Source organism: Physcomitrium patens, chromosome 14, assembly GCF_059467195.1.
Source record: "Physcomitrium patens ecotype Gransden chromosome 14, ASM5946719v1, whole genome shotgun sequence".
Classification (NCBI taxonomy): domain Eukaryota; kingdom Viridiplantae; phylum Streptophyta; class Bryopsida; order Funariales; family Funariaceae; genus Physcomitrium; species Physcomitrium patens.
In genome coordinates this window covers 16498848-16570936 of record NC_143423.1, presented here as the reverse complement: position 1 = coordinate 16570936, position 72089 = coordinate 16498848, and the positions used below count along the sequence as shown (strand labels likewise).

General features: G+C 31.5%; 3 protein-coding genes across 17 annotated transcripts in view; all 3 read left to right on the top strand.

Moving 5' to 3' along the window:
- LOC112290971 (omega-3 fatty acid desaturase, chloroplastic) overlaps positions 1-1738 on the top strand; it is a 3094-nt gene extending 1356 nt beyond the window's left edge. The window contains exons 3-7 of the mRNA XM_024537868.2: positions 1-50; positions 208-300; positions 530-796; positions 913-1050; positions 1192-1738. The exon at positions 1-50 is cut by the window's left edge and continues 17 nt beyond it. Coding sequence (XP_024393636.1) covers positions 1-50; positions 208-300; positions 530-796; positions 913-1050; positions 1192-1356 — 713 coding nt within the window. The 3' untranslated portion in view covers positions 1357-1738. The remainder of the gene's footprint in view (positions 51-207; positions 301-529; positions 797-912; positions 1051-1191) is intronic.
- A 15947-nt stretch (positions 1739-17685) lies between these two features.
- Positions 17686-28497, top strand: LOC112291800 (uncharacterized). Of its 12 annotated transcripts, none has more exons than XR_016506452.1 (5): positions 17975-18115; positions 18433-18575; positions 19670-20177; positions 20442-21824; positions 22060-28497. XR_016506452.1 is itself a non-coding variant. In XM_090256059.1 (5 exons), the coding sequence occupies exons 4-5, from the start codon at positions 24978-24980 to the stop codon at positions 26060-26062; spliced, it is 168 nt and encodes a 55-aa protein (XP_090112185.1). In that variant the 5' UTR covers positions 18122-18575; positions 19670-20177; positions 20442-21824; positions 22060-24977; the 3' UTR covers positions 26063-28497. The 12 variants fall into 12 exon arrangements, 1 of the variants encoding a protein (XP_090112185.1); XR_016506455.1 differs by lacking the exon at positions 18433-18575 and having other exon boundaries at positions 17976-18115; positions 20442-20521; positions 20770-21824; XR_016506454.1 differs by lacking the exon at positions 17975-18115 and having other exon boundaries at positions 18122-18575; positions 20442-20521; positions 20770-21824.
- Positions 28498-30772: 2275 nt separating this feature from the next.
- Positions 30773-34995, top strand: LOC112291868 (uncharacterized). Of its 4 annotated transcripts, none has more exons than XM_024539798.3 (3): positions 30773-31315; positions 32031-33219; positions 33744-34995. In XM_024539798.3, the coding sequence occupies exons 2-3, from the start codon at positions 32148-32150 to the stop codon at positions 34532-34534; spliced, it is 1863 nt and encodes a 620-aa protein (XP_024395566.1). In that variant the 5' UTR covers positions 30773-31315; positions 32031-32147; the 3' UTR covers positions 34535-34995. The 4 variants fall into 4 exon arrangements, with proteins under 4 accessions (XP_024395566.1, XP_024395564.1, XP_024395567.1 ...); XM_024539796.3 differs by having other exon boundaries at positions 30841-31144; XM_024539799.3 differs by having other exon boundaries at positions 30959-31404.
- Positions 34996-72089: the final 37094 nt, after the last annotated feature.

The window sequence follows — 72089 nt, the reverse complement described above, 5'->3', positions numbered from 1 at the left end:
CCCACCACCAAAACCATGGCCATGTGGAGAACGACGAGTCATGGCACCCTGTAAGAACTTGACATTGCTGGGAGCGGGATTGTGTTTACAGTCGCGCCTGTTTGTATGCCGCTAACTCTACGTTTGGTGGCAATTGCGGTTACATAGTCGTACAGCAATCGACCTATGTTGCTAGTTGTTCCTGACACTGGTTGTTGACTGCCTCAGTTGACCAAAAGCCAATTTGATAAAATGGACCTCTTGGCAAAGGTTGGACGATTGAAGTTCCCGTGGGCAATGTTCGCCTATCCATTCTACTTGGTACGTGCTTACACGTTTCCTGGGAATGTGTACATACGTGCTCTCTCGGTACTATGCAGTGCTTATAAATATGTATATTGTAGCTCTATAGAAAATCGAGGGACACAGTGAAGTTACGAACGTGTGGCGTGCTACCCAGTTGATAACTATTGTTCATTTATCTACTTTTTAATGCATATGCTTGGTTGTGATTGCTTGACGCTGACCATGATGATGACGAGGATGGCAGTGGGCGAGGAGTCCTGGAAAGACTGGATCTCACTACGACCCTAAGAGTGACCTATTCGTTCCTAGCGAGGCGAAGGACGTGATCACCTCAACAACATGCTGGGCAGCAATGCTTGCAGGCCTTGTGGCTCTGAGCTTCGCGGTGGGACCGATGTGGATACTCAAGCTGTATGTGGTGCCGTACTGGGTAAATGTGGTGTGGCTAGACGCTGTAACGTACCTGCACCATCATGGTTACGAAAAGAAGGTTCCGTGGTACCGTGGCGAGGTGAGCCTCTCAGTATCTGCTGACGATGCAACAGTTGAGTGTGATGTAGTGATTGAGTAGCTGGTTTCGCAATCCACACCTCATCGGTTCCGTGTTTGATCACGTGATGATTGCAGGAGTGGAATTACATGCGTGGTGGGCTGTCCACAATTGATAGGGATTACGGGATCTTTAACAACATTCATCACGACATTGGTACCCATGTTGTGCACCACTTGTTTCCCCAGATTCCTCATTACCACCTGATTGAGGCGGTAAGACCTGCTATTTACAGTAACTCGTTCCCGGAATTGTCAATTGTTCTGGTGTTGGACGGCGTGTAATTAGTGGTATGAATGACGAGATTTTCTACTTTGAGTCTACGGTCAACGAAGCACATCTGTGGTCTTTTGCAGACGGAAGCTGTCAAGCCTTTGCTGGGGGAGTACTATAGGAATCCGATGAAGTCGGGGCCCATTCCGTTGCATCTGCTGGATCCACTTCTCCAAAGTTTTAAAGAGGATCACTTCGTGGCTGACACGGGCAACATCGTTTACTACGAGACAGATCCCAACTTCTAAATGCCGCGGATTTTAATCCCTTTAACAGTCAGTCTGGGTTCCTCCGGCACTTCCGCGGCCTGCTGGAACAAACCACGTCACTGGCGAAGCTACTTCGACATGAATCCCAAAGCTATGGCTTAATCAACGTTCGAGGTGAAACATGAGTTGTCTGAAGGTAATCGATAGGCTCTCATGACTTATTTGGTAGAAGTCTACTGTAGTTTGTCAGCACAGCCCTGGAAGCTGAGGCAAGAGTGTATGGTCAAATTCTGGAGACTGCTCCTTCAAATGTGTGGACTTGACAAACTTCCAGTCTTGTTTCTTGTCCTCATAGGTGATACATTGACATTGCCGTGTAACACTACCCATTCAATACTACAGTGATACAATTCCTGTTTAACTTCCCCAGTTCCGTCGTGCTTAGATTCAATGTCATCCAGCTTGTGCGACTCAAGAGATGCCGGGGCACATTTTCCAAGTCAGGAAAGAAATTTGATACATGCTCGAGAAAACATCAGGGAGAACCTCAGAGTGGGCACGGAATCATGGAACAAATGGAGACATGCGTCCATGTCGTCCAGATTCGTCCGATAGATTCGGAGACATTTTATTTTGCTTGCTCTTCGAGAGTAGAATGTGTGTTAATTCTATCACAGGCAGCGTGGGATGGGACATCGTGCACTTCATCCAAGCATTGAGAAACTTCTCCCAACTCCCACCACTAGTTATTTCTTTTTGTAAAGAATGGAAAATGTGGAGGTGGGGTGCATGTGATATTCTACCCATCCATGACACCAACTCATATTATTCTCCTAAATTTGAGGCAATTCTCACATTCTGAGAAGTAAACAGTGGCTCACTCACTCCCATTGGTCTCGTCTATTCTATTCCAAACTTGTTTCTCCCAAATATTCTCCGTACTTGATACCCCTGATGCCCTGAAAGAACCCACATTGAAATGTGCTTCCGCTCTCCTGGAATTGGCTACGTTTACAACAGCAGCTGAAGATAAAAGTGGCCAAATCTGAATTCCTATAATCTCCAATCTGGAGAGAAATCCGAGATAGCAACAAAATAATATAAAACAAGGAGTTGGGGGAAGAAAAAGACACGCATCAGACATTTAAGGGACCAAAGATTTCTTGCTATTTTCAATTCAAAAGAGGAAATGAAGACCACAAGAAATGATGGGTGGGGTCCCATTAATGAATATTGGAATCCTAGGAGAGGCCAGATTTGATCTTTTCAGGGTCTAGCCAATGAGACGTGAAAGTGTCGTTCCATTAAGAAAAGGGGAGGAGTCATTGATGAGAGGGCCCATTTTTGTGTGATCCATATACTTCCGAAGGGGTTCCAATCCCAACTTGTTGCACTCTTCAAAGTTGATTGAAAGTGTAGAGAGTGCCACTGAAGACCTTTATAGTTATGCACGGAAATTTTATTAATTTGGAATTTTTAGATCATTCTTGTATGACATCTAATTTTGAAGTTTTTTTTTTTTTTTTTTTTTTTTTTTTTTCACTTGTTTCTCCACACTATGCTATTGAGTGATTGTACCAACGTAAATAATTTAATTCCGTGTAACTTTTAGAACTTGACAAATAAAGATGCATAAAGTGTGCATCATTGGTGTATGCCATCATGGGCCATTATTTGATTGGAGACAACAAATAGAAAGTGTTAAGAACATGTGGAAATATAAAATTTGTGTCTTTAAAGAAATAACAAAAAAATGTGACATTCTAACTTATTAATATATGTCATGCATGTATTAATGTAAATTTATTTATTTTATTTAGTAATTTATTTAATTTAAAAACAATGCCTATTAATACCCAAACAATAAAGAACTCACAAGCCTCAAATACAAGTTAATAAATATCAAATTATGTAGCAATATGTATGCCATAAATATTTAAAAAGTGCTTTGTTTTATTTCTAAAATAATATCTATTTTGTCTAAATAGTTTTTTTCAGTATTTACGTCTCTTAATTAAGTTAATTACAAATGCACCTCACTTAATTTATAACCTTGATGGATGGAGACTTTATAAATTAATCAATGCTTTTATAATTTACGTGGAGTTATGAAATTTCACAGTTCCAGATTTTCAACTTCATTTTTCAGATCGTTGTTGTGTTGTGTTTCTTCGCTGAGCCAGTTGAAGTGACTTCCATGTGTTGCGTGTTTTTTTACTCCACGAGCTCCTCGAGCAGATCTCATTTATCATTCACGCCCATGTTCTTTGCCGCCATTGCTGAAACAGTTTATACCTCAAAACGACTTTGAGTTTAGGATGCTACATGTTGCAACATGTTACATTTTGAAAAACATGTAGTCCTTTAATATTTCATTATTTAATTAATGTATAACTTACTTGCTAATATACAAAAACATTGTTTAATTTTTTTCGATTCTTGTTTGTAAAACTAATTTAATATTTTAAAAAAAAGTTGCATATTCAATGCAAATTCAATATTGTTATCAATATTATGCTTTGGTATTTGCTATACTTAATAAGATTCAAATACAAGATTTAATAATACAACTATTGAAAAAATTATTAGATGTGTTAAAGATCCATGAAACCTTGTATTTTTATTATAATTTACTTTAAATTCTTATTATTATATATTTTAAAAACTATATTTTAAGACTTCTATTAAGATAAATATAGTATTTAAAGAGAAGAAAAAATGGTAGTTCTAATTATTAAATATATTTATATATATACTTTGTAAAATATTTTTTCTTCTATTTATACTTATATAGTAATAAAATCATTAGAATATATATGATTTTTATAAAAGATATTATATTATATTTTTAAAAATATATCTAAAAATAAATAAATATATATATATATATATATCTTTTTTTCTCTTTGTATCTTTATTGTTGTAATTTTTAATATATATATATATATATATATATATATATATATATATATTGGATGATATTAATGCCACTACAAGTTATTTTAAACTTGAGTTGTATACCAAAATGCATTTTGTGAAATACTAAAATATACATTTATAAAGAAAAATGCGCATTAATAATATTCTATAAAATACATTATCGTATACAATACAAGTTTAAGACAACTTATGGTGGCATTAGCAAAAATTGTGATGAGATTAAAAACACAATATATATATTACATTATTAAAAAATACTTTTTGTTTATGTCAAATATTATCAATGACATGAATTTCAAAGAAAGAAATCTTTAATATATTCTTGTGTCACTTAAAAAGACTAAAAAATCACTCAAAGATCATAATATTAAACTTGAATGGCTATTACCAAAGACAAGAAGACTAGAAAGTCTTGAAAGAAGACTAAGGATTAAAAAGGCACTAATAAGAGTGAAGAAGGCTTTACTCTTGCCTCTATATATACTATCCAACTATGAGCTTTGTGGCAATGTTCTATAGGACCTCTAATATATGTAGACTTTGCTAAACATATATCTTAATTTGTAAGGCAAGTTTTCTATATGTATGTCATATAGTTAGCTTGTTCTATAAGCTATTACAATGTATAGCATGTAATTAACTTGTTGACCAAGTTTCTAATCTATCAATTAATTACAAATATTTAATCTATTTTATTACATTTACAAAGATTCTTTGCTGGTTCTCATGTGCATCTACTAATATCATATCTATACTAACAAATAAGATATTTCAATCTATTTTGGCACCACCTTGAATCTAAATCTTCTTCCACTTCAAGCTCTTGATTATTATCCACTTTTATAAGAGGATGTGATATTTGATAATCTCTCGAGATATTCATTATCTTATATGGCTGAAGAAGAAATATATAAAATATAAGATGAATCTTTATAGATTCTAGTAGGTGTAATTGATAAACAAGAGGATTTGACTTGTTTAGAAATAAAAAATGTCTAAATCTATGTTAGACTAACTTGTCATAAGGACAAGTAGTCTTAATATTATAATTAATTAATCATACCTTATCATTCACATTGAATTATATTCGCTATTTGCAATAAACATCTGCATTGATTTTTTGTCATTCTTGAGCTTTTTTTAATTGCACCTTCATTGTTATATGTAGCTCTAATAAAAAATTTGCCAAATCTTTTGTTTCATGATTATTAATTTTTGAAAAGTCAAAAATATCAAGTTATAAATGATAATTATAATTGATAATAAAAAATATATTAATTGAAAAAATACTAAATTATTATATGTAAACTTTGCAAATAGTCAAAAATTTGTCTAATTATCTTAAAGATAATTTATGGTATACCTCAAATACTGATCTAAAACTTAATTCCATTTGTCCATCAATTAAGAGAAGAAAAGACGAAGAGAGTTTTATATCTACATTTAAAATCTTGAAAAAGATTATTCAAAATTTTAATACAAATTGAGTCCTCTTATCCAATATAATATCCTTTAAAAATCTATAATAGCAATAGAAGTTATCAAAAAAAAACTTAGATGATTCTTCATTTATGATAGATTTTGTATATGGTACAAAATGTGTCATCTGGGTAAAAAAATCTATTATTACAAATAAAAAATTATATGAACTTGAGACTAAAAGATCCATGACAAAATCCATAGAAATAAAAGACCATAGTTGTTTCAAAATAGGTAATGGCTAAAGAAGTTTATAAGGTTGATGACGAGGAGTTTTTGAAATTAAACAAATATTTCATGATTACACAAAGTCTTTAACTACCTTCTAATCTTGAAGCCACCAAAAATTTCTAGATTTTAGCCTCAAAGTCTTGTTTTATTAAAAAATATTCAACTACTGAAAAATCATCATCACGAACTTAAAAAATATATCATTGTGCTTTGCCTTTTAGAATATATATATATATTTTAAAAATAAAATAGATTATTTTTAAAATTAAACTTAAAAGTATTATAAAACTTAGAAGAATTATTCTTAATATCATAAACAAGAAGATCAAAGGATGTATTTCATTGAACTTACTTGAAAAATGTTGAATCAATAGACAATATTGATTCTTTTGCTTCAAGATGAAAATGCTCTAGTTTTAAGATAATTATTCTTTCTTGATCAAAAGATGTATCTCCTTCTTTCGATGGAAGATAATATCTAGAAAGAGCATGTGATAATTCTTATTATTTTTTAGATCGATAAGTGATCTTAAAATCAAATCTTGATAGTGATGTACTCTGATAAGCTTTGCAATGATTCAAAATATGTGCCAACTTGAAATACTCACGGTTCTTGTGATCTATATGCTGTCACGGACATACTCATGTAAGCTAGTAATTACATATATAAATAAGTGGAAGCAAGTAACAATAGATAAAAGTAAGTTAATTCTACAGTATTTGATATAGAAGCTTCCTAGAAGCTTCATAGATGCTATTTTAACTTCATAGGTGTCTTTAATTGACTTTTTGGATTAGAAAAGTGGTCAACAAGTTAGCCATGTGCCACACATGTTATTAGCTTGAAGACAAAGCTAACTATGTGGCCCACATGTAGAAAAACTTGCCTTGTAAGTCAAGGCATGTGTCCTACAAAGTCAACTCATATTAAAGGTCCTATAGAACGTCACCACGTAGCGACTAGTTAGATAATATATATAAAAACAAGAGTAAAGCCTTCTTCAATCTTGTCAACTCCTTTCTTGCTTCCAGTCTAGTTTCAAGGATCTCTAGTTTTCTTATTTATTGGCAATAGCCATTCTAGTTTCTCTTTCAATATACATACTTGTTTATTTATATTTTGTTACCTTTCTTTGAGTGAAGGTTCACTTATCTGAATTTTTTTTTCATCGAGTTCTTGTCCTTGACAAATTGACAAGAGTACATTTATAATATCAGAACTTTGTCTAATCTTGATTAAGAGTGGATTACTCCTTTTTCTTGATAAGATATAAGCATATTAGAAGTTACGGATTACCTTCTTCTAAACTGATATTGTCCTTAGTATCTTCTTTGTTCTCAAGTCCTCTCTTTCATCTATCTTGAGCGATATTAGACATCTTCTCTTTTCTAAGTGTTATCATGGCAGAACTCGTTGAAATGAAGAGTGCAATGGTACAAATGCAAGAACAATTGAGGGAGTTAATGCTTGCAATGCATCAATTCAATTTACCACCACAAGGAGTAACAAGATTGACAGGAAGTGAAGATATAGAAATGGTTGGAGCTGCTTCAACATCTGCACCCAACCATGTCCTTTTTCCTATGGTGGAATGCCCTTCCAGTGTTAGAGAATCAAGAATTGCCCTACCCGAGAAGTTTGATGGTACCAGATCCAAGTTTTGAGGATTTATCAATCAAGTGCAACTTGTGATTGAACTTCAACCTCAAAGCTATCCAACTCCAGGATCACAAGTTAGATTCATTAATACGCTTCTTTCGAGTTCAACACTATCGTGGTTTTCATCTTTTCTTGAACGACGAGATCTAATATTGGATAATCTAGAGGCTTTTTTGGCAGAATTTCAATCCATGTATGGAGAACATGATGCAATTCGTGTTGCAACCAATAATATTTGTATTTTACGACAAGGTAATCGATCAGTAACGTTGTACGATTCATAATTTCGATAACTTCCAACTGATATCAAGTGGGATGATGCTGCACTTATTAGCCAATTTCCCTATGGATTACAATATGAGGTAAAAAAATTAATGCTCAACTTACTTAATTCTCAAATATTGAGTCAAGCAATTGACTTTGCTGTGAAGTGCGACAATCACCTTTTTGAATTTCGATCTGAGAACCGTAAAAGTGGACCTTAACGTTACTATAATTCAATGGCAACACCAATACCTCTTCAACACATACATTTGGAAGTAGAAGATATGCAAATTGATGCAATATGTTTCAAACCTCTTATTGAGCAAGAAAAGACTCATCGTCGTTAAGAAGGATTATGTTTATATTGTGGAGAACCAAAACACACAGCTCAACATTGTCCAATGAAACGACGCAATAACAAAATGAGGAGTATGGTTGTGAAAGAAGACAATATGTCAGAAAACGAGTTTGTCCACCTACAATAGGGACTGTGTGGCTGGAACCTTGCACAACATCTAGTAAAGATCCTATTCTCTCCTCAGAGCCCTCTCCTTGTTTTACATTAAATGTTATTTTAGGATCTAAATATTACAAAGCCTCTACCTTGTTAGATTCAAGAGCCTCAGCGTATTTCTTAGATGAAGAATTTACTAAAAGACATAACATATCTTTAGTAAAGAAAACTAAACGTGTTCATGTAGAAGTCATAGATGGTCGTCCATTGTCTTTTGGAGATATTACTCATGAAACCCTTCCTATAGAAGTAATAATCAATGGTCATAATAGCTTTGTAGTATATAATATCATTAGATCTTTCTCTAATCTAGTCATTTTAGGTTTATCATGGTTAGAAAAATACAACCCTCAAATAGATTGGATTTTCCGAACTCTTACTTTCTCTAAAAGTATAACTAACAGTGTAGTTAATCAAGTAGAGAGTCATAAGTCCAGTTCAATTAAACCCGTATTTATAGGTACAAAAGATTTCTTGCATGCTGCTATGAAAGAATCACCATATATTATTTATGCCACACTCATTTCTAACGGTGCAAAGACTTCATGTGGCATTCCAAGCCAATATCAAGAATTTCAAGATGTATTCAAAAAAAAAAAATGCGAATACACTCTCGAAACATCGTCTCTATGATTGCTCAATTGACCTTCAAGAAGGAGTACAATCGCCATTCGGACCAATCTATACTTTATCACAAAATGAGTTGACTGAACTCAAGGAGTATATTGAAGAAAATCTAGCCAAGAGTTTTATACGCTATTTTAAATCTCCGATAGGAGCTCCAATTCTATTTGTGAAGAAAAAAGATAGATCATTGCGGACGTGTGTTGATTATCGAGGACTCAACAAGATTACCATCAAGAACAGATATCCACTAACTTTAATATCTAGACTTCTTGATCAACTGAATCAAGCTAAGATCTATACAAAAATAGATCTTCGAGGAGCATACAATCTAGTACGCATCAAAGAAGGAGATGAATGGAAGATTGCGTTTTAAACTAGGTATGGACATTTTGAATACAACGTTATGCCTTTTGGACTTACAAATACACCAACAGCTTTTCAACATCTAATGAATGATATTTTTTGAGAGTTTTTGGACGATTTTGTGGTCTATTATGAAGACGACATCTTGATTGATTCTAAGAATCTAGAAGAACATGAACTTCATGTTCGTCGTGTGTTACAAAAATTAAGAGATGTAGGATTCTATGCCAAGATAGAAAAGTATATATTCCACACTACTCAAGTCGATTTCTTAGGTTACATCATTTTAAATGATGGACTTATGATGGATCCTAAGAAAGTTCAAACTATTATAGACTGGAAGATTCCAAAAATGGTAAGAGATGTCCAATGCTTTTTGGGATTTGCCAACTACTATCGGATCTTCATCAAAGACTTATCTCGAGTTGCAGCTCCACTTACATATTTGACTTGTAAAGACAAACTTCAATGGAATCAAGAAGCGAAAGTTGCTTTTGAATCTTTGAATACAATGTTTGTTTCTACACCAATCTTGTATCGAGTTGATTTTTTCAAAGCATTCTTTATGGAAACAAATGCATCAGACTTTGCTCTGGGTGCAGTTTTATCACAAATGGAAACAGATGATAAACTTCATCTAGTAGCCTTTCATTCAAGAAAATTCTCAATAGCAAAAATTAATTATGAGATCCATGACAAAGAACCTTTTGCAATTGTGGATTCTTTTTAAGAATGGCATCATTATTTAGAAGGCGCTTCCAGTCCAGTCACCATATATACGGATCATAAGAACCTTGAGTATTTTATGTCAACACGTGTATTAAATTATCGTCAAGCTCGTTGGAGCATGTCTTTATCAAGATTCGAGTTCATCATTACTTATTAGCCAGGAAAACAATATGGTTTGTCTGATGCCGTGCCTAGACGTTCTTATCTTGCAACTAAAGAAGGAGATGCAGCTTTTGAGCAACAAAGAACGATTCTCTTGAAGCTAAAGTAATTTCATCTTCAAGTAATAAAATCAACATTGACTGTTAATTTAACTTTTCTTAAGCAAGTCCAATTAAGTATGTGTTCAGACCCTCTTGTTCATGATATTAAGAATAATTCTTCTAATTCTCATGATCCTTCTAAATTTGAATTCAAGAACAACCTACTCTATTTTGAAGGATGCCTATATGTTCCAGAAGGTAAAGTACATTTAGGTATTCTTCAAGCTCGTCACGACTTCACAGCAGCAAGACATTTTAGATATAATAAGACTTTGGAGCTGATATCTAGGGATTTTTGGTGGCCTCAAATATGGAAGGCAATTAAAGATTTTGTACAATCATATGATGTTTGCTTTAGATCAAAAACTCCTTGTCATCGACCTTTTGGACTTCTTCAGCCATTATCCATTCCAGAACAACCATGGTCTTCTGTTTCTATGCACTTAATCATGGATCTTCTAATCTTAGGTTCTTATGACTCTATATTCGTGATAGTAGATCGTTTTACCAAGATGGCACATTTTGTACCATGTATAAAATCTATCACAAGTGAAGAAACAACCAAACTCTTTCTTAACAATATCTATCGCTATCATGGATTACCCAAGGATATTATATCAGATAGAAGAACTCAATTTGTATTAAGATTTTGGTGGACTCTTTTCAAGATTCTAAAAGTAGATATAAAACTATCTTCGGCATTCTATCCTCAAACTGATGGACAAACGGAGCGTGTTAATCAAGTTTTGGAGCAATATTTAAGATGTACCATTAACTACCAATAAGATGATTGGACAACTCTTTTGCCCTTGGAAGAGTTTGCTTACAATAACACGGTACATTCTTCTACAAAACAAACACCTTTCATTGTTAATTATGGTTATCATCTATGACTTGATACTTTTGACTTTTCAAAAGTTGATAATCATGCTACGAAAGATTTGGCGATTCATTTATCAGAGCTACATGCAATGATGAAGGCATAGTTAAAAGAAGCTCAAGAACAACAAAAGGTCAATGCGGATGTCTATCAAAAGGAACAACCACCATTCTTCTTGGATGATAAGGTATGGCTACTTTGTCACAATATCAAGACCACTCGTCCTTGTGACAAGTTGGACTATCAAAGACTTGAACCATTTTCTATTTCTGCACAAATCAATCCAGTTGCATATCGTTTACATCTACCGAAGTCAATGAAAATCCATCCAGTATTTGACGTGTCTCTTCTTGAACCATACAAGACAGTAGACATACCAAGAAGACGACAAGCTCCACCTCCTCCTATAGAAGTGGACAATAATGAAGAGTTTGAAGTAGAAGAAGTCTTAGATTCAAGGCGACGCCGAAATAAATTAGAATATCTTGTCTATTGGCGTGGATATGATATTAGTGAATGCACATGGAACCCAATAAAGAATCTTATAAATGCAGCAAAAATGGTAGAGGCTTTTCATCGACGACATCCATCAAAATTAAGATAAAAACCTTCTTTATAAAAAAAACAACATCTAGGCAAGATAACATTCTACTTTCAGTCCTTGTTCATAGCTTCTTTGTAGTTGTGACGCTCAGGAGATGGAGAACCAACAACTAGAGGATTTGACTCAAGAGCCTTGATTTGTTGACCTATCGGACGAGACATTACGATTGTGACAACCTTTAAGATGATGCAATCGAGATGAAGATCTTCAAGAACGACATATTCTTCCTCGAATAGATAGCAAGATACAACACGTTTGGTATCACAATTTGAGAAGGAACTCTCGTTGTTTGGTGATTTTGTTAGAAGTAGGAACAACTCCTAATAGTGTTCCAAATGTTGTATTCGAAGGAAGTTATGAAGGCCTCAACAATGATCAAATAACTGGGTGGTCTTCCCGCCCTGGTATAAGATACTACCAATGGTTGAAAGGTCCTATCAATCATCTTCGAAGAGAACAAAGATCATAGTATGTGGTGAATATAATTTGTCGCATCATAGATTTCCTCAACATATGATGACCGCTCCTCATGGAACTCATCCCTAGAAGGCAGGGTAATGTCCCGGACATACTCATGTAAGCTAGTAATTACATATACAAATAAGTGGAAGTAAGTAATAATAAGTAAAAGTAAGTTAATTCTATAGTATTTAATATAGAAGCTTCCTAGAAGCTTCATAGATGCTATTTTAACTTCGTAGGTATCTTTAATTGATTTTTTGGATTAGAAACGTGGTCAACAAGTTGGCCATGTGCCACACATATTGTTAGCGTGAAGACCAAGCTAACTATGTGGCCTATACGTAGAAAAACTTGCCTTGTAAGTCAAGGCATGTGTCCTACAAAGTCAACTCATATTAAAGGTCCTATAGAACGTCACCACGTAGCGACTAGTTAGATAATATATATAAAAACAAGAGTAAAGCCTTCTTCAATCTTGTCAACTCCTTTCTTGCTTCCAGTCTAGTTTCAAGGATCTCTAGTTTTCTTATCTTTTGGCAATAGCTATTCAAGTTTCTCTTTCAATATACATACTTGTTTATTTCTATTTTGTTACCTTTCTTTGATTAAAGGCTCAGTTGTCTGAATTATTTTTCATCGAATTCTTGTCCTTGATATATGCATAGTGACTAGATTCAAGATATCTTTTAAATAATAATGCCGTTTTTGAAATGAATCCATGATTTCAAAAAGCTCTTTGTCATGGATCTTATAATTAATTTCAACTACTAAAAATTTCTTGAAATAGAAAGTTACTAGGTAGAACTTGTCATCGACTCTCATTTGTGAAAAAATAGCACTATGAGCAAATTTTGATGTATTTGTTTTCATGAAGAATGCCTTGAAAAAATCAACATAATATAAAATTAGTGTAGAAATAAATATTATCTTTATGACTTCAAAAGATAATTCAGCTTTTTTGTTGTACTTAAGTTTATCTTTACATATCAAATATATAAGAAAAGTTGCAACTTGCAAATTTTTCTTCATGAAGTTCTTGTAATAATTAGTAAATTCCAAAAAATATTGCACATCTTTGACTATTTTTGAAATCTTCCAATCCATGATAATTTGGATCTTATTTGGATTTATCATTAATTTTTCAATAGAAATAATATATTCTAAGAAGTCAACTTAAGTAGTATAGAATACACACTTTTCTATCTTGGCATATAATCCTATATCTTTAAGTTTTTATAATACACAAGAAACATAAAATTCATATTTTTTTTGTATTTTAAGAATAGATTACAATAACATTTAAATAAAAAATAAAATAATTATAAAAAAATTCATAAAAAATATTATTCATAAAATATTAAAAAATAACTAATAGATTTGTGAATTCAAAAGGCATGATATTATATTTAAAAAGTCCATATTTAATTCAAAAAGTAATATTTTATCCATTTCTTTTTTGATACAGATCAAGTTATATGCTCCTCATAGATTTATTTTTGTGTAGATCTTTGCTTGATTGAGTTCGTCGAGAAGTCCTCAAATTAAAAATAATGGATACCTATTTTTGATGGCGATCTTATTAAATCCTTGATAATCTACATACATCTATAGAGATCTATATTTTTTTCTTTACAAATAAGATAGGAGCTTCTATAAGAGATTTTGAATAGTGAATAAATTTTTTAGCCAAATTCTTATCAATAAACTCCTTTAGTATAGTCAATTCATTTTGCGATAAGTTGTAGATTGATTTGAATGGTCGTTGAGCTCTTTCTTATAAATCAATTAAACAATCATAAAATTGATATGGTAAAAGAATATTTGTATTATTTTTTTCAAAAACATCCTAGAAATCTCGGTATTAGCAAGGAATACTACTTGATGTCTTTCCACCATCAAAGATAGGCATGGCATATATAAAAAAAGATAATCTTTCTTTTGTAGCATGCATAAAAACTCTTGCATCTATTAATAATGGTTTGGATATACTAGACTAATGTATTTCTACTTGATTAACAAAAATTTTGATCAAACTATAAGAAAAATTATGATTACAAGAAATCCTATTTATTTAAAGATTATACTTTTTTAACCACGATAATCCTAAAGTAACTAGATTGGATAGAGATCTTGTTACATTAAATATTATTATACTATTATAATCTTTAATTGCTACATTTAAAGAAAAAAGCTCATAGGTAAGATCTCCAAAAGATAACATATGACCAACTATGATTTCTACATGTATCGATTAAGTTTTTTTGACTAACAATATCTCTTATTTTTTTACAAAGTCTTTGTCTACAAAAGAAGTTGAGGCTCTTGAATCTAATAAGGATAAGATTTTGTGATTTTTTATTTCTAAATAGACTTCTATTATGAGAGAAGGTGAAAGATCTAAGAAGAGAATAAGACCTTAAGTAGGTATTATTTAAGATTCCAACTGCATGGTCCTTATTGTAGTTAAAAAAACTTGTTTTTTGACACATTGTCTTCTTTGGCAACCATGCTCATCATTTTATAATTTTGGATATTCTTTAAAAAATGTTGAATAATATATTTAGATTGTCTAAAATATAAGTATAAAAATTCTTGACAATAATTAGACTTTTCTTATTCAGTAAGATATTTAAAACATATTGTGTCAATATGCATAGGCTCTAGCTTGAATAAGTATGCTTCCAAAAACTTAGAAGGTGTTGCTACGGCTTCATTTGTACTTCTTCAATCAAATCTTCATTTTTAGTATCTTTCAAAAAATCAATTGTCACATGTAATGGCTTGAGCAATAAATTACTCAAATAAATCTATTCTTGGCATTGTTTAGAATAAATCTTTGATATTATCTTTTAATCCATATTAAAATTGATTAATAAAGACTTTGATATTATCTTTTAATCCATATTAAATCAATTGATGAAGGCTTTGTCATTTCAATCCACATTACAAACAAGATTTTAAAATTTGGGAGCATATGTGATGGCTAAATACGATCCTTGTCTTAGTAATATAAGCTTGATTTCTTCTATTCTTTTTCAATCATATTTTTTAAATGTAGCCATAAATACTTCCAAAAATGAATTCAAATTATAGAGTAGATATGAATCCTTTTCCATCAACGGTGCAAACCAAGAAAGAACACTTTTTGATAGAAGTACAGCTATGAATCAAACTTGAATAAATCCATTGAGATATTTAAAAAGATACAATCTTAAATAGAGCTTAATTTATTACAAAAATCTTTAAAATTTTGATCTTATTCTATCATACTTCTTGAGCATACTAATTCTTGCCTCTCTTGTGCTTATAGAAGTGAGACTTCTTAAATTTGGTTGTGGAGCTCATTTATTTGCTTCCTTCAATTATACAACTTCTTGGCATAGATTTTAGGCTTCTTCCATATGTATAAGAATGATACCTCTATGATACACATTAAGACTATATGAGATTTTTATTCTTAGAGTGTTAATAAGCTTATAAAGATTTGCAATAGTTGCAAATCTATTCTTACTTTTGCTTAGAGTAGCATCCATAATCTTTCCTTCCAAAAGCAACTTAAATAAATTAAAAAAATTAAATTAGAGGAGGATAATGTGTAACTTTTAATATCAAATGAAAATTTCTACAAAAAAGGATAATATATTCTTTTTAAGGAAAAAAATTAGTGTTAAAAAACTATATTATTTATTTAAAGGTAGATAGTCCGCAACCTTCAAAATACAACAATAAAAATGGAATAATCCATTCACTTCTAAAACAAAATAAGAACAATAAATTAGTATTTTTGACAAATTATCAAGGACATAAATCTCAAAAAAAAAAAATAAGCCTCAATACATTCTTGTGTTACTCAAAAAGACTAAAAAATAACTCAAAGATTATACTATATTGAATCAAAATGGCTATTGCTTAAGACAAGAAGAGTAGAAAGTCTTGAAACAAGAGTAAGGACTAAAAAAGCATTGATAAGAATGAAGAAGGCTTCACTCTTGCCTCTATATATACTATCTAACTAGGAGCTATGTGGCGATGTTCTACAAGACCTCCAATACATATTGATTTTGCTAGACACATGTTTTAATTTGCAAGGCAAGTTTTCTATATGTGTGCCACATTGTTAGCTTGCTCTACAAGCTATCAACATGTGTAGCATGTAGTTAACTTGTTGACCAGGTTTCTAACCTACTAATCAACTACAAACATGTATATAGTCAAAACTATATCTATGAAGCTTTTAATAAGCTTCTCTAGAAGATATTATGAAATTAATTTATATTTACTTACTTTTAAATAATAGATAATTATTAGAGTAAATACATATATTGGTTATAAATATCTTCATGTATTTTATTTTATAAAATATAATTAAATTATGATTTTATAAATATTAGAACTCAATAAGATTTGATTATGTTTGATTATTTCTATAAAATATTCTTAATATTTTAAAACTAATACAATATATATATTTTAAAATTTTGATATATAGTAATGTAATTTTAGAAGACTTAGACATTACTTTCAGATTCTTTTTGTCTTCTAATACCATGACACACTTTTTGAAAAAAAAGTGTAGAACATTTAACCTATCTAAATTAAATTGACCTATCATTATTTTAACCTATCATTATTTTACTTTATATCTGTAATTATCAAATCATCGTATATTTTTACAATAATAAAAATTATTTATAAATTTATGTTTAAAAATACAAAAATTATCTTTATAAAAATTAGATATTTGTGGTTATTATATATGTTTTAATTATACAATTGATTAATTGATATCTATATTATATTCATAAGTTTTTTAGTGTTTTATTTTTAAAAAATAGATATAAATAAATTTAAAGTTTCAAATCATGATTAAAACACTAAAATAGAAGTGAATTTGATATAATATTATATATATAAAAAATAGTTCCATTTTTGTATTGCTAATTAAACTCAAGTCCTATCCATGATGTTTTAATCTTCACTTCACTTTTTACTCGTTATGTAGAAAATAGTTTCAAAGACAAGAATCAGCTATATGTATAATATTATGGCAAGAACATAGACATGATTAAACATGGCTTAAATATTGTATATATATATATATATATATCACTACAAACATGGCTTGTAGTGTCAATGACAAACATTATCAAAAACAATCATAAAAGTACTCTACAATTATACGTAAAAATTATTTTAAGCCAAAAATTGCATTTTATAAGTATTATTAGTATTCTTAGGGAACGAATGAAAACCCCTGGATTTTTTTATTTATTTTATTTTTATTTTGAATAAGCCATTCATCCCGGTCTGCAATATAAAATGTTGAAAATTTCACCTCGCTCTAAATTTAGGGTTTGTTTTCAGACGAGTAGAGCCAGGTTCCATGGTCGATGGCTCCTGCTCGCGATGTCTCGGTTTCCGACTACAGCAGTCAGGGCTGTGATCCATGACGTCGTCGTCGCGCCGGGGAGAGAAAAACAGTCAGACACAGACACACACACGACGACGACGACGACGACGACGAGAGGAGGCGGAGCCGGAAAAGGCAAGCGGTACCGGGTGTCGCCGCTGGCGCTCGTCAACGGCACGGCCTCCGGAGCGTCAGATCATCGATAGACGGAGCGGTAGTAAGAGTCGCGTGGGACACTCATCACAGGGACGAGACGAATCGGGTCTTGGTTTGTTTTATTGCTTTCGTGTCGCTCCGATTTCTGGTTGATTGCTGTTGCTTCTCCAAGTAGCTTCGACACGGTTTTATCGTCTGCGGAGAGCTTAGTGTGAGGTGCGCGGGTTTGGCCCGGGTTTTGTCGTATTCTACACGGAATGTCATATTGTTTGCGTGTTACGCTGTAGGGTTTGGGAATAGAATCAGATTGGATGAGTAATGCTGGAGAGACTCCAGGTTGTCTGTGTGTGTGTTCTTTTTAGTACTGTGTATTGAGCCTGGGGCATTTCTGTTGTTGAGTGAGGTGGTCGGTGATCACATCTCTTTCTTCATACGTATTAGGAGGCGTAAGGCTTACGAGGTGTTAAGTTTGTCGACGGTGCATCGTATTCAAACCTCGTTAATTCCTGGCAGAGGTGATTGGTGCCTCTCAGATCTGGACATTTGAAGTGCGGGTGTATATGCGGTTTAGTTTATGCAGTGGGATGCATTTTCGAGTATGTGGGTGCTGACGTATTTTCCAATCGCCGGCACAGTCAGGTCCAGCGGTTTAGGGAATTTCATTGCATTCGGTCAGGTATTTAAGCTCTGTTTACCTAGAACAAGCTGAATATGCATTGAGTCTGACGTCTATTAAACATATCAACACAACATGCGTCCATATCGCAAGGTAGTCCTTTCATATGTTCTCCTTGTAGATGATTAGGTTTTCAAATTGCATTTTCTCGAGCTTCTTCTTGTGAAGCATTGATTATTTTTTCAATAGAAAGTTATCCATAGTCTGACAGGGTAGTTAACTCCATGTGTCGTAGACGATCCGTAAGGTTCTTTTGGATTCTTAATCGCATTTCATTTCTGATCTTCTTCGTATGAAGGAACGAGTATTTTTTCAGCTTAAAGATATGTACAATATACATTCAGTTGGAGAGAGAACTGAAAGCTTTGGTAATCTAATTTTCTGTACGTCTGAAATCTCAAGTATCTTTGTATTTTTTTTTGTTTAATGGACTGTTAGGTATTGGATTGAATTCTATTGAGTTTTGGGAAAGTGATATTGGCAGACGCTCATCTTCTTTGCATTTAGGCCGAACTTTTCACTCGAAGCTGCGTGTTAAAGTCTACTCAACGTATTTAATCTACGTACATTTCACCTCATTGAAGAAGGTCGTTTGTGCTTCGTGCCATTCCTTACTAGGTTTGGGAACGGAATTTCACTCTCATTTATAGGATTCGAACTTATGTTTTGGTGATTGTTCTTTAGTCGTCCTTCCTTTGACGGACTAAATCGCATTTATATCGAAATCCCGTAAAATTCAAAATTACATGTCCTACCCAAGTGTGTCCAATCTCGATTTCTATTTCTAGCCATGTTTACTGAACTTGTGGGGGTTTCAGTTCGTGTTCTCCTCGTATGGCCTTTTTGGTGATGTTAGCAAGGATTGTAAATTTTTATTCCTGGATAAATTGTAAGTCAGTACTAGAACGATTGCTCTTGTGACACCTTTCGGGTTGGAAGTAGTATTTTAACGTCAAGCAGCACCTATGGCATACAAATTGCGCTGTCTGGAAGCTGCGGAATCGCTTCATTCATGCTATGCTCTATTGCAACTTCAGTTCTAGAAGTAGTGTTGTTCCCGATTTGTTGACGTCGCTACTTCTTTCTCTTTGCAGACCTTCAATGGATGGGTTTATCGAATGTAGAGATTGACATGTTCGAAAAGATAGTTGGGCCCGGCAGGATTTTTCGTGACGAAATCCAAATGCAGTGAACATTGAGCATCTTGAGAAGTGCTTCTTGGAAATTCTACTAGCTCTTCGCTCCCTTACCGGTATCAGATTTCAGTGACAAGTGCAAATATGGGGAATGACAATCTCTTTTCCTCAGGGCATCGAAGAGGCTCTAACATTCCGTCTCTATCCCCTTTCAAAAGAAGCTCATCATCTTCTGATAGTTCATGGCGTTCTCTTGCTAATCGCCATAGGTTCTTACTTAACATGCTTGGGCTTTTAGTTGTACTTTGTACGATATACCTCTACTTCGCTATCACCTTGGGACCAAGTGACTCTTGCTCTGGTTTGGGAGGAGCTGGTCGTGTCCGCTGCGAAATGCGAGTTAATGCAACGGAAGCCGATTCGTTGAAGGCTCACCATCGTCGACTCTTGCAATTGTAAAATTTTGGTACGACAATTATAGTATCATATTTTACTTATGAATTTATGGATTTCAACTGCGTGCATCCTATTTTAGTGGGTGCATGAAATGTTCAATGCTTGTGTTGCCAGGTATTAGAGAATCGCGACTTTTCAAATTACCAATTACCCAATTTACGATTCAAGCGTAACTTGTCTTAACCTTGTGCTCTGCGTTGGTTTTGTAGCTGATGCTTATCGGAGTCAAACGAATTCATATGCTGTGTATTGCTTGATGTGTGCTTGTTTGCAGGTACATTCGAGGTCACTGGTCTTCAGGAATGGAGGAAGGCAAGTGCGAGGAAGTTGAGACCTCGCGAAAGGTTTACTCTGGTCAGAAGGATTCCAAAGGACTAAATCACATAATGGAGAATATTTTGTTTGTGAATGGGCAGGAGTGGAATAGTGTTATTATGCCATTTAAAATCCTGGTACCAATGAAGTGGTTTTTTTGTGTACCACTCAAGGACATCCTTCCCTACCCTCTGGTGGCCTTGTTTGGTTCATACCAATTTACTAGATGAAGTTCCCATCTATCTGACTCTGATGTTGCGATGCGGGAGCATCTTGGATGATTGCAGATTGGAGCACCTGCTAGCAGTGGATCCCAATTCATCAGCTAATATTTGAAGACAAACCTAGTACCGTGCTAGTAAAATAAAAACTTTCTTATCGTGTCTAGCCAATATTCTGCAATTCAATCACTGCTAAGTTCAACAACAGCAAGGCTTTGTTTAAGGACACGAGATTCTGTACTAATCAGGTGTCTTATTGGCCTTTGTCTAAATATCGTATCCGGCGTTTTAGGTTCTACACCCTGTTCATTTCATTGGCAGGTCTCAAACCACCAGAACTGACCCTCGTAGGTCGAAGAACCTAAGAAACCTGCTATATATTTCACCGGTCCAGATACATGTGCAATGTGGTTCCATTTCACTCTACTTTTTTGTTAGCATGAATTCACTTGATTTTCTTTTCTTTTTTAAAAGTAACCAGTGATGAAAAATGGTTGGATGTTAATGTTTAATACTGCAAAACAACTCTAATATCATTAAGAATCCCAGACACATAAGAACACTTCATGGTAGGAAACCATGTAGGGTAAAGAATTTGCTGCTTGCTAATCTTGTGGGGGCGATGAACTATACTATTGTGACGAGATTGTGGGATGTACCAAAACCCTACTGGAGGTAGTCTCAAAGGGAGTGAGGTGGAGGCGGCGGCTGTCAGTGGTGAGGGCGGTTGCAACTAGACGCACAAGACAATGAAGTAAACAGTGACCAAGCACTTGACAATGACTAGATCATTGTGGGTTTTTATTAGAGCCAGGAAGTTAGGTTAAGCTTGGTTAATACGCGGAGCAAATGGGTTCACATTGGCCGGGCCAGGATTACGACCTGGCTCGTTCCTTTCTTCTACATAAGTAGAGATACTCTTCTTCCCTTGTATCCGCGAGCACGGACATTTCTGCAGAGTAACTAACTTCTCTTCTTGTTACATTGATCCTTGTGAGATCCATATCTAGACTACATGGCATAAGGTCGAAACCGGGCACGAAGAAAGAGATGTCCTCGACGTTAGGCCGAATCAGTATGATCTGAAATTTGTGACCGTGATCGTAAATAGCCACGACTTGGTAAGGTCCAACGTACTTCGCACGAAATTTTCCTTTCTTCTCAATCTTTTTTTCTTCCGTCAAACGACGATGTTGCCGATAGCCAGTTTCTTGGTGTATCGAACTTATTTGTATTGATTTTTTTTTTGAGCTCGCTGTGCCTTGGCGATGTTGAGGTGTCCTTTCTTGTGGAGGTAGGTGCGGTATCGGAGGAGGCCATTCAGGTAATGATCAAGGTTCAGTGGTTTTGTTACAGCGGTTTTTGGTCCTGATGGTGCCATTGGTAGCCGCGGCTTGCGCCCATACAGGAACTCATAGGGAGAGATCTCGGTACTGGAGTGTACTAGTTCGGTATGCAAAAATTAGTGCCGGCAACATGGAGTGTCAACGGTCATCGTACAATCCATTCCTTTCAATTAGGCCATGGAGGGTGCGGCTGAACCTTTCCGTGAGACCGTTGCATTGCGGATGATACGGTTAGATCGTGGTGTGTTTGATTTGCATGTGTATTGCCATGATATCCACCAGTGCGTTGCAGAATTTGGATTCGTTGTCGATAAGTATCTCCCTGGGGCTGTTGTGAATCATGATGATTTGATCGAAGAAAAATTGTGCGATGTTGTCGCAGTCTTTGGATACTAATGGTTGAACCCTCCACCCATTTCATCAAGTAATTAGTGGCTATGATTACATAGCGATGATGTTCAATGGTCGGAATGAGAGGTCCCATGAGGTCTAATCCAACACGTGCAAATGGCTCGGTGACCAGAATAATTGTGAGGAGTCTTGGTTTGCTGCTTCAGGGTTGAGGTTTCTTGAGTTGGTAGGCCTCGCAAGACTTGATAAAGCTGGTCACATCTTTGATCATTCCAATCCAGTGGTATGTCTCTTGTAGGCGGTTGACTGTCCGTTTTACTGAGAAATGTCCCACTGGGTGTGAGACATGATACAACATCATAATTTTATTGAGTTCCGATCGCCTGGGAACTTGGAGCAACACAATGCCCTCGTGGATGTTCTTCTCATAAAAGAAGATATCACCTCGCGCGAAGTGTTGGGGAAGGTGTTATTGGATTCTCTTGGCAAGAGTTCTATCTACCCCCTTTGAAATTGTGCCAAAGAGGCAAGTTGCGAGCATAGTGCTTTATAGGGTGTCATCCATGCTCCCTTGCAAATTCCTGGAGCAGTCGCGTTTTTCAAGTGACCAGGTGCGGAGTGTCTGCCTCAGTGGGGGTGTGTGTGATAGTGAAGGCAATAAAAAAACTGGCAGGGTGAGTGCGAGGAGTAGAAGTGAGAGGGAAGGCCAAGATTCAAAGTGGAACGGAAACAAAGAAAAAACTGAAATTCAACTACAACTACTACGAAGAGAAAAACATGGAGACAAAGTGATACAAATCTAGGATGTCATGGAGTGATTGTCCTCGAGCGAGGCTGGCTCCAGGGTGCATGGTTATCATGATTCATGATAACAAATGTGCCAACTACCATCATTGTTGGTCGTGATATGAAGTAATGTAGCGGCGGTGATGGCTTGAAACGTGGAGTATGGTTCTGGTGTTATGGTTACTGTGCAAGTGAGGACGTCAACATGGCGATGTAGCCGGCCTGGCTTGTGAACGATATCACAGTCATATAATTGAGGTAGTAGAGCCCAGCGAGCTAGCCAGCCAGTGAGTTCACGAGATTTTAGAAGGGCTCATAGTGGCGCAGGATCGATCTTTGTGCAAAATCTGGATCCGTGCAAGTATGTCCAGTAGTGTTTGACGTCAAACACCATCATTAGGCCCTCCTTGTCACTTATGCTGTAGTTTTTCTTAGCTTTTGACAAACGGCGAGAGGCGTAAGCGACCACTCTTTTGTGATCATTGACCTACTGGCTTAGGATGGCCCCTATCGCATCCCGCGAGGCATCCATTTGAAACAGGAAAGACAGTTTGAAATTTGGGTATACAAGAAGAGGGGCTGAACATAGCATGGTCTTGAGGTGGTAAAGATCTTGTTTTTCCATCATGTGCCAAATGAATGTGGTGCCTTTCTTCATGAGTCCATGGAGTGGGGCAGCCAGCGTATCAAAGTCGTGAATGAATCTACGGTAGTGGTTAACAAGCCCCACAAAGGATTGGATACACTTTAGATTTGTAGGACAAGGGAACTGCTGGACGGTGTGGACTTTGCTCAGATCTGGTCATAGGCCTTGTGCTGAAATTACATGTCTGAGATAAATAAGTTTGGGAAGGTCAATTGTACATTTCATGGCCTTCAACTTGAGGCCAGCTGCATGCAGTTTGTCAAAGATGCGCTGGAGGTCTTGTATGTGATCATCAAAGATTTTGGAGTACATGTTGACATCATCAACGTATACCAACGCTTATTCCCATCGGAGTTTCCTGAGGACCATGTCCATGAGCCTCTGGAACGTGTGGGTGGTGTTGCAAAGGCCCATGTGCATTGTGTTAAAGTGAAACAATCCTTTGCGGTAGATAAACGCTGATTTTTCTTTAGCTGTGTCTTCGTGGAGTACTTGCCAAAAACTTGCGGCCAAGTCGATGGAGGGAAAAATTGTTGCACAATGCAGCTGATTGAGTGTGTCATCAATGCGAGGAAGCGGATAGATATCCTTCTTTGTGATAGCATTCAGTTGGCGATAGTCAATGCAAAATCGTGTGCTCCCGTCTTTTTTTTCTGACTAATACGACGGATGATGCCCATGGTGAGAGTGAGGGAGAGGCTACTCCAAAGTCGAGTAGTTTGTGGATCTCCTGTTGTATAATTTCTCGCTCCTTGTTGGATTTGCGATATCCAACCTGTTGCACTGGGGGAGGGGGCTCGGTCACAATGTCGTGGGCTAGGAGCGTGGTATGGTTGAGGTTCGTGGGTCTGAAATTGAAGACGTCTAAATTATCATGGATGAGCTGCATTACACGTTGTCGCTGCTAATGTGTAAGTCCTACATCGAGGGTAATGTCGGTGACAACCTGAATGAACTTGGCCTGTTGACTAGTGTTGACGATCAGCGGGGTTGGTGGTTTTGTTGTGAGCATGTTGGCGTTGTCTGGCTGCGATTGTGGGACCTCTGGTATCCCCATCTGTGCTTCTGGGATTGAGATGAGATTCTGGACTGTGTGTACGGGTACCGCAGATAATTTGGCCAAGATTTGATGTGCATTGATTTGTATGGGCGTTGCGGTTGGGTTGGCCACCAAGGGGCTTAATTTCGCCTTGGAAGCGGCGATCATAAAGACCAGGAGCGACGAGGCCGCTACTACGATGCGCCAAGGTGCGCAAAGGCTCGACTTTTATGAAGTGCTCGGAGGAGCAGATGAACGCTTGATTGGTGGCGTGAATGATTTGGGTGTGGGCATGAATCTAAAATATGAGTGCAGTCCATATAAGTGTAGCTAATTGAGGAATTTAGAGCGGAGGTGTTCTTTTGGTGCTTGGAATGGGGATGTCCCAGATGTACAGGCCATGCCCCGATGGCTGATGTTTGAAAAACAACGGCCAGTCAAATCGAGGAGTTGGCAGGGATGCAGTCGTCGGGACTAGAGATATTGACAGAGTAGTGGTGCCGGGAGGTATCGCCACCAAGGCCAGGGAGACAATCTTGGAGTCCTCCGTTGGAAGGGAGATGGATAGCTTGCGCCGGAGGATGTCAAGGATGTAGTTGGTGGCGGTGAGCTAGTCGAGGCCTAGTAAAACATTGTCGCTCGTGCTAGCTAGTACTTGCACATGCGTGGAGCATACTTCTACGATGATGGTGACAGAGACAAGTCCCAATGGAGCATATGTGGTGCCATCGGCAATGAAGACTTGTTGGTTGGTGGGAATGATCTTCATATTGAGAAGTCAAGTGAGATTGAGGGGGAAAACAATGAGGTTGCATCCGGTATCCACAATACATGGTCGTGCAATATCATTCATGAGGCCTTGGAATACCCATGTGCAAATGAATTGGAGTTGCTTGGAGGGGGGTCGGCAATTGAGAGATTAGAAATTTGTTGATATCAGGATGAGTCGTGGACTTCAAGTGGTCGGTGCCTCCGAGCCACAGGCGGAGGCATCTACTAGCTTAAAGGGCGTTCTCGTGCTGTCTCACCCTTTTGTTGAGCGAGCTTGGCTTTTAATTTCGACAATATCTGCAATAGAATGGAATGAAGCATGCACCTAAATGTGCTGTGGCCGGATTCTTGGCAGATGGCACAAACGTAGGGCCTTCGTTGGTAGCTCGGGCGGTTCATCTCTTGCTGCCCGCTCGTTGAAGGCTTTGATGGTTGCTATTGTGCGAAAGATCTGTGTGAGTGGAGCTGGGCCGTGATTTTGGTGAGAGCGAGCTTGAGGTCGGCCTCCTCTTGCGAGGTTATAGTATTGGGGACGTTTTCAAGAGTGGTGATTATTGGAGTCTTCGTTTTGGTGTCATGCGGTATCAAGAATTCAAGGCAAAGTTTGAGATGTTCCAACATGGAGTCACCATTGGCGAATTGGTGGATTCCAGCCTCGTGACGTAGGTCCGACGGGAGCGATCGGATGAAGTATGAGTGAGCTGTTTGTCTCATGAATTCATGTTCGTCGCTTATTGCAAGCTTGGCATGACAAAGAAATCGAGAGTAATGGAAGTCAAGGTTGTCACCATGTCTATATTTTGTGGTTTGGAGAAAGTCCCAGGTCGCATTGCGCTGGTCCGTGGGTATGAAGAGTTTCTTGGCCAGGTGTTGCACTTGGAGCCATGTGCCAAATGATTAGATTCTAATCGGGATTCAAACAGGTCCTTGCGATCTCCAACGAGGCGGAGAAAAATTGGGATATGCATTAGGAGTCCGGGGCAAAGTATGCTCAGCTATGGTGTTGAAGTCTTGCAAGAAGGCTAAGAAGTTGTCGTTGAGTGAGAAGTAGCGACCGAATGAGAGAGTTGATAGTGTGCCTAGGTCAGGTCGAGGGACGATCCATGGTGGTGGAGCAGTGGCTCGAGATCTTGGTTGTTCTAGTATGGTGTGCATGTTGTAAACCACTGGCGTGACGGTGTGGTGCATGTTGTCTTCGAGAAGAAGATCCGCAATTTCTACTGGGAAAAGAGCTAGTAATGTGCGTCATAGTTGATCAACGCCGGAGCTTGATTTGACGAGGTTGTATGCAATATGGTTGCCGGATCTTGTATTGACGAGGTTGTATACAATATGGTGTCGTCATAGCCACGTCACATTGAAGCAGGTTGAGGTTGGATGAGCCTTGACCAAATCCCTCCGTTGTCAATGGTCAAACTGCCGAGACGTTGTTGGGCGTAGTTTGCAGCTCGCAAGACACTTCGAGCTTTGAAGGACGAGATGTCCCAGACATAGGAATGTACAGAAGAGGGAGCAAGAGCTAGTGCTTACCAGATGTTGGGGGATTCTTTGGAGATGGCCTGTGCCAACCAAAATGTTTGAGGTATCTCTAGGTCCAGCAGTTGGAATTGCTTGGAATGTAGTGCTGTTCTTTGTCCCATTAAATCAAAGTTCTTTGTTCGCTGCCACGCCAATAAATGTAGCAAGCGTTGCTTCTGTTTGAGTGCCACCAGGAAGTCGAAGTGGCCGAATGCGGATATGTTGGTATGCCCCACGTTCCACTCAGAAGTGTTTAACGAGTTATTGGTGCCTGGAATGATCCGTAGATCGTTGCACCAGATTCAAAAAGTGGTGCCACTTGCTTAGCGTGTCGGCCGAGGAAATGATGCAGGTCGAGTGTTGGTGAGCACGTTCAGATTCTTGCACAGTTGGAACAAATGATAACATAACGGCCCCATGAGGAGTTGCAGGATGTCGTTCCTACGGAGTGGTCATCCTCATGTGCCAAGTTGAGGATGTATAGGTACTTCGCGGAGGGTGGTGATAGGTGTGGATAGATAGCTGGAAGTGGGGTTCAGCCATTGAGTGGAATTTCGTCTGACTTGCGTAGCTATTGATGTGACTGATCTTGGTTCTGTAACAGCGCAGCGAGAGCGTTGGTGATCTTCACTAAAGTCGACCAGTGGTGGTCAGTGAGAGTTGTATAGATCTAGAATTCTCAGGCTGTGTCTGAGGCACTCATCTACTTGTGATGTTCCCAAACATTGACCTTCGGCCTGGTGGTCGTCTGCCAAGGTTGTAGAAAATTCTGGGCTCTCAGGTGGCATAAAGAATTCCTCCGTAGACTCCGATTTCTTCAAGCATTGATTCTCCCGGACAAATCGCTCCTCAAAGAAAAGATGCTCTGTGCGGGAGATGGTCCTAGACTCGTCCTCAGCCATCATGTCACCTATGCATACCTCATGATGTCAAACTTTTTTCAACTTCAGAAGGGTATCCAGCGTCTCCACCAAAGAATTCGCCTCTTGCTAATCTTTTCAAAGCAGTGGAGGCAATGAACAATATTGTTATGACGAGATCGAGGGATGTATCGAGGGAGGTAGCCTTGAAGGGAGTGAGATGGAGGCGGCGGCCATCAGCGGCGAAGGCAGCCGCAAGTAGACGCACAAGAGGATGAAGTAAACAATGACCCAATACCTGACGATGACTAGATCATTGTGGATTTTTAGTAGAGCCAGGAAGTTAGGTTAAGCTTGCTTAATATGCAAAGCTAATGCATTCACATTGGCCAGGCCAGGATTACGACCTACAAACCATTGTTATAGATTGCTATTTTGTTTTAATAAATATATAGTAAAGTGAGTGTTATTTATCTACTAGTATGTGTAAAAAAAAGTAAAAGATTGTGCTTCATGTTTGTAATAAAATTATGATAATAATATTTTTTTTGTTTTTATCAACTTTGAATTAATATGTAAATATATATATATATATATATATATATATGGAAAGTTAATGCCACTATAGTTTTTGCTATTATCACCACAACTTGCCATTGACTATATGTCATCATAGTTTTTGTTAATGCCACCATAAGTTGTTCTAATTTTGTGTTGCATACCACTATGTATTTTATAATATATATATATATATATATATATATTCTTTATTAATTGTGATATATAATTTAAATTTTGAGCAACTTGTAGTGGCATTAACAAAAATTGTGATAGCGTGTAGTGGATGGCAAGTTGTGGTGGTAGTAACAATACACACACACACACACACACTCTCTCTCTCTCTCTCTCTATATATATATATAAATGAATATATTTAATTTATTTAATATATTTTATAAAATGTATATTGATTCATAATATAATATAGTTTCATATCTATATAATATAATTTTTGAGATTGATATAATTATTATATTTGTTTTGAATTGTTTAAATAAAAAGTTGACTAAAAGAACCTCAAATTTTAACAATGTCTTGTTAGAATTACTTGTGTTTTTCTTCTTGCAAATAAATGTTATAATAGAGATTACTTTACTTTCAATTTATAATTCTTTGTTGTACATTGATTTATACTACATAACATGAGGTTCTTAACTAAAAATTGTGAGAATAAAAGAATATAAAATTTGTAAAAAGAAAAGAAAATTTGTAAAAAGAAAAGAAAAGAAAAGAAACATAATTTATCAAAAGACATAAAAGTAGAAATAAATAAATAAATATGTTGATGTTTATTATGTGTAAATAATAAATTTCTTTAATATATTTATATACAAATATCACTTGAATTAGAATCCCAACTCAATTTAGCACATATGAAAATAATACATTTACTTTGTGATCTAAAAAATTGTAAATACTATCCATTATTATTATATAAAACGTCTTTATAGAAATAAATTTGATTATCAAATATACCTTTAAAAATCATGAAGAAAATATATAAAAATAAAATAATAAATTCAAAAAAAAGAAACATGTAGAAGAATATGGTTTATATTATAAATTTTGGTTTTAAAATTTTAAAATACTAAACATAAACCATTATAAATTTCTTGTTTTATTTTAAAAGTAAAGTAAAAAATATAAAATTGATCAAAATAAATACTAAAAATAGTAATTTATAAATATGTTTGAATGTCATTATTTAGATCTTACCTCGATAACCATTTAAAACTCTTTTACAACTCAAATTTTATGCGCTGAAGTACAATGAAGTATCTTATAACACAAAGATTTTAAACAAAAGCTTGGCAAACAAAATACAACAAATAATTGATTGTAACTATGTAATATATTTTCTTTTGCAAAAAATAAAATAAAATAAAAAATAAACAAAAAAAAGAAAAAAACAAACAAACAAACAAACAATGAACAAAACAATTTTATTCAAAATTGTTGTACTTCCTTCTTTAATAAGTTACACTCCAATTAAGTTGTAAGAGAATTTTAAAAACCGGTTATATGAAAGCAAATTTCATATTTTCTCTTGAACAAGGAAGAATACACTACATCAGACCACAAAGAGAGAATCCATCAAGCCCCCCCTTACAAAAGCAAAACAATCTTCCCCCCAAAAAGCTTGAAATCAGTTAGTGACATGACCACACAATGTTGTTCTAGAATCCTCTAGAGCCCACTCACCTCAAAATAAATCCAGACCCAGCCCAAAAGACAAGGAGGAATCGATAATTTACACCTTTTGCACGAATCATAGACTTTGTTGGTGCTAATTCAGATCTCCCCCGTCATTACATGAATAGCAAAGGAAGCGGCCAGTCAACCATACTCAATAAAATAAAAATAAAAATAAACTAGTTAGAATTGACGAACGGAGACTGAGCCGCGCAGCGATGGCGCAGCCGGTTGTGGCCGCGACTCCGTCCGCGACGAGGAGGAGGAGGAGTGGGGTGAGTTGAGAGGCGAGACGAGGAAAGACAAGGCGCAGTTGGTTGTACGAGTATTTGGCGAGTGTCGGGAATTGCACCAAATCCGTGGAGAGAATGCATCGGGTTCGGCGGAAGACTCGGGTTGCGATTCGGCGCCGTGAACCTCTCGATCTTCCGGACTTTCCCCCACCGCAGCTCCCACGTGGTTCGCCTCCGCCTCTTATTTCCCGCATTGGGTTTCTAATCGTGGCATCTTCTTTTTTGTGGGGCTTTAATTGCGGTGCTTTTCAATCATGTCCTTTGGAATACGCTTCCTGTGCTGTTGGGGCCTTTGTTGGTCGTAACATATCATCACGCCCGAGAATTGGGTTCGTTGGATGCTGCTTCGAACGAGCCAGCCAGCGACCAAGCGAGAGGTGTTTGTGTCTCATGGAAGCGCGCTTGTTGTTGGTGGAGTTGGTGAAGAGCCAGGCATAAGTAGATCTGGGGGATTGGTTACCGAGTTACGAGTGGAGGCAGACTATGCTACGACCTGGAGCCGCCGGTGTTGGTTTTGGTTGACGACGCGTAGTGCGTGTTGGCGCAGCACCATTCCCCTGGTGTATGAGAATTTGCAGGTCCAGAATTGTGATGAGCTTCAGGCAGAGGAATGCGCCGTCTTGCATGAATTCACAGTTCTAAATTATCCTTGTGCTTGGAAATATGTCAGTTGCAGAGTGAAGGGGGAACGGATTCTGACATGGTTTCCAAAAGGTCAATTGTATTCTAATTTTGCCTCTACCGAATGTGTGAGGCCTCGCTTACATAATGGAATGGTTTCTAAGCTCTGGAGTTTTGTGACGGTTGCAGTCTTTTTTTTTCCCGAACATTGAGTTGGGTGAGTGTCTAATGTGTCGTATCATAGTGGTGTTTTTACCTGTAGCTTGCTACATTGTTCGGTCTCGTTGCAAGAAGTGTAGGAGTTTAATCCCAAGTACTTCTATCCAGGGTGTAGCTTTGTAGCACTCGACGCCGAATCAAGCTCAACATTGACGAACGAAGGGGTCATTGTGAATTCGCAAAGTTGAATTCATCATAGTCATGTCTCGTCTTTGTGATGCTCGTGACGGAAGATGAGGGTTGCAATGGGTCAATAGTCTGTAATGGAGAGTTGCGCGTTTGCGTGTGCACTCAACAGCGCAAGTGTGTTCTTTGAGAGTCTCGAACTTAGCACTGGAGTTTTCATTTTCTTTGTCTTCTTGAAAATATAGCGTTGTTTCGGCGCATGTTGGCGATGGACATTACTGAACCATCGTTATGGAGTGCATAAAAACTGGCCGTGCTGTGCCCACTTAATGTGAAATGAATTTTTTGGTCAGGCATTTTGATTTTCTGTTAAGATGGAGTTCCTGAGTCTGGTATTCTGAATTGCAACTGCATGAGAAGCGTTCCGGAATGTTTGTTTCCAGAATACTGTGAAACTTGTAGACGTGGTTAGTAACCTTTTACAATCTCTTTTCACAGGATCTTGTGCTCAAGGTTTGGAATTCGAACGGAAGGGTTTCTTAGAATGCGCAAACTCTCGAGTTGGAGTGGCAGATTTGGGTGTGATCAGCTGGGCTAGAGTGCACTTATTCCACTATGGGAGCCGAAAGTATCGCTTTAGTAGAGGAAAGCATCGATGCTCAGCTACGCAAACCAGACAAAGCTGAAGTCTTAGATTTCGCCCTACTAGACAAACCAGTGAAGGAGGATTTTGATTTCGGTAATAGCAATGGTAGCTCAGACTCGATTTTGAGCACCAGGACAAAGGATAAGTTAAGCCAAGTTCCGAATGACTTGAAACCCGAATCTGAGCCGGAATCCGTTGGAAACGGCAATGTCGATGCGGATAAATTCACGGCTGGAGAAGTTACAACCAAGGATGCTGACAAAACCGATGTTGACACCGGAAAGAGGTCAACTTCATTTGAACTCGCTGATAACCCTGTTTCAATTACGTCAGGGGATGCGCTACCTCCGACTCCATCCATCGAAGAGGATACACATATTGTTTCTACTACCAGTGAGGATGACGACGCCGCCTTAGAGGCTGCTCCTTCAATTGTGCAAGAATCACCTGTTAGGGTCAGCATAGCCAGTGTTACTGAGGATATGGAGGATATAAGCCTTGATAACGACCAGGAACAGAGTACTACTCCTGCTGAGAATGTGGTTGTATCACCCGAGTCGCAATTGGGTGGGGACAACTCGAAAGCAGTTGAAAGCAGCAATATACAGAGTACCCAGGTAGAGGGGCAGGCCCTCCTCAAAAAATCTTCCCCTCAACTGGTAACAAATCGGTCAAATAGTGATGACCCTGATGCAGCTGGTGGAAGCACCAAGCAGATTGCTACGCTTCTTAAAGCCAAGGCTGATGATTCTGACGTGGCTGACAGAATCAGCAACCAGAATGCTACGGTTTTGAAAGAGGACTCAACAGCTGAGCTGCAGTCAAGCACTGCCAACTTGCCAGTGGGTGAGGGGAGCATCAAGCAGGATGCTAGCATTACCACGGAAGCTCCTGCAGCTGAATCACAGTTAGCCATCAAAGAATCCCCAGTAGCCGAATTGCAGGTACAAGCAGAGACAATCAAGCCTGTCAAGAGGATAGAACACGAATACAACTTGGCGAGCGCAACTGAATCGCTGCCGACGTCAAGATTTGCAAGCGGTAGGTGTTCGTGCTTAAACTTCGATACTGCTTGGTGAAATTCGCAGCGTGAATGCCACCATTGCAAAGAGGGCTTCTTCGTTCTTCCATATCTACATTCGTACAGTGTTTCTCTGTAAATTTCTGGTTCAGCTCTTTAGATCATCTTTAAATCACCTTTCAGATTCTACTATCACAAGTATGGCTGATGGCATGCAGTTCAACCGCTTTTTCTTGTGCTTGTGTCGTAGTAGTGGTTACGAATCTGTTCTGTCTAATGTCTTTTGTAATCGGGTATAGTTGCAACCAGGGATGTTATTGACCATACCCTCGTCGAGCATTTTACTCTAAGTAATCAGGTTCATTGTAGACTGTTCAAATGTCAGCGGCGCCGCTCTTTGTTGGGGAAGCAAGAAAATGGTCTGCATGTCTTGCTCGTAATTTGGACAATAGGTTACATGCTTCATCAACGTCTAAATTATGCTTTATTGTATATGTATAGACTAATGTCCATTGGTACTAACGGTTTTGGTCTATATTTCCAGCTTCGGAGATTCAGGAAGCATCTGAACCTGCAATTCCTCCACCGGCAAGAACTGGATCATCAGTAATCAGGCTTACGAGACAAATGTCTCAGGTTTCCGTGGGCATGGGACCGATGTCTCCAAGATTTGAACTTCGTGCCGCCAAGGAAATTCAGAACTTGCAGGAAAAAGTGAAAAACCTGGAAGAAATGTTGAGAAGAAAGTGTGCGGCTCTTGAAACCCAAAGCATCAATCACGTAGAGAAGGAGAATGAGTTGCTGAACAAGGTCAAATGCTTGGAACTTGCAAACGAGCAGTTGCTGCAAGGTGGAAATGACTCAAGCATCCAACTGCAGATGGAACTGACACGCCTCCAGCGTCAAAATTCAATGCTTCAACTCCGCGAACGTGAGCTGCAATTCCAATTTACACAAGAAATGATGAAGACCCAAATACTGGACACAAGGCCAACCAAGCCGGAGCCGATTAACCTAGTCGAAGATCTTGAATCCAAAGTTGCAGTTCTGGAGTCGAAGCTTGCGGAAGCTGTCGAAGTGAGAAACATGTACAAACTTCAGCTCCATGAGGCCTTCACCAGGCAAAATTCTGTGCAATCCGCTGCTCTGTTGAACCTTGATGGGGACGATGTGTTGAAAGAGCTTCAGAAGTTGAGAAAACAGACGAAGGATCTGGAGGCCGAGCTTCTCGACTTACAGGACCGGTTTTTCATCACCACAGTGCGGGTCGCTGAGGCTGCTGCTCAGAAAGAAGAGCTCCTTTCAAAACTGAAGAGGTTACAAGGCTCAAGGTAGTCTGTGTGGGGTTTTTTTTGAAATATAGTAGCTGCGCTGGAAGATCCTACGCCAAGACCCGTGTTCTCCCTGCTGGAATAGGTCATGGTCATGTACCCAGAAGGCCCTTACGTCACAAAATGCTTCAGCTTTCATGGATGTGAGCTTCTGATCATGAAGTTTTGTGGCAAATTCAATTGCGTAGTTAGGTCGGGGCTCTTCAAACCCTGGACAAAGTGAAATGAACAAAGGAGAGAGATAGAGAGAGAGGTTTTGCTTTCTTCAACAAGAGGTCCCAGGCTCACCTGATTCCGGAGTCTTTCGATCAAACCTTGGGCCTGAGCGGAGCAGGCATCGAAAACTGGATTAGTACGTCAAATGCATCGCTGCAATGCTGTGCTGTAGAAAGGTGAGTCAAGCTGGTCTTCTGAAATGTAACGTCGAAAGCTCTGAAGCAAATAAAAAGATTTGAGATTATTAGATTTGCAGCTCTGGGTTCACAACCTGAATGGCCATTTGCAGTCATCTCACTCCTGAAGTTATGGTTTTTCCTGAGTTCTTCCTTTGAGGTGCTCAATCATCTCACTACTTTTCTCTACTAGATTTGCGACGTGCTTGCATTGAGCCCTAACTTCCATAATCCCACAAACTGGTGTTTTCATCCTCCTCACCGTTGCTGCTGCTGGGCGATTCTTCGACAAAACACACACTTATGTATTTCAGAATAACAAAGGTCTAACAGTTTGTTACAATATTGTTTTTGCCGCTATTACTTCCATTAGGGAGCTGAAAGAGCACTAAAAAAGTGGATGATTATCTAGTAGGGGAAGATTATGTGGTTCAATGAAAATTAGGTGGATGGAGCATCAAATTGGGTGAAATGTGCATGCAAAGTAGCAGTTGGATTGCTGGTCCTAGTTGGCACATGCATATATTTGTTTATTTGTTTCTTTGTTTTTTTTGTAAAGTTGCAAGGTTATTAAATATGTGTTTGTATTTTTTGAGAAAAGTTAAGGATTTAATATTTGGGATTTGAATTGTAAAGCTCTTAGTCCTAACCTATCATTTATTGGCAATTTAAAGTTATTATAGATTCCATGTGCTTATATATATATATATATATATATAGTTTTGTAGTTGTATATGACTATATTAATTTAAGGAAAAATATCTTGTATATCCTTCAATTATATCCAAATATCAATAATACCCTTGCATTCTTAATAGTAGCATATATATTCCTAAAATTGTTGATAATAGTATATATACTTTTTGCCTTGATAAGATATTAGAAATTTGACAATTCCATTAATATTTTTATTATTATATGGATCCAAATAGTGGCTTTTATGATTTAGTGTATCAACAAAAAAATAAGTAAAAAAAATAAAAAAAATCCATATGATATGTATTCTTGGATAGATTGACGAAAAAGAAAAAAAATAGACTATTATAATTGCCTGATAGTGCATAGCATGTGTCTCTCTTTTGTAACATCCTATCTCCATTTTCCTAATGTACTTAATTTAAGTGCATCTAAATTATTTGGAAGATAATTACTTTTACTTGTAGAAGAGTGAAATATTATGCTAATATATTCATAAATTTGAATGGAATTTAGATTGGGAGATTGTTGCCTTAAATGAGTTGTTCAAACTTAGAGGATACTGCATTTTAGTATACATATCCAATTCTATTGTGATTCAAGATGGATATTGAGAGATTAAAGCTAGTTAAAGGTCAAGAGGTGACTTCTTTAAGCAAAAGGGGATATTGGAGTGATAGGGTGAAAGAAGAAGGGCAAATTTTTAAGAAAAGAGGGACAAATTATTAGAGAAGTGGTGGTTTTAGGTATATTAGGATTTTTTGAATATTTCTCTCTATCTTTGGAAAATTTTGGGTGAAACTTTGGATATGGAAGCTCTAAGTTGTAAGCTTTTCAACAAGATAAAAATTGCTTCATTTAAAAATTAGAAAAATTTGTGGTGAGCTTTCAAAGCTTAGAAGGTTTTGACTTTAGGATTTAAGGGTTTAGAAGTTAGAGCAACTTTGGCATCTTTTGTAAGTCATCTTTGGAGTTGAAATGTTAGAAGAAGATAAATCTAGTTGTAAGCTTCCCATAGGTACAAATCTCATTTAATTTGAAGATTAGATGTATTTGGGTTGCTTAATTTTGTAAAAAGAAGTTTGGTTGCTTGATAGTTTTGATTAGTGATTTTTAGAGAGGCATATCTCAACCTAAGAATCTATCTATCTATCTATCCATCCATCGATCCATCCATCCATCCATCCATTTATATCCCATTCCACAAATAGTTTAGAATCCTTGGCCCTTGAAATATCTATCAATAGTTTACTTGAGATCTACAAGATTTGAATGAGCACATTATGAAAATCTAGGTTCTGGGACAACACTCCCAAGGCCGATTCCTTTATGCACTAAAACCTCTAAAAATACATACTTGAGCTGTTGTATTTAGTACTTATTGTCACTCCTCTCTTCTTCTATTTTTGCTTGTGTTGTTTGAGCAAATTTTATTATAATATAACATAGCTAATAGATAAAAGAGTGAAGAAAATATTATATTTTAAGAGATCTTATTTCAAAATATTATATCAAATTATTTTAGAAATGTAGATTATAGTCAAAGGATAGTAAACTAAAAGTACAAATGGTGCCTTTTTGTAAAGTGGACTCTACTTAATTTGTAGGATCATAAATAAGATAAAACAAGGTATATTAGAAAATTAAAGGATATAGGCATATGTAAGGAAAGAATTAGAAATTGATTTTAACAAAATTTACCTCAAGAAGACAAAAATTGATACTCAAAGAGGATTAGTTGTTAAACTGGCTCAAAATCAAATCCCGAGGCACAAAATCACACACCTACTACAATTTTGGGATTCTTTAAAAAATAAAAGAATAGAATTTGAGAGAAGACTTAATAAGGTTTTTTAAAGCATTTATTTTGAATGATATAAGTTTTTAATAACTTTGTAAGAGCTTTATAAAGTCAGAGTTGTTTTAGGTGACTCTGGGTTTTGTGAAATAAAATAGGATTTATCATTTGGATAATTTTATGAATATTATAGTAGATCTACATATAAAATTTTGTGAAATTGTAGATGTAGTTGTGTTGAACATATTTAGTGAATTTGAGCTCAATTGAACAAATGGATTGGAGGTTATTAAAGTTCAAGTGAGTTAGGATCTTAGAAATTGGATTTTTATACCTAATAAGTTTATCTAAGATTTGCAAAAAAATTCTAGTTTAATTGAAATGATTTTTATAGAGCTAATATTTGACTTGACTTCCAATACTTATGCAAAATTTTAGAGAAAGTTGATTGTTTAATTAGGAATTATTACTACTAGAAAATCAACATAAAGATCAAAGGTGGAAGCTGGCCAATACTTGAGTGGATTATGATATTTTTCTCTCATTTCATAAGTTTGATTCTCTTCAAACTTATGAAATGAGAGAAAAATATCATAATTTATGCTTGTTTTTTACTAAGAGATTAAGAAATATGTAAATTTTAAAGTAAAATCAATAGTTTAGTCAAAAGATATTGAGGTTTTAAATTTATCTTAGGATTGGTTTAAATTTCTTAGATTTTAGTTACGGTTTGTTTATGAGTTGATTAGGATTTGATTTAGGATTTATAATCTAATTATAATTGGTTTATGGTTTAAGGTGTCTTTAGAATTTTTTTAGGATTTTCTTAGGATTTCTTAAGGATTTCTTCAAGGTTTTTGTAGATTTCTTTTAAATTTCTTCAGAATTTCTTTAAGGATTATTTTTCTAAATTTTTATTTTTGATTTCTTTTGAATTTCTTTAGAATTTCTTTAGTATTTTTTTAGGATTTCTTTAGGATTTAATAAAGATTTCTTTAAGACTCTAGTGGATTTTTTAAAGATTTTTTTAGTTTTTCTTTTGGATTTCTTTGGATTTCTTTAAAGGTTGATTTTATTTTTATTATTATTTCTTTTAGATTTCTTTATACTTTAGAAGATGTATTTATTATTATTATTTCTTAAGGATTTTATTTTTATTATTTCTTCATTATTTTTTTAGAAGTTTTTTAGGATTTTTTTATATTTTTTTGTAACTTATTTGAATATTTAATTGGACTTAATCAATATTTGATTATATTTATTAAGCTTTAATTAAAATTTATATATGATTCTATTAGAATTGTTAAGATTTATTGTTGTAAATTTCTTTTATCTTCCACAACAAAGTATTTGGCATATTTTGAAGCAAGACATTAAGTTATATGACAGCGCTTGTAAGACGGCCACTTGTAAAAGAATGTGGAATTGTATTAGTTTGGATTTTGTAAATTGACATGTAGAGAAGAAAATCCAATAATGAGGTTTCTTTTGATTGATTGAAATGCAAATGTGGATTAGCTATGGCGGAAGTAGGCACAGAAGAGAAGGTTTATACTTTAGAAGATGTGTTAGGGTACAACCACGTAAGAGATTGCTGACTCATTATTGATAGAAAGATAAGCCTTCTGTAGTTTTTTTCCTAAGAGTTTTTTTTTTTTTTTTTTTTTTTTTTTTTTTTTAAATTATTTTTAGAATATTGATAAAGATGACTATTGGAAGATTTGGGGCTAGCAAATCTCATGGAGATTAATGAGATTGTTTGTTGATTTGTGATTGAATGCATTATTTAGAAGGTGTAGTATAATACTATGAACTTTGTTATTGTTGAATTCATTTATATCTATATATTAAGATTGCTTAAGAAAATAAGTAGTGACTCTCATTCATAATACGGATGGATCTTTATTTTCATCAAATTTTTTTTATCTTTTCTCGAATTCACAAGTCATTATGTAAGATATTCCATAGATTGTTTTATAATTCACATGTCATGAACAACTCATAGGACAAATTGTGATTTTACCATAGATACTAGCCGCTAGCATTTTGTTTTTGTAGGCTCTATTCAGTGCTTGAGCAGGCTTTGTTTATATTTTCAAAGCTCAATTGTATTGCAAAATGAGTGTCTTTTCTCCTTTTGATTTCTTTAAAAGTACCAAGTATAAAGTTTTATTAATCAATATCTTTTTATAATTTTTGACATTTATTCTTGTGAATTGATTTGGACTTTTATGATGTTTTACTACAGCAATGACAAAGTATAATTCCACCATGACATGAACTTGCAAGGTATGATTTTAATAACGATCTTCAAAATACTAAACTTATTATTTTTTTCTTCAATAGAATAGTTTTGAAATTCAAATGCCTTTAAGATATCAATGAAATGTAAAGTTTCATATTAAGCATGCATAATCAAATCCATCTTAATTCAACTTTTTAAAACTTTTCAACTATAATGCAATATCTTTATAAAAGCATTGATAGCTAATTCACTTACTATTACAATTATTTATTTATGCTCATTCATTATCTTGAATAAAAATTCTATTAAGTCTAGTATATTTAATATTTTTTAATATGATTGATATTGTGATTGACAAATATATTATTTATTTATTTATTTCAAATTTTAATTGTATGATTTGATATTATTGCATTACAATTATGGAATTTTAAACTTTTCAACTATAAAGTAATAATTTTATAAGTATATTTGTTGTTGATTTATATATTATAATATTATATAAAATATTATATATATATATATATATATATATATATATATATATATTTGATAATTAGCCACTATTATTTTTTTAGTTAATTATGCATCATAGTGCATTTATTAAAAGTTTTTATTTTTTATACTACTAGTATCTATGAACATTTTATGATGGTTCAAAATTTTTTATTTTTTATATCATTAGCATCTATGTATCAAAGAAATGAATCTCAAGGAAAGAAAATCCTCCATACACTTGTATATCATTGAATGAAACTAGAAAGTCATTCAAAGATGATATAATATTGAACTAAAATGGCTATTATCAAAAACAAGAAGACTAAAAAGTCTTGACACAAGACTAAGGACTAGAAAGGCATTGACAAGAGTGAAGAAGGCTTCATTCTTTCGTCCATATATAATCTCTAATTAGGAGCTATTTGAAAATATTCTATAGGACCTCCAACATTTGTTGACTTTGCTAGCTACATATCTTAACTTGCAAAGAAAGTTATCTATATATGTGCCACATAATTAGCTTGTTTTACAAGCTATTATACGAAGTTAACTTATTTCACAAGCTACCAATGCATGATTAACTTGTTGGCTAAGTTTCTAACCTACAAGCACATCTAAAATCAAAACCATATCTATGAAGCTTTTGAAAAGCTTCTCTATAAGACTTTATAAAATTTATCTATATTTTTCTACTTCTATCTAATCATATAAATAACTATTAGAGTAAATGTATATGTCTATGACATTATCCTCTCCTTTTAGAGACAAGTTCTACAAAGAGCAGTTATCATCTTTTATAGATCATTACAATTCTTTATCTTGGTTTTAATGGATGTTGTTAATGAAAGGCCTTAACCTTCTTTGTTACATTTATAAGATTCTTTGCTAGCTCCCATGTACATTTGTAAATATCATATCTATGCCAATGAATTAAATATTCCAACCTATTTTGGCATTGCTTTGAATTTAAGACTTCTTCTACCTCAAGCTCTTGATTATTATCCACTTCTATAAGAGGAGGTGGTATTTATCTTCTTTCTAAGATATTCACTATTTTATATGGTTCAAGAAGGGACACTTAAAATACAGGGTGGATCTTCATAGACTCTAAGAGATGTAATTGATAAGTAATAGGATTAATATGTTTTATAGACAAAAAAAGGTTCCAGCCTATAATAGTCCAACTTATCACAAGGAGGAGTAGTCTTGATATTGCAATGAAGTAACTATACCTTATCACCTATATTAAATTGTGGTTTCTCTTTGAAATAGGCATTTGCATTGGTCTTTTGTCATTCTTGAACTTCTTTTAATTGTGTCTTTATTGTTGCATGTAGCTTTAGCAAATGATTTACTAAATCTTGGGCTACAAGATTATGATCTTTTGTAAAGTCAAAAGTATCAAGTCATGGATGATAACCATAATTGCCAAAAAAAAGATGTTTGTTGAGTAAAAATTATATTGAATTATTGTATGCAAACTTTATCAATGGCAAAAGAGTTATCCAATCATCTTGATGATAATTGATGGTATACCTCAAATATTGCTCCAAAACTTGATTCACCTATTTTATTTACTTGTTAGTTTAAAGTTGAAAAGCCAAAGATAACTTTATATCCACTTTTAGAATTTTGAATAGGGTTCTTTAAAATCTTGATACAAATTGAGATTCCCTATTCAATATAATATCCTTTGGCAATCCATGATAGTAATAGATATTGTCAATGAAAAGCTTAGTTATTTCTTCACTTGAAATAGATTTTGTATATGGTACAAAATATGCAATTTTAGTGAAGCAATCTATGTTTACAAATATAAAGTCATATAAACTTGAACTTGAAAGATTTGTAATAAAATCCATAGAAATGAAAGACTATGGTCGTTCAGATATAGGCAATGGTTAGAAAAGTCCATTGTTTTTGTAATACATGACAAATATGAATTTCATATTCTTTTGTATTTTTAGAATAGATTAAAATGTCGTCCAAATGACAGATGACAAAATCATCAAGAAACTTTTGAAAGACATCATTTAGTAAATATTAGAAAATAATTGATTTATTTGTGAGTCCAAAAGACATGATGTTGTTGTACTATACTTGCTTATAGTATGTAAAAATTATTTAGGAAATATAATATGTTCATAAGTCTTGGTATATGTTAGAATGGTTAATAAATTAATTTAAAGAGAGTGGATTTAAGAAACTTTATTTTGAGTTTTATATTTTTTGATTATAGCATTTAAAAAAATTATAGGACCTAAATGTTTAATATGAAGCCTTGAGAGGAGATTAGAGCCTAAAGATAAAAATATTAATTAGTAGGAGGCTTATTGGAAGGGATAAAAGCAAGGCATGGTTGGATGAAGGCAAGGAATGGGAATCTTTATTCTTATTGGTTGAAGGCCATGCCCAATGGGCTTCAAGGAGGCTGCCACAAGCCTTATTATGGGTTAGAAATTCTCTTTAGAAGTCATTTGAGCTTTAGAGGCTAGAATTAGTAAGTTTAGGATTTTGGGTACGGATTGGGTGCAAATTTTGTGTGATTTGGAGTTTTAATGGAGTTATTGGTATTCAAAGTTAAGGTATCAATTCCATATATGTTGTCACTCTTTGGGGCAAAACATATGTTTACAGAGAGAAATGAAAGATCAAAGACTAGGATTGGAGAGAGAACTTTTTCGACTATATTTTTTATATATTATTTAATGAATTTGGAGTTCAAATGAAGAAGTTATAGAGGGTTGATATTAGCACATCCAAATCAAAGGCAGTAAGTAAGTGATTTTATTCATAGTAATGGTTGGAGCCATATCTTGAGTTTTTTGATGAATTTTAGGTTCAAACCTTTTGAAAAAGATAGATTATCATATGAAGAAGCTATGCATACAAATTTTGTAGCATTTGAGTGCTTAGTTTGTGAGACATGAAGAAATTTGTATGCTAGTGTATAAAAACTAGGGTTTGAAGCTACTATTAGGATTTTAGTGATATCTTAAGATTTGCGACGAATTTGCAATTGAAATTTGTTGTGGTAGTTTTTAGAAGTACATTAGTACTTCATGTAAAATTTGAGTGTGTTTGAACGGTCCGATTGGAAGATATAAATTTTTAAAGTTTGAAAATAATACTCCATAAAGATATACAAGAATTTAGAGTTTTTTTTATCATATTTTGGATGTTTTGGGAACTTAAGACTTATATATTTGGTATAATTTCTCCTAAAAGTGTTATATATATATATATATATATATATATATATATATATACAAACTTGGTCTTTCTTATTTCAAGACTTGATTGAGTAATTAGTGGCAGTTAGGAGTCCAGTGCTTTCTTGAAGCAAACTCTCTCTACCTTGACAATGTTATATTCAAAACATTCATACTTAGTTTGAAAAGCAATCTTCTATTCATGCATGAAAACCTTTGTACCTATTAATAAAGATTTGGATATACTAAACTTATGGATTTTTACTTGCTTAGCAAGACCTTAGACTAAACTATGGGAGAAATTAACATTTCAAGAAATCTAGTCTATCTGAGGGTTATATCTTTTTAACCATGATAATCTTAAAATAATTGGATTAGAAAGAGATTTAAGGATATTAAATATTATTAAACTATTGTAACCACTAGTTGTTACTTTTACATGAATAGTTTCATGTATAACAACTTCAAAAAATAATGAACGTCCATCTATTACTTTTACATGCACAAGTTTGATTTTCTTAACTAAGAATATATCTTATTTTTTGACAAAGTCTTCATCTATAAAACAAGCTGAGGCTCTTGAAATCAGAAAGGTTAAGATTTTGTGATTTTTTGATCCTAAATGGATTTCTATTGTAAAAAAAGGTGAAGAATCAAAAGAAAGAATAAGACCTTTACTAGATATGGTATATGATTCCAGCCACATAATCTCTATTGTAGTTGGAGCAACTTATTTTCCAATATATTGTCTTCTTTGGCAATCATGCTTCTTATTTTGTAATTACATTGTTTTTTTGGATAATATTGAGAAATATGTTTACCTTCTTTATAATATAAGTATAAGCTATCTTGACGTTGTTGACTCTTTTTTTTACTTTGTGAGGAATTTAAAACATATTGTATCAATTTGCATTGGTTCTGGCTTTGATAAATAAGTTTCTAAAAACTTAAGAGTTGTCTTCATTATTTGATTTGTTTTTTTCTAGACATATCTTTATTTTTGATATCTTTTAAATAATCTATTGTCACATGCAATGGCTTAAGCAATAAATTATTCTATATATTTTGTCTTCGGTATTATGAGTAATAAGTCTTTGACATTATCCTTCAATCCATATTGAAATTGATTGATAAGAGCTTAGTTATTCCAGTCGATGTTGCGAGTAAGGTTTTAGAATTCAATAACATATATGGTGGCTAATTATGATGCTTATTGTAAAGATAAGAGCTTAGTCTCTGCTATTCTTTTTTGATCACTTTCTCCAAATGTGGCCATAAATACTTTTAAGAATGAATTCAAATTATAAAGGAGTTGTGAATCTTTTTCTATTAAAGATACAAATCAAGAAAAAAGACTTTTTGATAGAAGTGCCCCTATAAATTTGACTTGAGTAAATCCATTGAAATATTGAAAAGGATGCAACCTTAAATAGAGCTTGATTTGTTCCAAAAATCCTTGAAATTTTGATCTTGTTCTATTAAACTTCTCAGACATACTAATCTTTATCCCCATTATGCTTGTAGAAGCAAAACTCCTTAGATTTGATTGTGAGGTCGATCTACTTACTTCTTTCAACTATACAACTTCTTGTCGCACACTCTAAACTTCTTCTATAGGCATAAGCATAGTACCTCCATGATTCACATTGGAAATATGTAGGATTTACACTCTTAGAGTATTGATAAGCTCATGAAGATCTACAATAGCTGGAAATCTATTTTCAGCTCTGCTAAGAGTAGCATCTATAATCTTTTCTTCCATAGACAATTCAAATAAATTCAAAAAGTTAAATTAGAGGAGGATAATCTATAAATTTTAATAAAATTTTCTACAAAGAGGGATAATCTACTCTCTTTAAGGAAAAGATTAGTATTAGATTTTTTTTTTTTTTTTTTTTTTTTTTTTTTTTTTTTTTTTTTTAATTTAAAGGTGAGTAGTCTGCAACCTTCAAAACATAAGAATAGAAAAGAAATAATCTACTTACTTCTAAAATAAGATAAAAATATTATATTAGTACTCTTATCAAACTATCAAGGATATGAATCTTGAAGAAAGAAAATCTTCAATATATTCTTATATTTTTAAAGAAAATTAGAAAATCACTCAAAAAGTGATGTAATATTAAACTAGAATGGCTATTATAAAAAACAAGAAGACTAGAAAGTCTTGAAACAAGAATAAAGACTAAAAAAGTATTGACAAGAGTGAAGAAGGCTTCATTCTTGCCTCCATATATACTTTCTAACTAAGAGCTACATGGCAATATTCTAAAGGACCTCCAACATGTGTTGACTTTGCTAGCCACATGTCTTAACTTGCAAGGTAAGTTATTTATGTATGCGCCATATAGTTAACTTGTTCCACAAACTAATAAATGAAATGAACTTATTCCACAAGGTACTAATACATGGTTAATTTATTGGCCAAGTTTCCAACCTACAAACACATCTAAATTCAAAACTACATCTATGAAGCCTCTAGGAAGCTTTTTTAGAAGACTTTATGAAATTAATCTATATTTATCTACTTCTACCTAATCATATAAATAACTATTGGGATAAATGTATATGTCTATGATACTATATACTATATTTGAACATTATATAGCTAAGAATTCCAAGGAACAAGAAGTTTTTGTATCAAAGTTATTACAAAAGGTTGAGTAAATAACCAACAAATTCTACCATTTTTGTAAATTTTTCATGCATTCCTTCTTTGTCAAATAAAGACGTGCTAAATTAGAATTTGGATTTGAAGCCTACAATCTACCTCTTTATTTTGTAGTTAATATAACAAAAATCTTCTATGACTTTTTGAAGGATTTAAGGTATATACTAAGCTTATCAATTAAAATCCTCTTGCATCCAAATTTAAGTGGTTTTTTCATGCATTGTAGTTTGAACTTTCAAAAGTATTTGTTGAAGTGTATATTTCATAAACCTATGAAAGTGTACATTTTATTTTTTTCCATGGTCAATTTTATGTAGTATACTTTTAATGCATTTCTTCTTATTCTATTAAGATTCTTCTTCCTAGAAATGACAATTTAAATTCTACATTAAAAATTATTTTTTCAGAAGTTTAAATTAGATAGATATTAATAATTTATTTTTTATATTTTTTATTTTAATTTATTTATCCATAGTTTAAAATTTTGATTTTAATACATCATTGAATATCTTAATATACTTTTATGATTTTTTTAATATAATTTAATATTTTTTTCTATTTTTACAAGTAATTCTTTAAAAAAAATTAATTAAATTTTTTACATATTATCCTTAACAACAGTAAGAATTTAGCTATACTACTTTATAGCTAAAGATCCATTATGTATTTTTTTTCTTCTTTTTTTTAATTTTTTTTTAAAAATATTCTTTGGCTCAAAAACATATCTTTCAAAAAATGCTTCATATGAATCACACTTTTTGTTTCAAAAAATGCTTCATTTGAGTCACACTTTTTGTAACAATGATACAAGTTCATCTAGTAGTTTAATATTTTGAATCATATAATAGATTCTTATGTACTTGAATATATAATATATGATTGTACTTCTGATGTACATCAATTATATTTTTTGACTCTGGAAATGCAAATTTGGTAGTTGCTACTCTTAAAGATGTTGTAGCTTGTGTTTGTAATCAAGCTTGTGATGTCTTTATTTATTATAATTTAAATAGATATAACTTTTATAAATCAAGTAGTTCTATCTTCAATACTAAGTGCAGCAAGAATTACATTGTTATATAGGAATTGGATTGGCTAAAAATAAAAAACAAGGATCTATTGATCTGTATCATATTACTTTTGTTGCTATAGATAATTGTATATTTGTCAATTATATATCTATTTAGCTTAAAAGCAATCACAAATCATTTTAGCTTATCTTTGCATCATGCTACTTAAAAACACAAACATGGTATCTTTTTGTTGATAGTCTACTTTCTAGTTTGGAATAATTTAAGGTTTTTTGAGTCATTAAGGTCCTAAATTGGTGATATTAAATTTTAATCTTTTATGAGATAAGAACTCAATTCAATAAGAATTGCTTATTGTGCTTGATATCCACTTCAAATAGTGCATCTTTTTTTTCATATTGATCAAAATAATTATATAATTTGTTCAAAATAATATAAAAAAATTAACTTAGATAATTATTTAATCATTTAAATCTTGTAATTTTAAGCCTTGATAGCTTCAAAATTCATTAGATTGAAAAATAGTGTTTGAATGTTTTTTTAATTATCTTAGTCCCTAGTGCATTCTCTTAAGATGCCCTTTAGTAGTTGGGTAAAATAATATCAAGTTACTAGTACTAAATGCAACATTTGAAATATGTATGCTAATACATTATATATTTGGATAGTATAGTCATATAATAGAGGTAAATTGTAGGTTTACTTCTTTGAGTATGATTTTTTTTAAGCTCTTTAGTTATATTTGTAGAAACACTTAGAATATGTGTGAAAACTACATATTTAGGAATGCACTACTTTGAATTTATCATATCCAATGATTACTAATCTTTTATACTACAATTGAATTTTTATTATCTATTTTTTTTAAATGAGATATTATTGAATTAACTTTCTTTGTTAGAGTCTTTTTATTTATTATACATGAAATTGATAATACATTACTTCTAAAAAGTGTTTAAAAAATATATTACTATTTATTATATATATCCTACTTTATTTTTGTATAAGATTAGTGGTGTTACTTTGTAATAATTAATAAGTCTTAAATACATTCACTTAAGTAGGTAATTATATATATCTATTATTTTTTTGATTATTTAATAGATAATTAATAATAAATCTAATTATGCCTAAATTTTTTAACAATGTTAAATTCAATTTTAACATTTTTATTACTGAATTGAATTTAATATTTTTAACATTGTTAATATTATTAACATTCATTTCAATCTCTTGTTTTCTTTTAAAAATGATAATTACTTATTACTTATCTTTAAATATAAGTAATAAGTACTTAAGATTATTTAAAATTGAAAATTTAGCTTTAGAATTATAGATTCAATTTGTAGAATAGAAAATTATATGGTTTGTAGGACAATGTAGTTCAAAGAGTATATAATGAATATTCTTGAAATACCAAATAAATATAATATATAATTTTTCATAGGTAGTGAGAAGGTGAAATTGGATTTTATTTTATTTTTCATCAATTTATTTTGGAATATCTATTGGAATTATTCAAGTCATATATAATCATAGTTTAGAGGTTTTTATATGGTTTGGTCATATCAAGATCTTCAAGCACCATAGAAAAATATGAAAGAATATAAAATATGTAAGGTATTTTTGAAGATACTTGAGAAGAATCTGAAGTCTATATTGGATCATTTGAAGTTTTATTCAACAAATATAATTTATTAAGTAAAAACCATTCTACACATTTGTGTAAGAAAATTCGACATATTACAAAGGTTTTTGACCATCTAATGACTTACACCAATAGTAAATTGGAGTTTAGGCTTTTATTAAATAATCTATTTTTTATATTAAATAAATCTTATTTTTTAGTAGAAAATTGTTAAAAACCAAGTTGATATGAAGAAGCTATATTCCAATTGAATAACTAAGAAACTTTTTGGAAATTACTTTTGGATTTAAAATACTGTAATATAGTAAATAATATGCTTTTAAAGCATCATTTCAATAAATTTGAAGACATTCTATTTGTTATTTTTAATATTACAATATGTGATAAAGTAGACAGCGATGTTAAATTTTTACATGAGAGATTAATCTATGCAAATGGAGAAGAAGGTTTTGAATATTATAGACTAGAAAAGCATTTATTATAAAAGTCAAAAGATCTACTTTGTATAAAAGGTGAGTAATAAGATGATTTAAAACTATCGTTAGACTTGAAGAGGCTTGAAATCATAAAAAGCATAAGTGTGGAAAGTCTTTATGCAATTTTTGAATCAAAGTGGTTGGGAGTTTTGAGTGTAACTAAAAAGATGGATGTTGTACTTAACAAGTTTTTTAAGAAAGAAGTAACCATTTTAGTCAATTTTAATTTGATAATATATTATTTTTTACTAGAAGGTAATGCCAATAAAAGTGATGAATCTTCTAAGTTAATAGTTAAAAAATAATATTTATATATAAAAATAGAACTGATGCAAATAAATTTAAATGAAATATTGCAAAAAATAGAACAATTATCTTATGTTTTTCTTATTGATATTATGTATCAAATTACAAAAAAGTTGTTTTATTTGCATGATATGTACATTGAAAATTGAGATCTAAAGCCTTACAATATTTTGGTTAATATCATGGACACAAAAATTATGAATAAGATTATTTAAAATGCTATTGTAAAAATGATAGATTTTAGAATATCTAGGATTGAAATTAGAAGCAATCCAATAACCACAAAGAATAAAGATCTTTATGATATTGTTACATATCTAGCTCCCAAAATATTGAAAACCAAATTTCAAATAATAAAAATATATTCTTTTGAACCAGATGTTTATTCATTTGCAATGGTATGCTTCAAGATCCTCTCAAAAAAAGATCTATTTTATGATGTTTGTAAGATGGAAGAGATATTAGAAAGAATTGAAAAAGGTGAAAGTCCAAACTTACCCTCAAATTATAATGACTTAATTGAGCTTACTCAAGAGAAAGATTAAATCCTTTGCATTGGCCAAAATTTGTAAATATTTGTGAAAGATTAAACTTACTAAAGATTTTTTTTAAAATTAGAATTGAAGTGGCAAATGCACTATATTTTAGAGTATCAAAAAAAAATTGTCATGAAAATATAGATTTGTAGAAAATACCTAATAGATTTTCAATGGTAAGACTTATACTAAAATTTAAAATATTTATTGAGTTAAATGAATTGATTGTATTTTATATTTCTATACTCTCTTCTATATTTTAATGATATTTAGATATCTTTATATGAGCTCAAGTTAGTAAGATTAGATTAAAATATAGTATATGCATCATTCTAAGTTATTTTGTTGATTTGTAGTTAAATTTATTAATTACACGTTGATTTATTTGAAGAAGAAATATTTGGTAGATCTTAATATTTCATACAAATAAGACAATAATTTACAAATAAAGTAAAGATATTATATCTTGTTGGAAGGGTTGGAATAGATAAGATCACAATAGCAAAGGCTATATTGACTAATGTAAAAGACACATACAATGCTTCATACTTTGTTGAGTGCATTAAAAGTGGTGGTGATTGCTATACAATTACTTGCAATATTATAGAATTATTTCAAGTCAAAGCAAAACCAAAGGATGTAAAAGAAGCTTGTAGAATATTAAAATTATTCTTAATAGAAAACAAAATCATTTTGATATTTGATAATATAAAGAATCAAAGTAAATCAAAGATGTTGTGCCTATAGATGACATACTTTCTAATAATGGTAGCACATTGATTACAACATCTCAAAATTCAAAAGTAATTAAGCATTGTTATAAATAAATTTGTAAAATAAATATTAAAGAATTTTGATGAAGAAACCAGTATGAAGTTATTTATCATTCATTCTTGTGGCCAAGAAAATCTACCTAATGAACTTACTGAGATTGGCAAAAAAATGGTAATAGCCTACTATTAAATCTAAAAGTTATGGGATCATTTTAAAAAGAAAACAAGAGATTGAAATGTTAGGAGCAAGCTTCACAAAAGTTCAAAAGAGGAAGAGAGTTAGATAGAGATGAAAATAATAGTAATTATAAGATTTGGAAGATATTAAGAATAAGCTTTGATAATTTAGAATTTGAAAAATTTTCTTTTTTAATATATAAATATAAATATATATATATATATATATATATATATATATATATATATATATATATATATATATATATATATTGTAATGATGTGTATCCACAAGGCAAATAAAAAAAAATATTGCAAATATGGACCAATAGTCAAAAAAATATATTAAAATATGATATGGAATTTACATTAAATACATTAATTTATTAATCATTAGTAAAAATAGACAAAGATGGAATTATAAGAATATATGATCAACTATGAGATAAAAGTAAGAACATTGTTGAAAAGCAAATGGACTATAAATATTCAAAAATGTGAAACTTGAATATAGATCCATTGCATGGATTATCAAAAAAGATAATTTTATTACACTATTATATAAATGGTATGTAAAAAATTAATAATAAAAAAAATCAAAATTTAAAATTTGGAATTTTTTTATTTTATATTATGTTTTTATAGATGCATCTTAATGTAAAGATATTATGTGTGAAAATTAATCTTCTATTATAATTATTTATATATATATATATATATATATATATATATTAAATGTATAAATAATGGAGAAATTTTAATCTTTTTGTATATTTGATTATGCTGATTTTTAGTCGGAGGGATTATTTTACAATAATATAAAAAAATATATATTATTTAAATAAAAAGTACTTTTTTTTCATCACTTCAATTTTTATGTTGTAATATTAGAGTTTTTGCTTCCAAAGTTATATTAAGCATATTAAGAATATTTTTGTGTTGATAAAGCATTCTCTTAGTTTAAGATATTTTCTACTAAATATGTCATTGAAATATGAATTAAAAAAAGATGAAGGATACAAAGAAATGAAAACGCTGTATAACAAAGATATTTAAAAAAAATTAAAAAATTAAATATTATATAATAAAAAATTAATATTTTATTAAAGTAATTCCAAATTTGTTTTTAAAAATTACTAAATTATTAGAGCTTCACTAAAAAGATGCTCAAACATAACCATATGTAAATTAAAATAAATTCTTACTTGTTCAAATTCTAATTAAATTCATAATGATTTTAATTGTCTAAGTTTTTTAACAAAAATATATTAGAATTTGATTTATGTCGAATACTTTTAATGACTCTTTAATTGTCAGTTAGGTAAAATTTCCTAGTAGAATTTTTTTCTAGTTCACAACTACTACATACTTCTGAATTAATTAACTAAAAAATCCTCTTACTTCTAACTTAAAAATCACTAAACTTTCTAATTGATTAAATGGAACATTTTTATATTTACAATATTACAATATAATCACTTAAATAATTCAAAAGACCACATACTTGAAGGGAATATTAATATGATTATTATTTAAATTTTTTATTATTAATTATCATCCAAATTTTAAAAACTTCATCTAATTTTTTTATATATAATTTAATTTTCATCCAAAAATAAAAATTCATCTACTTAAAAAAAATTATTCATCAAAATTACATCTCTAAAAAGAATCTTTTTTAGAATTTGAGCCTTTGAACTATCTTAATCCTTCTGTTTTTGTCTACCAAAGTTGTGCCTTTCTTTGACCATTTGAATTTCGAGGGAATACATCCTCTGCCACAAAAATCAACACTCTTACTACACCTTGACTCCAATATGATTGATTCTTAGATTTTTAAGAACTATACTTCATAAATTCTTTAATAAAATAATTCTTCTTACTTTATAGCATGTGAGCAATAAAAAAGCATCTTCCATAATGAAGCTACCAAACTATAAAGATAGAATACCACCCTTCACTAAATTAAAGGATTCTTCTTCAAATAAACGTCAAATTTTAAGATTTTTATATCTAAAGAAGTGCAATAAAATGTACTACTTCTATCTAAAATTTTAAGAATTAATTATTAAAATTAAAAGAAAAAAACTAGAACAATCAAGTTACTTATAAAACCTTGAAAAAAATTAGTATGGCTTTGCCAATCAATAAAACAAAGAGAGAATAAGAGGGCTTTGCTGTCCAATTTTTTTATACAAGTATTTGAAGTCCTAAATATGGTGGTTACATCTCCACCATTGAGATTCTATGAACTTAATCAAGATCTATAATTTATAAGGCCTCCTAAACGTAAATCCGATTATAAGAATAGAAACTCTTATTACTATCTAATAAATATATTTTTAGTAAAACTAATATTACCATTGTATTCAAAATACAATTTTATTTCAAGATTGCCTCTTTTCTTATCCAAATCCATCCCAAAGTATAAAATTAAGGTCATTATCAAATATAATAAAATATTTTTTTTACTTTGAAAGATCTTAATATTAGAAGATGCAAAAGCTTGACATCATTGCCAAATAAATTAGGCAACCTTACATCTTTGCTTACCATTAATATATGGAGATATTGAAGCTTGGAATTATTGTTAAATAAATTAGAAAATCTTACATCTTTGCCTACCTTAAATATAGAGGAATGTTCAAGCTTGATATTATGTCACAGATATATACATTTATCTCAATAATTACTTATACAATTAGGTAGAAATAGATAAATATATATTAATTTCATAAAGTCTTTTAGTGAAGCTTCCTAAAAGCTTCATAGATGCAGTTTTGATTTTAGATGTATTTGTAGGTTCGAAACTTGGCCAACAAGTTAATCATGTATTGATAGCTTGTGGAACAAGCTAACCATGTGGCGCATACATAGATAACTTACCTTGCAAGTGAAGACATGTGGCCAGCAAAGTCAATATGTTTTGGAGGACCTGTAGAATATTGCCACATAGCTCCTACTTAAGAATATATATGGAGGCAAGAGTGAAGCCTTCTTCACTCTTATCAATGCCATTGTTGTGTTCGGACATGATTATATGTTGAAAATATGACTAAAAATGATTTTTTAATTAATATTCTATTATATTAGTTCAATAAGAATTTAAAATATTTTAATAAGACTTTTATGAAAGCCTCTTAGCCTATTTTCTTGTCTTAATAGTAAGTATATAAAAGTTAGTTAGTATTTTTATCTTCTAGGATATAAAAACTTTTTCATTGCCTTAGGAAGGCCATAAATTATTAAAATTAAAATAGAAGAGATAAATGGTTGATATGGTTGATATTGGAATCAAGTTGAGGTTAGGATTGGACTAAAAAATCCTTAGGATAGATTAGATTGATATATGGAGGTCGACCATTTGTGAGGCAAGGTCGAAATCGGACCTCTATTTACTAAAACGATCGCCTAGGGCAAATTAGGGAGGCATTTGAAGATCGGAGATTAGGACTTGAGAGCTAGCTTGAGACTCTTTTTAAAGGCATAAGAGTTGTTTTTGTAGGATTTTTGAAGACTAAGAAATTATTGTTCAAATTTAGGATTTATATTGGTAATTTGGATTTTATACAATATAATTAGGGTTAGTAATTTTGGCTAGTTTGTGCAATTGGTGTAACATCTATAGTTCAAAATTTTAAACCTTTTGGATTATTAGATGTGCTAAGTGTATACAAAATTTTGTGATAATCTAACAATGTGATTTAGAGATATCTAGTTTTTAGTACAAGAGGATTTTGGAAGTTGGAAGTTTAAGATTGAGTAGGATTTCTATGATATCTAGAGATCTAATAGTTAGATCAAGATGAAATTTAGCATGGTATTGAAGGACTTGAAGATCAAGCTGTATATCAATTTTGAACCAAAGTTATTAATTGGAGAATGAGAAATCACTGCTCGGATTTTTATTTCAATTTTCAAATTGGTGGCCAAGTGATATCACTACAATTTTTGGAGGTTTTCTCACAATCTGTATATTGGATTGGACTGAAAATTTTGAAGCATATAGAAGACTTATATTGACAATTGCAAGCAAAATTTTACATCAAGTAGATAGTCAAATTATAAGTTACAGCTTGTTAAAGCTCACTGATTAGAATTGGAGCTTATAAGAAAAGTCTAAATTGCTTAAATATGAAAGTAACAAGATAATTAAGGTTTATGTGTAATTGAGGCTACTAAAAAGAGTATTTTTTAGTACTTTTGAATTGAACTTTGGATCATATTCTTCTCATATAGGTGAAACCTATTAGGATTTTTTGGATGTTTATGAAACAAAACCTCATCTTCCACAGCTAGGTGCCCGGTGCATTCCCAAGCAAGACAACATGTAATATGACATTGTTCTAGCCCTTAGTCTTGTTTTAAGACTTTCTAGTCTTTTTTTTTTTGGCAATAGCTATTCTAGTTAATATTATATTACTTTTTGAGTGACTTTCTAGTTCTTTTCAATGACATAAGAGTATATAAAGGATTCTCTTTCTTTGAGATTCATATCCCTGACAGTTTAACAAGAGTGCTAACATATTGTTTTTGTCTTGTTTTAGAAGTATGTGGATTACCTCACTTCTATTTTTGTATTTTGAAGGTTGTAGACTACACACCTTTCAAACAAAAAAATTCTTGTTTTTTTAATACTAATCTTTTCTTAAAGAGAGTGGATTATCCCTCTTTAAAGAAAATTTTGATTAGAAGTTGCAGATTATCCTCTTCTTATTTAACTTTTTAGATTTGTTTGAATTGCTTACAGAAGGAAAGATTATAGACATTATACCTAGTAGAATTAAGAATATATTTACAACTATTACAAAATTTTATGAACTTGTCAACACTCTTAGACCAAAATTTTATGAAATTGTATAGTTGAAGGAAACAAGTAGATCGACCTTACAACTAAATCCAGTGAGTTTTGCTTCTACAAGTATGATGGGGAGAAGGATTAATATCCCAAAGAAGTTTGATGGAACAAGATCAAAATTTTGAAGATTTTTGCAATAAGTCAAGCTCTATCTAAGGTTGCATACTTTCCAATATCTTGATGGATTTACTCAAGTTGGATTCATAAGCACACTTCTATTAGGAAATGCTCTCTCTTGTTTTGTACCTTTAATAGAAAAAGATTTGCGACTTCTTTATGATTTGAATTCATTCCTTAAAGTGTTTATGTCCACATTTGGAGAAAGTGATCGAGAATGAATAGCAGAGACCAAACTTTAATCTTTACAATAAGAATCACAATCAACTATCACATATGCTGTTGAATTCTAAAACCTTGCTTGTGATATGGACTAGAATGATAAAGCACTCATCAATCAATTTTAATATGGATTAAAGAATAGTATCAAATATTTATTATTAACAATGCCAAAAGTAGAATCTTTAGAAAAATTTATTGCTCAAACCATTCCATGTAACAATTGATTATTTGAAAGGCATCAAGAAGAAAGACTTGGCTGGAGAGGAATAAGTCAAATAATAGCAGCAACTTCCAAGTTTTCCACAAATGTATTCATCAAGGCCGAAACCAATGCAAATTGATACGATATGTTTTAAAACTCACACAAAGTAAGAAAAGACTTGACATTGACAAAAGGATTTGTGTTTATACTGTAGAGAAGCTAAGCATACTATTAAACATTGTCCAAAGAAGCAATGCAATTAAAAAATGAGGAGTACAATTACCAAAGAAGATAATGTGTTGAAAAACGAGTTTCTCCAGCTACAATAGGAAAATCATGTGCAATACCTAATAAAGGTCCTATTTTCTTCTCAAATCCTTCACCTTCTTTTATAATAGATGTGTGTTTAAGACCAAAAATTCACAAAGTCTTTGCCTTATTAGATTTAGGAGCCTCAGCCTATTTTATAGACAAAAGATTTTGTCAAAAATCAAAAAATATCTTTAGTCAAGAAAACTAAATCCGTACATGTAAAAATCATAAATGGTCATTTGTTGTTTTCTAGAAATATTATCTATGAGATTATTCTTTTAGATGTAAAAATCAAAGATCATACCATCGTAGTAGTATTTAATATAATAAGATCTTCTAATCTAGTTATTTGAGGATTATTATGGCTAGAAAAATATAATCCTCAAATAGATTAGATTTCTTGTAACCTTAACTTTTTTGATAGTATAATTGAAGATCAAGTTAGCAAAGTAGAAGTACAAAAGTTTAATACTTCCAAATCTTTACTGGTAAGTGTAAGAGCTTTCATGTATGCTACAAAAGAAGGATCATCTTTTATTATATATGCTATGTCCATTTCTAATGGTGGAAAAATGTCAAGTAGTATTCCTAACCAATTTGAAGAATTTCAAGTTGTTTTTGAAAAGAAAAATATAGATATTCTTCCAAAGCATTGATCTTATGATTATTCAATTGATTTGCAAGAAAGAGTTCAACTACTATTCGGACCAATCTTTAACTTATTGTAGAATGAGTACATTGATGAGAACTTGGCAAAGAGTTTCATATGCCATTCTAAATCTCCAACTAGAGCTCCTATCTTATTTGTGAAGAAGAAAGATGGATCTCTGTGGATGTATATAGATTATTGAGGACTCAATAAGATCACCATCAAGAATAGGTATCCTTTGTCTCTGATTTCAAGACTTCTTAACCAACTCAATCAAGCAAAGATCTATTACAAAATAGATCTACAAAGAGTATACAACTTAGTTTGTATCAAAGGAAGAAATGAATGGAAGACTGCTTTTTGAACTAGGTATAGAATTTTTAAATATAATGTCATGCCTTTTGGACTCATGAATGCACTCGCCACTTTTCAACAACTTATGAATGATATTTGTTTTTGAGTTTTTAGATAATTTAATTGTTTGCTATTTAGACGACATTCTAATCTATTCTAAGAACACAGAAAAATATGAACTTCATGTTTGTCATGTATTACAGAAACTTAGAGATGTAGTATTATATATCAAGTTGAAAAAGTGTGTATTCTAAACTACTCATGTTCACTTTTTAGGATTCATCATTTCCAACGAAGGTCTTATGATGGATCCCAAAAAGGTCCAAACTATGATAGATTGGAAGATTTCAAGAATAATATATGATATATACTACTTTTTAGGCTTTGCTAATTACTATTGAATCTTTATCAAGAACTTTTCTCAAATTATAGTTCTACTTATACATTTGACTTTTAAAGAAAAACTTGAATGAAATAAAGAAACAAAAGCATCATTTGATGCTTTAAAGAAAGAATTTATTTCTACACCAATCTTATATTGCATGAACTTTTCCAAGGCATTTTTTGTAGAAACAGATGCATCAAACTTTGCTACAAGTATTATGTTGTCACAAATGGAAATAGATGACAAACTCCACCTAATAGCTTTTCATTCCAAAAAACTTTTAACAGCCAAGATTAATTTTGAGATCCATGACAAAGAGCTCCTTACAATTGTGGATTCATTTTAAGAATAGCATCATTATCTAGAAGGCACTTCATTTCCAATTACGATGTATACGGATCATAAGAACCTCGAGTACTTCATGTCAATATGTATTTTGAATCGTTGTAAAGTCCATCAGAGCTAATATCAAGAGATTTTTAGTAGCCTCAAATGTGGAAGGCAATCAAAGACTTTGTACAATCATGTGATACTTGTTTAAGATTCAGAACTCCTTGCCATCAACGTTATGGACTACTTCAACCGTTACCTATTCCAAAATAATCATGGTCTTCTGTTTCTATAGATTTTATCACGGATCTTTCAGTCTCACATTCATATGATTTCATATTTGTAAGCATAGATTGCTTCACAAAAATAGCATATTTTATACCATGTACAAAATCTATTTCAAGTGAATAAACAACTAAGCTTTTTATCAAGAATATCTATGACTACCATGGATTATTAAAGGATATTATATTGGATAGGGAGACTTAATTTATATCAAGATTCTAAAGAACCTTACTCAAGATTCTAAAGATAGATATAAAACTTTATTTAGCTTTTTGTCCTCAAACCAATGGATAAACAAAACGGGTGAATAAAATTTTGGAGTAATATTTGATGTATACTATCAACTATCATCAAGATGATTGGACAAGTCTTTTGCCATTAGCAAAGTTTACATACAATAATTGAATATATTCTTCTATTCAACAAACACCTTTCTTTGCTAATTATGGTTATCATCTATGACTTGATACTTTTGACTTTTCAAAAGTTACTAATTCTGTGGCAAAAGATTTAGTAAATCATTTATCAGAGCTATATGCAACAATGAAGATATAATTAAAAGAAGCTCAAGGATGGCAAAAGACTAACGCAGATACCTATTACAAGGAGCAACCACAATTCAATGTAGGTAACAAGGTATGGTTACTTTATTGCAATATCAAGACTATTCATCTTTATAATAAGTTGGACTATTGTAGGCTAGGACCTTTTTCTATTTGTGAACAAATCAATCATGTTGCTTATCGATTACATCTATCAGAGTCTATGGAGATCTACACTATATTTCACAAGTCCCTTTTCAAGCCATATTAGACAATGAATATTTTGAGAAGAAGACAAATGCCACCTCTTCCTATAGAAGTAGATAATAATCAAGAGTTCAAGGTGGAAGAAGTCTTAGACTTAAGGCATCGCCAAAATAAGTTAGAATATCTTATTCATTTGCATGGATATATTATAAGTGAACATAAATGGAAGCTATCAAAGAATCTTGTAAATAAAGCAAAGAAAGTTGAAGCTTTTTATCAACAAAATCTATCAAAATTAAGATGAAGAATAGCAAATCTTTCGTATAAAAGAAACAAGATCAAAAAAAGATAACATTCTACTTTCTAACTTTCTTTGTAATTTGTATGTATTTGTGACGCTAAGGAGATGGGGAACCAAAAGTTAGGAAATTCAACTCAAGAGTTGTCATTTTCAAACTAATCAGATGAGACATTGCAATTGTCACAACTTTTAAGATGATAGAATCGAGATGGATGTGAGCTCTCAATTATACTCTAAAATTTAAATTTTTGTTATTTTCCTATTTTATGATAATTAAACATGTTAGACTAGGATTTATATAAGTCGAATTTAGTTTTATAGAATTTTTAGGATTACAACCCTTGATGGTATAAATCATAGCCTAATTCCTTGAATTAGGTTAATTAGGACTAAAGTGATAAGAGTTAGAAAATTAGAATAGCAACTTAGTTAGTTTAATAATTTAGAGGTTGTTAGTCATTACTATAAGGGTTGATTAAAAGCCTATGAATGCATCTATAATCATTCACATGATTTAGGAGTTGGAATTATAATTCTCTAAAAGATTTAGGGAAGTTAGCAATAGGAAATTTTGGATTTTCCTCCAAAATTCGACAAATTTAAGCGGCATGGTGGTTCTTCTACTTAATGGGAGTCTTTTTAATGCAATGGTGGCACCAGATTTACCTCGTAGAATGAAGAAAACAAGATCAGAAACCTCTCCTTCAAATTACAAGAAAAGCAATGAAATTCTCATTTTGAAGAATTTCACAAAAATTGCCAAGATCCTTGTAAGTAAAAACTTCCATGAAAATTATAATTGAGCATGGATTGAGGCATGTGAGTAGTCGATCTTAGCTTAAAAAGGTGTTTTGAACACAATAGTGAAGTTAGATTTACAAAAAAAAATGCTTTCTTGACTACTTACAAGAGCCATCAGCCTTGGTAACGAGATTGGATCTTGGATGAATGAAGGCCGCAGATCTAGATTAGGGATCTTAAAAATCAAGGGTGGAGATGTAGCCACCATTCTACGAGCCTCCACTCAATTGTATAAGAGAGGCTTGGTTTTCAAAGCCCTCTCTCTCTCATCTTTTGGATGAAGGGTGGAGCCATGCCAAAATTTGGCCGAAACCCTGATCTTAATTTTATTTAGATTTTAATTCTCATTGTGAGCCTTGTGATTGTGTATGTATGGATTTTGCATTGTGAAGGATGGTCATTAATTTTTAAAATATGTTTCATTGAGGTAGATATCTCCTCAGCCTTCCAAATACCCCAAGGGTTTTCAAGGGCCTTGGATTTTCTTCAATCAGTCACTCAATTTCTGATGTTTCAATTAGAGATTTTTAATAATTGTATCTTTTGTCGTTAGTATTCCAAAAAGATAAGACTTTCTTGATTTGGAGTAAGAAGGAATTTTTGGTGAATTTTTGAGTTTGAAGGAGTCGACTACCTTTGCAGTTTGAATCAATCAAGTTTGGAAAGGCATTTCTCAGTGCCTGATGATTGAATTTATTTGAAATTTTTGGATCATCAAGCTTTATAAGCTAAGCTTTGAAAGAAATAAGATTTGGTAAATTTAAAGAAAATCTGAATTTCTAATGAATTTCTAAGTGAAGAGGGTTGGTCACCGCGGCAGTTCGGATCACTCAACTTCAAAGGAGGAATTCTCACGATTGGATCGTTAGATTGCAACGAGGATTGTTGGATCAAAAGCGTCTTCAAGTCAGCCTTGCAACAAGCTAAGAAATATTCAAATTGAAGTTGATTACAAATTTTGGAAAATTTTGGAGTAGAAGGGGGTCGCTGCCTTCAATCCTTACGTGTTGTCAAGGTACCTTCGCTTTCACCTCTCTCACTTTATTTTTAATATCATCTTTACAATGAATTGCAAGCTCCACATTTCACTTTTTGGCTAATAAATTTTAAGTTTAACTTTTAACCTTTAATATTCTCACTTAAACTCTTAACTTTAATTTTTAAACTGAACTTTTAATTTGAACTTTTCACTTAATCTTTAATCTTAACTTTTAACTTAATTTTTTTTTTCACTTAACCTTTTAGTTTTAAATTTTAACTTAACCTTTTAATCTTAATTTTTAACTTAATTTTTTTTTAAACTTAACTTTTAACTTTGCTTTTAATTCAAACTTAAGTTTTTATTCTTATGGTCAATTAATAGTAATAACTTAATTAATTATTTTTATTGTGGTTGCATAGTAAATTTCATTTAACATGTTAATTTAATATTGGTAACCATTGCTTGGAAGGCCAAAAACTAATTAAATTTTTAATATAAAGATTTAAATTAATCTAATAATTACACAATTGAGAGCTCTCCAATTCCACCTCTTGGACTTGTTGTGTGGCGTAGGTTTCATCAAGTGGTGAAATTTGGCCTTACAATAGAGATCCTGAAGAATGATATATTTTTCCTTGAATAGATGGCAAGATACAATGTGTTTGGTATCAAGACTTTAGAAGAGACTTCCATTATTTGGTGGTTTTATTAAAGGTAGAAATAATTCCTGACAATATTCCAAATGTTTTATTTGAAGGAAGTTATGAAGGCCTCAAAAATGACCAAATAATAGGGTGGTCTTCTTCCTTGGTATAGAACACTATTGATGGCTGAGAGGGCATATCAACCATCTTCAAAGAGAGCAAAGATCAGTGTATCTGGCAAATATAATTTGCTACATCTTGGACTTCGTTAATATATGAAGATTGCTCCTCATGGAACTCGTACCTAGAAAGGAGGATAATATCATGAACATATACATTTACCTCAATAATTACTTATACGATTAGATAGAAATAGGTAAATATAGATTAATTTCATAAAGTCTTTTAGTGTAGCTTCTTAGAAGCTTTATAGACGCAATTTTGACTTAAGATGTGTTTATAGATTAGAAAATTGGCTAAGAAGTTTATAACATATTAATAGCATGTGAAATAAGTTAATTTTTTATAATAGCTTGTCAAACAAGCTAACTATGTGACGCATACATAGATAATTTTCCTTGTAAGTTAAGACATGTGGCTAGCAAAGTCAACATATGTTGGAGGTCCTATAGAATATTACCATGTAATTTCTAATTAGAGAGTATATATCGAAGCAAGAGAGAAGCCTTCTTCACTCTTGTCAATGCCATTCTAGTCCTTAGTCTTGTTTCAAGACTTTTTAGTCTTCTTATTTTTGGCAATAACCATTCTAATTAATATTTTATTACCTTTTGAGTGACTTTCTAGTTCTCTTCATTGAGACAAGAGTGTATTAAGGATTCTCTTTCTTTGAGATTCATGTCCTTGATCCATTATTTCTAAGTGGATTGATCAACATTACAACTTTGATTATCTAAAATATGAAGAAGTATTCAAGTTAGACATTATTGCTAAATAAATTATGCAATCTCACATCTTTAGTTACCTTTGATATGCAAAGGTACTCAAGCTTGATATCATTGCCAAATAAATTGGACAACTTCACATCTTTGAATTAATTTAATATAAGAAGGTACTTAAAATTGATATTATTTTTAAATAAATTAGAGAAGATTGCATCTTTTGCTATTTTTATTATAAGTGAGTATAAAAACTTGATATTATTACTAAATAAATTAAAATATTCTATTACTTTGATTACTTAAGAAATAAATAAGTGCATAAGCTTGATAATATTTTTAAATGAATTGAACAACATGAAATCTTTGACTACCTTAAGAATAAAAAAATACTTAAGTTTGATATCACTACCAAATGAATTTCTATTTTTGATATTTTTAACTATATTTAAAATAAAAAAGTATAAAAGCTTGACATCATTATTAAATAAATTAGACAACTTTACATCTTTGACTATATTAAAAATAAGTATTTATTTAAGCTTAACATCATTGTCAAATAAATTAGGTAACTTCAAATCTATAATTTCTTTAGATATGAGTAAGTATAAAAGTTTATCATTGCCAAATTAATTGCACAATCTCACATCTTTGTCTATCTTAAATATGAAAAGAAAATCAAGCTTAATATCATTGTTAAATGATTTAAGCAATGTCACATCTTTAACTATCTTAGCTATGGAAAAAGGCTCAAACTTAATATCATTGCCAAATAAATTAGTATCATGGATATAAATATTTATTTCAATAATTACCTATATGATTAAATAAAAGAAGATAAAAGTAGATTAATTTCATAATATCTTTTAGAAAAGCTTTCTAGAAGCTTTATAAATGCTTCTTTGACTTTATATTTGTTTGTAATCAATTGATAAGTTAGAAACTTTTTTAACAAGTTAGTCACATGTCACATGTATTAATAGCTTATAAAATAAGCTATTTATATAGCTCACATGTAGTTAATTTGCCTTGTAAGTTAAGATATGTTTCTAGTAAAGTCAGCACGTGTTAGAGGTCATATAGAATATTGCTATGTAGCTTTTAGCTAGAAAGTATATATGGAGGTAAGAAAGAAGTTTTTTTTATTCTTATCAATGCCTTTTTGATTCTTAGTCTTATTTCAAGAATTTTTAGTTTTTTTTCTTTGGCAATAGCTATTTTAGTTCAATATATTGATGAATTCTTTATTTGAGATTCATGCCTTTGACAATTTAATAAGAGTACAAATTTATTATTCTTATTTAATTTTAAACATAAGTGGATTATTTTACTTTTGTTGTTGTATTTTGAAGATTGTGGATAACTTACCTTTAAATAAATAATTTAATTTTTTAAATATTATTTTTTTCTTAAAAAAAGTAGATTACCTCTCTTTGTGAAAAAAATTATTTGATATTAGAGGTTGTAGATTATCCTCTTCCAAATCAACCTTTTGAATTTATTTGAATTATCTATGAAAAGAAAGATTATATATGCTACTCTTAAAAGAAGTGAGAATAGATTTGTAACTATTGCAAATCTTCACGAGCTTATCAATACTCTAAGAGTAGAAATCTCACATGTTTTTAATATAAATTATGGAGATACAATTTCTATACATATGGAAAAAGTCCAAAGTCTATGCTAAGAAATTGTATAGTTAAAGAAAGCAAGTAGATCAACCTTACAACCAAATCCAAAAAGTCTCACTTTTATGCCATACAAAAGATGCAAAGATTAGTATGCCTAAGAAGTTTGATAGAATAAGATCAAAATTTTGAAGATTTTTACAACAAGTTAAGTTCTATTTAAGGTTGCAGCCTTTCAAATACTCCAATGGAATTACTCAAGTTGGATTCATAGGTGCACTTCTATTGAAAATTATTCTCTCTTAGTTTATATTTTTGATGAAAAAATATTCATGACTATTCTATAATTTGAATTCATTCTTGGAAGTATTTATGGCAATATTTGAAAAAAGTGATCAAGAAATAGTAGCAAAGATAAAGTTTGTATTGCTATAATAAGAATCACATCATCATGATGTAACATATTTAATAGGTGAAAGAATAAAGAGATTATTATATTTTAAAAGATCTTATTTCAAAATATTATAGAAAATTATTTAAAAAATATAGATAATAGTTAAAAAGTAATAAATTAAAAGTATAAATGTTTTTATTTTATAAAATAGGCTTCTATTTATTTTGTAGAGCCATAAATAAAAAAAATAAGATAGATTAGAAAAATAAAGAATATTAAAATATATGAAAAGAAATTAGAAATTTATTTTAGTAAAAGCTATTTCAAGAAGATAAAAATTGATATTCAAAGAGGATTGGTTGTCAACTTGAATCAAAACCAAATTCCAAGGTATAAAACCACATACCTATAGCAATTCCAAGATTCTTTTATAAATCAAAGAATGGAATTCAAGAAAAGACTTTATAGGATTTCTTAGAGTATTGATTTTAAGTAATTTGACTTTGTAATGACTTTATGAGAGCTTTGCATAATTAAGATTATTTTAAAAAACTCTAGGTTTTATAAAATAAAATAGGATTTATAATTTGGACAATGTTATGACTTTTATAGTAGATCTATAGATGAAATTTTGTAGAGTTGTAAGTATAGTTTTGCTAAACATATTTTATAAATTTGAGCTTAATTGGATGATTGGATTAGAGGTTATTGAAATTAAAGTAAATTAGGATCTTAGAGATTGGATTTTTAGGTCTAGTAAGGTCATCTAAGATGTGCAAAAATCTGCCAATTGGATTGATGTGACTTTTATTAGAGCTAATAGATCTTAAGATTCTAAAATTATCTTAAGATTGATTTGAATTACTTAGATTTTGGATAGGATTTATTTAGAATTTGAGTAGGATTTAGTTTAGAATTTTGGATTTGATTAGGATTTGGTTTGGAATTTAAGATTTGATTAAAATTGATTTAGGATTTAAAATCCAATTAGAATTGATTTAGGATTTAAGATTTAAGGTTTCTTTGAAATTCTTTGAGATTTCATTAGGATATTTTAAGGATTTTCTTAAAGTTCTTGTGGATTTTTATAGGATTTCAGAAGGATTTTTTAAAGATTCTTGGTGATTGCTTTTAGATTTCTTCAAGATTTTAAAAAGATTTTTTTAGGATTTTTTTATTACTTTTTTATAATTTTTTGTGATTTTTTATAATTTCTATAAAAATTTAATTGGACTTGATTAATGTTTGATTATATTTTTTAAGCTTTAATTGTATTTTATATATAATTCTATTAGAATTATTAGAACTTATTGTAATTTTTTTTACTTTCCACAACCAAATGCCTAATACATTTTCAAGCAAGATTTCATATAATATGACAACATTCAGCCACCACATATGTTGCTTTATTCCAAAATCTTGCTTGCAACATAGATTAAAATGACAAGCCTTTATTAATTAATTTTGATATGGGTTGAAAGATAATATCAAAGATTTATTGTTGACAATGCTGAGAGTAGATCCATTGGAGCAGTTTATTGCTGAAGATATTACATGGTACAATCAACTCTTTGAAAAATGTCAAGAACAAATATTTGATTAAAAAAATATAAGTTAAGCCATAATAACATCTTTTAAGTTTTTAAAAGTTTATTTATTTAAACCAGAGCCTATGCAAAGACATGGTATGTTTTAAACTTCTTACTAAGCAAGAATAGGCTCATTGCTATTAAGAAAGTTTATACCTATATTGTAAAGAATCCAAGAACACTACTTAATATTATCTAAAGAAGCAATACAATTACAAAATAAAGAGCATGGTTGCCAAAGAGGACAATTTTTTAGAAAACAAGTTTTTCCAACTACAATAGGAACTGTGCGGCTAGAATCTTAAATAACTCCTAATAAAGGTCTTATTCTTTCTTCACATCTCTGACTTTGTTTTATAATAGAAGTTTATTTAGGACCAAAAAATCAAAAAATCTTAACCTTATTAGATTCACGAGCCTCAACTTATTTTATAGACAAAGATTTTGTCAAAAAATAAGATATATCTTTAATTAAAGAAACCAAACTTGTCCATATAGAAGTAATAGATGTTTTTTTTTTTTTTTTTTTTTTTTTTTCTTTTGGAGATGTTACCCATAAAATTATATCAAGATTTTGCTAGGAAAGTAGAAACCTATAAGATTGATGTATCAAAATTATTATTGATAAGTATGAGAGCTTTCATACATGCTTTAAAAGAAAGATCAACTTTTGCTTTTTATGTCACTTCTATTGTTGATAAAAAAAGATTTCAAGTAGCATTCTAAGCCAAAACTAAGATTATTAAGATTTTTTGAAAAAAAATAATATAGATATTCTTCTAGAATATTGTCTCTATGATTGTTCCATCAATCTCTAAAAAAGAGCTCAACCACCATTTGAATCAATCTATAGCCTATTATAAAATGATTTGGCTATACTTAAGGAGTACAATGATGAGAATTTGGCTAAAAATTTCATATGCCATTTTAAGTCTCCAGCTACTGTTCTTATATTATTTATAAAGAAAAAAGATAGATTTCTTTAGATATGTGTAGACTATTGAGGACTCAATAAGATTAATATTAAGAATATAAATCTTAGATTATTAATTTTAAGACTTTTTGATTAATTAAATTAAGCAAAGATCTATAAAAAAATAGATTTGTGAAAAGTGCAAAATTTAATATACATTAAACAATGAGTAGAATGAAAAACTATGTTTTAAACTAAGTATAAATATTTCAAATATATTATCATACTATTTAGATTCAAGAATAGACCAATTAATTTTCAATATCTAATAAATGATGTCTTTTGTGAATTTCTTGATGATTTTATCATCTATTATTTAGACAACATCTTAATCCACATTAAAAACATAGAAGAGTATGAAGTTCATATTTATTGTATATTACAAGAATTAAGAGATGAAAGATTTTACCTCAAGATTAAAAAGTATATATTTTACACTACTCAAATTGACTTTCTAAAATATATCATCTCAAAAAATGGTCATATAATGGATCTTAAAAAGGTCCAAACTAGTATAGATTTAAAAATTCTAAAAATAGTTAAAGATATATAATATATAATTATTATCAAATCTTCATCAAGATTTCTTTTCAAGTGGTGGCTCTTCTTATACATCTAATATGTAAAGAAAAACTTAAGTGGATCAATGAAATTAAAGTATCTTTTGAAGCCTTAAAGAATACATTTATTTCTCCATCAATCTTACATTATGTCAATTTATTTAAAGTATTTTTTATGGAAATAGATGCATCAAAATTTAATATGAGTGATGTTTTGTTACAAATAAGAATAGATGAGAAGCTCTATTTGGTAGATTTCCATTTCAAGAAATTTTTAGCAAACAACATTAACTATGAGATCCGTAACAAAAAACTCATTGTAATTATGGATTCATTTTAACAATGACATCATTATTTAGAAGGCACCTTGAGTACAATCATTGTATATATAGATTACAAGAACTTTGAATACTTCATGTTGGCATATATTTTTAATTATTTCTAAGCATGTTAGAGCATGTTTTTATCAAGATCACATATTGATCCAAAAAATAATAAGATTTTTTAGATGTTCTTTTTAAATTTTCTTATCTTGAACCAAAAGTAAGAAATGCATCTTTTTATCAAGAAAGAATGATTTTTTTGAAGTAAGAGCATTTTTATCTTCAAACAATAAAATCAACATTAAATATTGATTCAACCTTTGTCAAATAAATCCAATCAAGTATGTCTTCTAATCTTTTTGTTTATGATATTAAAGATACTTCTTTTAAATTTCATGATATTTCCAAGTTTGACTTCAAAAAAAACTTACTTTATTTTAAAAGTCATCTATATATTCTAAAAAAAAAATATATTTATGTATTTTTTAAATAAAATATGACTTTCCAACAACATGATATTTTGGATATAATTAGACTTTAGAGCTTATATCTAGAGATTTTTAGTGGCTAGAAATGTGGAAGGTTGTGAAAAACTTTGTATAGTCATGTGACATTTGTTCAAGATCAAAAACTTCTTATCATCAACCTTATAGACTTCTTTAGCCATTATCTATTTTAAAACAACCATGGTCTTTTGTTTCTATGGATTTTATCATAGATCTGTCAATTTCAAGTTTGTATGATTCTATATTTGTAATAGTAGATTCTTTTACTAAGATAGCATTTTTTATATCATGTATAAAATTTATCACATGTAAAGAAATGATTAATCTTTTTTTTAAAAAAATCTATTGCTATCATGGATTACCTAAGGATATTATATCAAATAAAGGAACTCAATTTGTATCAAAATTTTGGAGAATTCTTTATAAGATTTTTAAAATGAATATAAAGCTCTTTTTGACTTTTTATCCTCAAACTGATAGATAAATAGAACGAGTGAATGAAGTTTTGAAGTAGTATTTGAGGTGTATGATCAATTATCATTAAAATTATTGAATCATTCTTTTGCCATTTAAAGAGTTTATATATAATAATTTGGTACATTTTTTCATATATATATATATATATATTTTTTCATATGATTATTATCTACAACTTGATATTTTTGACTTTTTAAAAGTTGAAAATCTTATGACAAAAGATTTGACAAATTGTTTGTCAGAACTACATGCAATAATAAAGGTATAATTAAAAAAAGGTCAAGAATGAAAAAAGATTACGACAGATGTCTATTGCAAGGAACAACTACAATTTGTCATATGTGACTAAGTATGGCTATTTCATTGCAATAATAAGACTACTTGTCTTTGTGACAACTTGGACTATCATAGGCTTAAATCTTTTTTTATTTATAAACAAGTCAATCTTATTGCTTATTGATTATATCTATTAGTATCATATTACATACTATCTTATTTGAAAATGCACCAAGCACCTGGTTGTAGAAGGTGAAGTTATATTTTTTAAGTATCTAAAAAATCTTAATAGGTTTTACCTATATAAGAAGAATTCAATTTGAATTTCAAGTCAAAAGTGCTTAAAGCTAATACAAAGTACTCAAAATTTTTTTTTTTAGTAACTTCAATTATATACAAATTTTAATTATTTTATTACTTTCATAATTAGATAATTTTGATTTCTCTTTGCAAGCTCTAATCCTAGTCAATGAGCTATAATTTCTAATCTAAATATCATATTTTTACAAAATTTTGTATACAAATGCCATTATAAGTCTTCTATATATTTAAAAAAATTTAATCCAATTCAACTTACAAATTGTGAGAAAACGTCCAAAAAATCATACTAATATTACTTGGCTACTAACATAAAAGTTGATGCAAATATTCTAATAACAATTTTCTCTTTTCTAATTATTAGCTTCAACTCAAAATTGGTATGTAGCTTTATTTTTAAGTCTTCTAATAATATGCTAAATTTTATTTTGTTCCAACTAATAGATCTTAAGATATCATAGAAATCTTATTCAATCTCAAACTACCAATTTTTGATACTCTCTTGTATCAAAAATCAAATATCTCTCAATTACATTTTTAAATTAATATAAAATTTTATGCACATTTAGTTCATTTAATCAACTAAGCACTATTAAATTTTTAATTATAAATATAATATCAATTGCATAAACTAGCTAAGAATGCTTGCCCTAATTGTATTATATAAATTCAAAGTTACAAATACAAATCTTAATTTTGAACAACAATTGTAAAGTCATCTCAAATCTTATGGAAATAAGTCTTATGTCTCTAAAACAAACTTAAAGCTAGCTCTCTAATTTCAATTGTTGATCTTCAAATGTTCCTATATTTTATCTTAGGTTGTCGTTTTAATAGCTAGAGGTTTGATTTTGACCTTGTTTTATAAATAGTTGATTCCTAGGTATCAATCTAATTTATTTTAGAGATTTTTTAATCCAATCCTACCCTCAATTTAATCTTAATATAAATTCTATTAATTATTTATTTCTTTTATTATATTTTTATTAATTTATGGCTTTTCTAAGATAATAAAAGAGTTTTTATAATCTAGAAGGTAAAATTACTTATCAAACTTTAATCTATTAGCTATTAAGAAAAAAAAACTAAAAGGCTTTTATAAAAGCCATGTTTAAATGTCTTGAATTATTATTGAATAAAGATAATTAAATATTAATTAAAAATTAATTTTTGATTATATTTTCATCATATAGTCGTTTTAGAATACAAAACCAAAGTTTATAAAGTTCTATCTTATATTCTATGTATCTTTCCTTAAGCCATATAAGATAGTGAATATCTTTGAAAAAAGACAAATTCTACCTCTTCTTATAGAAGTAGATAATAATCAAGAGTTGGAAATAAAAAAAGGTCTTAGATTCAAGGCGATGCTAAAATAAGTTGAAATATCTTATTTATTGGAGCAAATATGATATTAATGAATACATATAAGAGCTAGCAAAAAATCTTATAAATGCAACAAAGAAGATTGAGGCTTTTTATCAACAACATCTATCAAAATCAAAATAAAGAATTGCAAGATCCAAGAAAGTTGATGATTGTTCTTTGTGGAACTCGTTTCTAAAAAAATGAGATAATAACACAAATATATATATATATTTATTCCAATAATTATCTATATAATTAGGTAGAAATAGATAAAAATAGATTAATTTTATAATATCATCTAAAAATACTTCTTAAAAGCTTTATAGAAATAATCTTGACTTTATATATATTTTTAATTAATTAATAGAGTAAAATTTTTATCAACAAGTTAGCTACATATCACATATATAAGTAGCTTATAGAACAAGCTAACTATGTAGCCTATATATAGATAACTTACCTTATAAGTTAAGAAATATTTTTAGTAAAGTCAATATGTGTTGGAGGTCTAATAGAACATTGTCATATAACTCTTACTTAGAAAGTATATATGGAGGCAAGAATGAAGCCTTTTTTACTCTAATCAATATCTTTTTAG

Excerpts from the sequence above, each read along its gene's own strand:
- LOC112291800 (XM_090256059.1), top strand. The coding sequence starts at position 24,978 with ATGGGCGTTGCGGTTGGGTTGGCCACCAAGGGGCTTAATTTCGCCTTG. Across the intron at positions 25,081-25,997 it reads CGCTACTACGATGCGCCAAG|ATGGCACAAACGTAGGGCCT; the intron begins GTGCGCAAAGGC and ends GATTCTTGGCAG.
- LOC112291868 (XM_024539798.3), top strand. The coding sequence starts at position 32,148 with ATGGGAGCCGAAAGTATCGCTTTAGTAGAGGAAAGCATCGATGCTCAG. Across the intron at positions 33,220-33,743 it reads GACGTCAAGATTTGCAAGCG|CTTCGGAGATTCAGGAAGCA; the intron begins GTAGGTGTTCGT and ends CTATATTTCCAG.